Consider the following 72,089-nt stretch of genomic DNA (forward strand, 5'->3'; position numbering starts at 1 on the left):
GTATCCACAATTCGTCGGAGATGTCGGTGATATTGCACTTAATGAGGGAGAGTGAGAAGGGGATTTAAGGGAAAATGAGAGATATGATGATTCTGAGGCCACCCTATCCCTGCCATATTATTCACATATCGAGTCCCAACAGCAACAGTGTAGGGATGAGCACGATAGTGTAGGTGAGCATGAAGGATGGACAAGCTTCGGGGATTTTGGATTGGGAACACAACAGAACACTAACACTCAGGGATTTTGGTATAGTATGACGCCTGCTAATATCGATGATTTGTTTTTAGATCGAATCAATGAATTGTCAAACGAATTCAATCAATGGCACCAGTGTAACTAAGAAGAAGAACGACGTCGTCCGTCATTTTATTTTTAGATCGTATGTTACTAATTGTATGCTTTATTGTAGTCCATGTATGTTGATATACTTATTCCATGATAATTCTATGTTTATCCTTTTGTGTGATGTAAATTAAATGATAAATAGTAGTTCATGCAGGGAAAGAACATATCAATATTCGCGTATTCATGCAAATAAATAAAAATTCTTAATGGAGTACCCTCATTTCTTATTGAATTCCTAAAAAACAATAGTTATAATGAATTTTAATAATTTTTTCAAAATTATTTGAAACTTTAATCTGACCGATTCAACTGATTTTCGACCCGAATAACCGACTTATCAATCCGAATCAGCTTTTAAGGTGACTAATCTAGGGCACCGATCCGCTTTTTAAACCATCGGTCGTAACTAACTTTTTCCGATTAAAAATAAAAGATTTCCGGTACTCGCATAACTTTCGACATGAACACTTTTGACAAGTTTTGTGCCATTACTTATGGATAGGTTTCCCTCCCAAAAGTTTCACAGATTCCCGGGTGGTTCTCTAGTCTGGAGTGAGAATGGGCCGACTTTTGAAGTCTTTCGCTTCGGCGCCTGCTCCTTTTCCCTTAGCTGCGGCTTCAACAACTTGGAAACGCCTCTCCACCTCTCCACTCTCAGACTCTGCTCTCTCTAACCCAGGTTCCTCTCTCTCTCTGTTTGCCTATCTATCTCCCTCCTGTACTTACAAATGATACCTCGAGAATCTGAGCACCCAAAATACATATACACTAATGCGTTTTCCTGAATGCAAGTGAAAGGACTGTTTGATTCATTTGGTTGGGTACGAGAATTGTGCCCTGCATATGCATCTTAGGCAATCTTTGCCTCTGAGTTTCATATGGCTTTTTGAAGTAGTAGGTAAGGGAAGCTTGAAAAGTAAAAACTTTGCTGTATGTGAAGAAGAGGTGGTTGATTTTTGGGTGTTTTGTCTTTTGACTTTGCACTCACATTTGCTTCCTTTATAGTGTGTTTGCTCAGTTGTATTGATTGATTTCATCAAGTATATCTGAATAAAGCATCCCGTGAGGAGATGTACTTGTTGAATAGTTATTAAAATCCTTAGTGCTAAAAACCCAGTTGCCCCTTTTGTTTCCCTTTAAATGTAAGAAAAAAAAAGAAAAATTCTTGTTTTTATAGTGACCCATGACTGGTGAAGCCTAAGAGATACTACGTGATCAGCTTAGATTACAGTTGAGTGTAAAACTATTGACCAACTTTTTTCTAATGAATCATTAATGCCAGGAAGATAGAAGAAAATCTTGAGAAAGCTGTGTGGTGTTCCCTCATGGAAGCTATTGTTAAAAGTCTTGACTATGTTCTCCCAGTAAATGAAGAGATTTGATGTTTATGTGTGTTATATTGAACTGTTTCTATAAGAAGCGTGTCTGGTCTTGAAACTGAATCCTGGTGATTAAGATGAAGTTCTTAATGGATGATGCTAGAGGCTGAAGAATCCTTTTGGGACACTTAAGCAGTTGGTGTTTAAGACTCCAGGTTTGGGGGATTTCTTATAACCCCATTTGTGCATTTGCAGTCTTCTAGATCTCGTGAGATGAAGCAAAAGGTGATGAACGTAAGCTAGCTTTTGTGATTCTCTTTTTATTTTTCCTTTAATAACTGACTTGCATTAATGTGTGTGCCAAGTTGCACCAGTGCATTTATAAAGTATATGTTACAAAAGAAAGCAAAATGAACGTATGCTTCGGTTTACATTTTGACGGCCCTTGTATTCCATTTCTTTCTTCAATCGAATTATCATTGGAATGAAGGGGATCTGAGTAGAATGAATCTAGTGTTGTAAAATTCCTAGTCCTTTAGGTTTCAAAGTAAGAATCCATGAGAGGAACATAATCTATTCATCAATGTGAGGGAACAAAGTGGTGAGTTTGGAGTTTGGACTACCAAGTTTGTGATAAAAGTCAACCTAATTGATTCTTCGGATCAGGCAGTTATGTCAATCGGTATAAGAGACTGTCAGTTTGGTCCCATAACCGCTTGGAGCACTACATGTCTTTCATAGTTCTTAAATGGTTTCAGTAATGAGACTTAAGTATGTTTGTCAACAACAAGTTCTGTATTTTATATTTTTGCCTTCATTATGGCTCCTCCAGGTGATTACTTCAAATGTAATAGATATTCTTTTTGAAGAAGCTTTAAATGAACTTGTGAGGTACTTTTGTGAGTTAATATTGGGGTATCATTGGTTGACCATTTTACTGGGGATTTGCTTTACATTGCTAGTATCTGGACTTCAGGAGATTGTGTTGAACTTGTTCCCTGTCTACTGTTTGTTTTTACCCTAATGAATCTCCCTTGGCTTACTGATATCATTGCCAGAGTTATCTCTGTATGCTCATCACAATTACATTAGGTAATAGATTACAGGACCCTTTCCCTATGTGATTGGTCTAAACCCCATGTAACTATCCATGTAGCCCATGTAAACCATGTTCCAAAGGGGTTTAATACTATTATGGATGATTGGCTAATATAAGGGTCACCACAGAGGTTTGGCTTTTATTTAATCCTCTCTCAGAACTTTTTAATTGGTTATTGCAATTTTTTTATTTTTATTTATTTTATTTATTTTTTGGAAGAAATACAAGAACCAATTGGTTCTTGCTTTCAACATCTTTTACTACCAAAGCATGGAATAGAGTGCTGCTTGTTTGATTCCAGGATGCACAACTGTGGGAAAATGACTTTGGAACACATACGCCAGAATGCCTTAGCCACGGCATGCTTTATATAACCTATTAAATTCTTCTGGTATATTAGAATCTAAGTGTTTTTTCTGAAATATGATCATATAAGGATACAAATGTCCTGAAACTCTTTATGACCATATAAATTTTTGGTTTATTACTTTCATTGCACATATGGTTTCCTTGCATTACTAATTGCACATTGTCATTCTAGGTGCCTAAGTAATATATCAGTTCAACTTGTATAGAAGTTGTCCAAATAATGTTTCTCGTAATTTATCCCTTTTAAATAGTAAGCTAGCACCAATAGTACGCTTGATGTTCGTACTTTTTTGAAGAGGTCATGAGTGATTATGATCATTCCATCTAATAGACTTTTTTTTTTTAAATGAAAAGAGAAATGACATGCATTGCCACCCATTGAGTTAGTACTTTCCATTGAAAAACATATCGTGAACCCTCTCCAAACATCACGTAGGCTTTGCTAAATTCGATATTCTGTTCGATACATTTGATGAAGGTTTTGTAACTGAATTATTATAACAGGTATAGCTAAGGTTGTTTTAAAGAAAGGGAAAACCCAGTTATTTCGGGATGGAAGCCCGATGGTCTATAGCGGTGCGGTTGATAGAATAATTGGCAGACCTCCACCTACAACAGGAGATGTTGTTTTTGTTACTGATGGAACCCAAAAGCCAATTGGATGGGGTTTGTATAATTCAGTCTCTATGTTTTGTGTACGTCTCATGCAATTAGAAGAAGACGCAAGAAGGTACATGTTTCATGTGGCTATTATTTATTCTTTTTGTACTATTTCATGTAATGGCGATCAAGCTACTAGGCAGCAGAATGACGTCCTTGTTTTTGGATTGCAGAGATTCATCTTCTATTTTGAATATGGAGAAGTTGCTAGAGACAAGGATCGATGATGCTATAGATTTACGTAGGCGAATAGGGCTTCCTTCTGGAGTTACTAATGCATATCGTCTTGTGAATAGCGAAGGGGACAGGCATGCATCTTCTCTGCCAATAATTCTATTAATTTCTTTTGAATGAGATAATTCTATCAATTTCATTTATTATTTATTTATTTTGATAAATAGCTCTATAGTTTTTTTTTGTGATTACAGTGAGGTACGAAATCATGAGTCTTATAGTGAAATACTTGAATGATGCCTGGGGAACGTAAAATTGCAAAGTGTGGCAAAACCATTTTCCTACTGTGCTTATTCCAAATTCCAATGAAGTGTGTTACATTGATATCTTTTGTATCTGTAAGGCTTGCAAGAGCATTTGCATTATGCACTTAGGGATCTTGGTTTAATCATATATCAAAGGTTTTGTATATAGCGGAAAGTGGGATAGGGATGTACCACCCATTACCTGCATTTACTACCATGTTGTAGTAGACCTTTTTCTCTTTTTGTTTTTTGAGTCGGTAAATGTGGCTAATATCTGGGACAAGCTTCAAAACCTATACCTCCCTCGTAGAAACTGGGTGTCCCACTACTAGATCAAATGATTGCTGGCGAAGAATATCATAATTGAAAGGACTATGGAAAAACCATAGTCTATGTTCGTCCACGTCCTCTAGAAGAATGGATGGTGATGGAGTGAGAGTGGGGCTTATGAAACTGGGCATGACCCCAATGGTTGGTCCCATTTACTCTCGATTATAATACATGGTTTAAGTGGACAGTCTATAACCCAATAGACTGATTTCTTCATATCCCATTAGATTTTAGTCTACTTCCCAAAATTGTAATTTTTATTGATAATGGAAGAAGGAAAAAGTTTTGTACCGCAAGTTCACCGTCTCTTGACAATCCCATTGGACATGCATATGTGCCACCTAATTGGCCTCCCTCTCCATGAAAGACCTGAAGAACCAATCCGCTTTAATACTCTACATGGTGAAAGTGGGACATTTCACTGATTCTGTTTAGGTAATATCTGGGAAAATACGAAACACATCTGGTATGTCAGTCTTTTGCGGATGGCTTTACGGTCAGGAATGAAATATAGAAACTTTGTGCTTGGGGCAGTAAAACTAAGTCAATTATCTGTTATCAGGGATTGAGTTTACTTTTTGGGACAAGTATTTAATGGGCATGTTTTCAATAGGCTTTTTCTTAGTAGAGAGCTTATTTGAGACAGAAATATCTCCTCGGTTGATTCTCCACCATGTGCTGAAGGTACAACAGTCGGCCCCTGCTGAGTTGAGTTACTCGGGTGACTAGGCTGAGCCAATGTGAGGGCTAAAAAAGGCCCCCAAAAAATACGAAAAAATGCGAAAAACCCCTAAATAGTAAAAACCTTAAAAAAAAAAAAACAAAATTTAACATATATAAACCATGAAATATGAGAAAATTGAAAAACAATAGAAAAAATCCTAAAATATTGGAAAAATAAGAAAAAACGGAAAAAATATGAAAATTTGAAAATATGGTTGTATAGTTATTTACAAACTATTTATAAGGCTGATATCCTAATCTTTGTATTGGGATACCTCATGAAATCTTCCTTATACTGCTCAAATCAAAACCCACAAACCAATTCTGGATTTCGTGTTCAGTGTAGGCAAACCGAGCTCTTGAAAGTTCGGATGAATAGATTTTAAATTGAGCAAAATGTAAGAGTTTTTTTTTTTTTTGAGGAAAAAAAAAACTGGTGTTGAATCAAAAGCCTAGAAATAGGCTTGCGATCCAAAGTTCTTCAAGGTTCCACCCAAATATGCAAAGAAATTGTAAGTTTCTTGAATTCGGGCAAACCCTAGCCTGAAACTTTCAATCTCAAAAGCTTTGAAATCTGATTTCTTCTCTTGAATCCAATGCTTTTAATGTGTGGACCAAGCAATAATCTAGGCTTTAAAGAGGGCAAAAATTGGCTTTTTTTTTTTTTTGGGTGGGGGACACTCTAGGGCCCAAAATCGAAGAAAAAATGAAAATGGGAGGCGAATTTCTACCCCTCCATTTTATACTTAAACAGTGTAGAGTACTCTACCAACTTGCCTGTGTGCTACAAACTTGGGCCAAGGCCGAGTGACTCTCCAAGTGCGAGTTGACTCAGGCTAGTCTTTGATCACCCATTAAAAATACTAACATAGTTAAAATGTAATATACATGGTCAACCAAATTGTCTAAAATTTGATGATATCACTATTTGTTTCTGTATCATTAGAACCTTCAGAAAAAAATTATGAACCAATGTTTATTTCCTATTTTCTCAGATCTGATCTGTTGATATTCTTGCTGTTTTCAATCTCTTTCTTGGTTTCTCCTGGAAGTAGTTAGCATGTAACTTCTACATATACGGGTTTACAGTCCTTTGCAGGTTGTCTGGTCTCATAATTGATGTTTTTGGAGACTTTGCTGTTATTGCTTCATCAGCTGCTTGGGTTGAGAAATATAGATCAGAGATAGAAATACTTGTTCGGAGAATCAGTGAGATAAATCATTTGAAATGGAGGCCATATGCTGAAATCTTAAAAGAAGAAGGAGTGCATTTAGATGAACCAAATGCATCTGATCTATCAAATATTGATGAAAGAGTGAAGGTGTCATTCCTTTTCAATCTATATGCATTCTTATGTTTTATTTTCAATATGATTACATGCTGTCACTCTGTATTAGTTTTTGCTTATTACTTTGGAGAAAAGGCTTTAAGATTCTGTTTGACTTTGAGTTTGTTTTGTGACCGTGGGGAATTGCATAAAGGAGTATACTAGTTTTCTCGCCGTAGCCCTTTCTCTGTGGGCCTGATATTTGATACTTTAAGATGATCTGTTGCATTATTCCTTTGAGTCAACAATATTGTGCTTGAAAATTTGGAGGACAGTGTTTTCCTTTTAATAGAACTGAGTTATAAAGCTCCACGGTATATGATCAATACTGAACTTATCCCAGACATTTATAGAAATAATCACCGTGTTAATACACTTCCTAGTAAGCATATTGCTACAAACTTATGTGTAAAATTTCCTCTTAAGGTAGGTGTAGGTTTGCGCATCGAGAGATTGGAGTGCCTATTCGTTGAGAAGGACTTCCCCAAGATATCAATCATTTATGAAGCAAAAAATGGCAGAATACGTCATGACCTCATTAGCCAACACCATTCATGTATGAAATAACATTCAATTTCATCATTCTTGGTATTAGCATGAAAAGCTGGTCTGGCTGCCAAATATGTTGCACTTTATAGTTAACAAACTAATACAGAAAGCCCTTAGACAAAACCAGATCATGAGTGGTCAAATGCCCCCAAGAGAAAGAAACCCAGCTATGCGTTTGGGATATTTTTGATTATTGAGGCTTGTGTAGATTATTGATCAGCCCTGAGGAGATTGTAGTGGGTCAAACATCCCGTAGCTGGGCTTCAGGTGAAATCCTTATTAAATATGATTCCTTCCCCACGTGTCTGAATTGATTGGCTCGGACATACTCTTTTTGAGAGACTTGTAGATTTCTAGAAGGGTGCGGTGGAAATGTAATTTTGTTGGTACTCTGAATATGAAATAATCTTTTGGTCTTATAAGTGAATAATCTGGCATTCTCTACTTTGAACTACTTTGTTTTTTTCATATGTCTTATATGCATTGCAATCATTGCATAAGCTAAGAACCAGGCTTGTGCCCCAGCTAAGGTCTAGGCTTGTGCCCCAGCTAAGGTCTAGGCTTCCATTCTCACCTAACGCATTCAAAAACCACTAACGATTTCAAAAATCGGGTAAGGGCTCGTCATCCCCACTGAATTACCCAAAAAAAAAAAAAATCATTGCATAAGCTTTGAAGTGTAGTCCAGCCAGCTGAATAAATTGAGCACTATTGCTGGAGGATATATGCCCTTTCAATGTCTGAGTTCATTCCCAACTTCCTAATGTAATGAAAATGATATTGCTAGCTACTGATGGCTGGTGTTGCAGCTTTTATATGGTTTCCATTATACCATTTTGTCTAAATTATTGATTATTTGTTTTAATTATAGAAAATACTATTGAGTACTTGGTTTGGATAATGTGTATCAACTTACTTTCGGCAATTTTGCTAGGTTCTGGAGAATGGGATTCATTATCAGGTCTTACTTGATGGACAAAAAACAGGGTTTTATGCAGATCAGAGAGAAAGTCGTCTCTTCATATCTTCGATTTCCAAGGGTAGTAAAGTATTAGATGTTTGCTGCTACACTGGTGGATTTAGTTTAAATGCAGCACATGGAGGTGCTATTGAGGTTACTGGTATGTTTTTTTAAACATTTATTGCTATATCTCACCTAATAAATCACTTTCATTGAGTTTTCATCTTCTAGTATTTTTTTGGACGAATGGTCATATTCGCATTGAGAAAGTGTACCATGTAGTGCATATATATGGTGTTGTGGTGCACAGCCAGTGCAAACCTTCCATTACGATCGTCATTTTTCGGATGACAATAATACTGATCATCATATTTTCTGATGACAATGGTTCTTTTCTTCTGATCATCATATTTTCTAATGACATTGGACACAGTTAATCTCTAATGTCTATCGTTGGAAATGAAGGGTGGAGGACTTGGCTGTGTACCATATACCATTCATGTTTAATTGGAGAATGGTTCGTTGGATATCATGCTGATGCATTGAATGATATTAGTGCCTTTTAACTTCTTCCTCTCAGAGTACACTTAGGGATTGATTTCTATTGCATTGAATGTTCAAATTTGACATGGATATCTTAGTTGGGCTAGAGTGGAAGTATCATAGATGACTTGTGCTGATGGATTTTACTTTGTCAGGCATTGATTCGTCATCCTCTGCCTTGGAGATTGCCAAAGAAAATGTCCTTCTAAATAATATGGATCCGAACAGAATTTCATTTTTAAAGGAAGATGCATCTGAGTTCATGAAAAATGCTGCTTCTAGAGGGGAAGCTTGGGATCTCGTTATATTGGATCCACCAAAGCTGGCACCCTGTCGTAAGGTATAGTGGTATACTAATACATTGTTATGAATACACCGATGCTCTTCTATTTTTATCGATGTTGCATACACTCCAACTAGTGTTAGTGTTACCAATCCAAAAAACTCATTTGCAACCAGGGCATATATTGATGAGGATTTCTAAGAAAGAATGAATAGAAGTGTTTTAACTTTTGTAAATGTTGTGAAATATTGTGGATCGAAGTACAATGGTAAATACTGAAAGTGTTATTTTGATCTGTTCATGAAGCATAAATTACTTCTCTTTCTTTTCTCATCGAGTTGATAGTCCTTTATTAGAAAAATCGTGAAAGGAAAAAATGCAAATTTCAGGTTCTCCAACGTGCTACTGGCATGTACCGGAATTTGAATTCATTGGCATTGCGAATAACAAAGAAAGGTGGTCTTCTTATGACATGTTCTTGTTCAGGAGCTATGACACAGAGTGGAACTTTCCTACGCACTCTTCAGGCAAGTATAAATGAATTGCACTATTTTATTTATATTAGAATATCCATTTCTTAATTTTTCATACTTTCAGTTTTTGTTATAGGTTATATGCTGGCTTGTTGGCAGCTAATGGATTTGATTATTGCTAAGAATGATTTTGTTTGTGTATGGGTGCACTGTGTGTAAGGAACTTTAATAATTACAATAGCCTTCATGGGAGTATCTTTTAATAAAAAATACACGATTCGAATTTTGAAAAATCAAAAAATTGGATTTAAGATTCAGGGAAGCAATGCATTTTGGTGGCTGTAAATGGTTAGAGTCTTCCTCCAAGGGGGATGTAAAAGAGGATTAGAATGAACACACCCGCCTACCCAAATGGATTTTTAGAGTTGGAACTCTAAACATTTTAATTTCAAGCTTTCCACAGTATGCATAAGATGCTTTTTTAGGGATACCTTGACTTTTAGGCTCCCCTGAATAAATAAAAAAAACTTGCCTGAGATGGCCATTGCAAGTTTTTAAACAAGCTTGTGTAATTTGAGTGAGTCCAACTTTGGCTCGCTCACGTTTCTTCCATAGGGGCTGCAAAATGAGTTTCTCATCCTTACTCTCTTGTGGGAAATTGGGCTGAAATGGCATGATCTGAAAAAGTGGGGAGCATCACAATAGGATGACCTCTTGATATCTGTGGCTGTGTGGCATTCTTCATGGTAAATTTTAAGCTTCTAAGAACTTTCAGGAATTTATCTAGAGAGATGAGCAATTATTCCTCTGGAAATATAATATAATTAAAAAAAAATATTGGGCTTAAAAGCTAGATTATTCTTTTCGGCTGTCCCCCGTTTCAGAACATGGCTATACCCAGCCAATTCATATTCAAAGATTGCTATTTATTGGCACCCACTTGTCTGGTTTCCATTAACAAGTGCTTTAATTTTGATCTGATCATGAGTAAGTGCTTACTGTTAATCAGTCATTTAAATTGCCAAGAAAACAATCATAATGATAATGGATTCTTTCTTTGGATTTTTTAGGGTTTAACTTTTGGGAGTAAGGCCTTCTAGTGGTCACTACTATACGCATATTCACTGCTGGCTATGATTTCATTCTCCTTACCAAAAAAGAATGGGAAATGAGGAAAGCATACTGTAGTCTGATGGGCTCTGATTTGCATTATGTCAAGGTTACACCTGCCATCCATTCATACTGATGGACGAGTGGGACCCACCCATGGGCAGTTAATCTGCAATTATCTGCTAGTAGGAACAAACAGTAGATGTGTTTGGAGTACCATATACCTTTAGTCCATAACTATCTGCTAGTGGGAACAAACAGTAGATGTACTTACATTATGCGAAAAGGATAGATGAGAGGCTAAATCCACCTTTCTCTCGAATCTCAACCAAGCAATAATGGAGGAAACACATGGCTCTCGAATCTCAACCAAGCAATAATGGAGAAAACACATGGCTAAGCAATAATGGAGGAAAAACATGGCTGCATATCAAGCCAAGAGAAGCTTCTTTCATAAAATAAATTTCATTCCAAGTAATATAAGCCGCCCAAAATTTGACGTCCACTCTTTTATAAGCCTATAAAATCTTAAAATTAACTTGGACCCAAGTGAACGTTTAAGAATCTAAAATACCCCTGCAAAAATTTCATAAATACCCATGTGAACAGTAACACATAAACAATATTTTTCATACAGCAATACAATGTTAACATTATCAAAAACAAATAACACACGAACAGTACCATGAACAATACTAGTGCATAATAAATAAAAAATAAAAAATATAGAAAACCCTAGAATCCCTAAGAAACATAAAAACCTTAAAAATAAATCCTAAAACTAAAATTACAATATACATCTCTTGATTAAACAAAAATTTAAAACTAGAATAATTTTGTCCTGCATCATTCTCCATTGGTTGAAAAAAACTCATCCTCGAGTTTTGAAATGAGCTAGGATGAATTTTGCGTTGATTTCTTCAACCTTGAATGCGTTCACGGTTTTTAGAACAATATTCAAACTTTTCCATCTCTAGATACATTGATTTCTTCAACCTTGAATGCCTTGTCACGGTTTTTAGAATAATATTCAAACGTTTCCATGATACACAACCCCTCCATAGGATGTGTTTATTATTAATCTTTTTATCAGTGAAATAAGATGGATCTTCATTATCACCCTCCATGCGTTTTTTGTAATTCTTAATCATATTCTCAATCCTCATAGGTTGTATTTCTAGCCTTCTTGTGTTGTGCCTCCGTCATCACCTTATTTCTTTCTGCCCGTAAAATCTCCATAGGTTGGATCTCCTCTAGGTTTGGGTCAATATCTTTCTTCTCCATGTTTCTATTGATGAGAAAGTTTGATATCTGTGCTGCCTCAAGGTTAATTTCTGTTCTTTCATCTTGTTTTTCATCAAACATACGACTTTTATCAAAGATGGGGTCACCCATGATATCAATGAATGATATTCCAATTGAAGATCCAAACTTATTTATTCGTCACCTTCAACTTGTTATTCATCAAACTTATGTAGGTCAATTTCAATGTTGAAATCTCACGATCTACTCTCCCGAATATGATACTCCCACTGCGGAGCGCATGCATAGGTTATGAAAAACAAAACATCCGACTCACAGCTGCCATCATTGTGTGTCACGTTGATTCACGCAATTCTCCATAAAAACCCTCACGATTTGGATCTATCCCCGTAAATTCCTCTTTGTTAAAGGTATGTTGTTGCTAGGCTCGTTTGCGCAGCAATAACTCTATATCCCTCTCTGTCAAGTTGTTGATTTCCTTGTACAGTTGGATCAAATCGGTATCCGTACAGCTAAGTCCTCCATGAGGAGCCATCGCAATCTCTAACCGTCTTCGAACCATATGCTTTGATACCATTTGATATAAGAAAAAAAGGTGAGATTAATTCTACCTTTTTCCTGAATCTCGAGCAAGTAAAATCAGCAATAATGGGAAAAAATATGGCAGTATATCAAACTAATAGGAGAATTTTTTTCTTTCATAGAATAAATTTTATTTCAAGTAACATAAGCCTCCAAAAATTTGGTATCCACCTTTTACAAGTCTATAAAATTATAAAATTTATTTGAGACCCAAATAAACATTTAAGATTCTAAAATACCCTTAAATGATACAATTTTTTAGAAATATCCCTATAAACAGTAATGCGATGATACAAATTTGTAAGAAATACCCCTATGAACGGTAATGGCTGAACAATACCCGTAAACAGTAAGATGAACAATAACAGTGAACAGTGAATAGAAAAATATAGAAAAAAATCCTAGAATCTCGAAAAAAGGTTAGAAAGCTTAAAAATAAATTATAAAATTAAAATTAAAATATACATATCTTGAAATTAAACAAAAATTTAAAACTGGAATTATTTTGTCATGCGTCATTACACCAAGGAAAGAAACAACATGAGTCATGAGAAATTGACAACATTGCGCACTCATAAAGACAAAGGAAAAAAGAAAAGAAAAGAGAAGAAGTGAATGTTGATCTCCATTCTTGTTTCAGGGAGCAGCTTCGATGGCGGGTAGAAAGATCACAGTTTTACGTCAAGCTGGTGCGGCCTCCGATCACCCTGTTGATCCATCATACCCTGAGGGTTCTTATCTTTCCAACGTCTTGCTTAGGGTTACATGAATGGGATTGAGAAGGCCCTTACTTGTAAGACAGTTTTAAACCTTTTTAACAAAATTAATGTTGAGTGGCTCTTTCTTTCCATCACAACTGGAGGAGGAAAAATAAAAGGAAAAAGAAAATTAAAAAGATAGAAAAAGCTGTGTAATCTTAAGTTAGATCATTTGTCTATGCTCTTATGGGACAACTTGATGTATACCTTTTATATGGAATGAATGGTTATTTATAAGAAGGAAACACTTAGGTTCAGAGCATTTTTTGCCCGGGATAAAAGAATTTTGAATCACTGTTTGTGTTTGAGCAACTGTGAAGTGTTTTGCAGTCCCATGCAATCATTCCCTCAATATATATATATATATTTTGGTATCAACTCTATACTATTCAAGGCACATCTCAAAACTATGTTGAAAGATGGAGTTTCGGTACTGGAAAGAATTGTGTTGGCGTGGAAATCCGTTGTCACTTCTGATTATCAAATTTGAAGCTCCAAAAATGATGCAGATATAGTAATTTTATAAATATTTCTTTTTATTTTTTTTGAAAATGGATTGTCCAGATAATGCATTACAAGATGCTCTATTTTCAAGGGTTGTAAATATTTTTTTCTTTTATCCATATTCATACATCTCGAGGTTGAGACGATATATTTGAGTTTTTTGTTTTTTTGTTTGCATCATAACAACCTTTTGTGTTGGATTTTTTTAGGCGTGCTTTACTTTTTTTTTTTTTTTTGGTGAATGGTGCACTTTACTTATATCATTATATTACTATACAACCATTGCATGAAATCATTGTTCACTGCATATATATATATATATATATATATATATATATATATATATATATATATATATATATATATATATATATATAAGATGCTACAGTATGTTGATTCATGTATTGCTACAGTAAACGCCGAACGACGCAAATCGCATCTGGTTCGATCTGACGATCACAAATGTCTGATAGTGTTTTTATTTATCATTTTTTTTCTCTACAAATCGGAATGATCTGAAATTTGGAGTGTGTATTTATAAAAAATAGACAAATCTACGAAAAATATCAAAAAAATATTTTACATGCAATAAATTGATCAAAATACCCCCGAAAAGTTTTAGGGGTATTTTGGTTAATTTATTTTTTGTGAATTATTTTTTTATATTTTTATTAGGTGCGCTTCACTAAGATGTATGTACGCTTTAAATTTTATATAATTCCAATTTATAGAAAAATATATTAAAATTCAAACACTCTAGGACAATTGTGATCGTTAGATCGGCCCAGATTCGATTTGGGTCGTTGAGCGTTTACTGTAGCGGTATGCATGTGGGCGTACATGAACTTTTTCCATTATATATATATATATATATATATATATATATATATATATATATATATATATATATATATATATATATATGTATGGAAATGTTAGTGTAGGCCCATTAGCCGACAATTACATATAATCCCAACAGCTCAGATTCAATCTGGGTCGATTTGACAGATACGATCCCATTTCGTATTTGATTTTTAATTTTTTTTCTATAAATTCAAAATGTGAAATTTTAGGTGTCTATTCTACTCATCAATGCGCACCTAATAAAAATATTAAAAAAATAATTCGTAAATTATAAATTGATTAAAATACCCCTGAAATGTTTTCGGGGTATTTTGGTCAATTTATTTTTCACGAAATATTTTTTTGATGTTTTTATTGGATTCTAAATACTCCAAAAATTTTATTTGATATTTTTATCGTAAACTATAAATTGATTAAAATACCCCAAATTTTCAAGTGATTTGGATTTATATAAAAAAATTAAAATTCAAATACGAAATGCAATCGTGATTATTGGATCAGTTCAGATTCAATCTAAGTAGTTGGGCCTAATATATATATATATATATATATATATATATATATATGGCAATGATTTCATGCAAGGGTTATATAGTAATATGATGCAACAACCTTCAAAAACCATGGTATGGCCATTTGTTTGATATAAAATTTGAAATATCCACTCTTTTCATTCTAATGAACAATCACAAAAAAGAAAAAATTGAAAACACAACTTAGAAAGTATTTTTTTAGCCCAATTAATATAGGCCGTTAATTTGGTGAGATACTTAGATCTAGGTCTTAGAAGGATGGTTTTATTATCATAAAATGGGTAATGTTAAAAAAGAAAAAAATGATTTTAAGTTTATAAAGGCGAAGATCTTGAAATTCACCAAATGAATGGTCTAGATTCATTTTTGGATGGGACTTATTTTGACCATATCTAGGGTTCAAATTGAACTTTTTTTTTTTTGGGATTGATTATTGAGATAAAAAACGTGTGTGTGCAAAATTTTGGGTAATACAAATACCACAAATGTGGTTTTCTGGAAGTGTTGTTGCATTATATTATGATACAACCTTTGCATGAAAACACTGCTCATATATATATATGGGTGCGGTTTGGATAGAGCATAGGCTCTCAACAATCAAATTAGAGCCTACCTTCAAATAGTGTCGAGCAATGTGGTTTCAATACTAAAAATCTTTGTGATAGACTTAAAATATGTTTTCATATTTATTTATAAAGTTTAAAGCTTCAAAAATAGTGTAGATCGACAGATCTCTAAAAACTTGAAAGTCTTGAAAATTGACGGTCCAAAAATACGTTACAAAATATGCTATTTCCAAAACTTGAAATCCATTTTTTTTTTTATGTCCATGGATCTTGATGTTGAGATGATTAATTTGAAGATATTTGGCCATTAAAACAACCATTTCTAATGAAAATTTTGAGGTAGGCTCTAATTTGATTTTTTAGAGCCCCGACTCTATATAAACTTTTACCTATATATATATATAACTGCTATTGCCCATTAGAATTGGGGTGGGATTTGAGAAATTTTTTTTTTGGACTTTCTAGTCAAATGACATACTTACAATTGCCCAATTTGAAATCTGACGGACAAAAATGATTGTGACTTCCTTATATAAAAAATAAATTCTCTTTATATGCTTTCCCATTGAAGAATGTCTCTCGTACTTTATATACACCTTATTGTTCTTTTTTTTTCTTCCTTTTGTTCCAAAATGGCTCTGTCTTTATTGTAGGTTCAGAAGTGCCAATTTCAAATTGATGTCTTAATTGCCGGTCCAGAATTGCTAGTTCCAAACCGATATTTTGGTGTACAAAAGATTGGTTCCAAGCTACCATTTTTGAATTGGTGGGTCACATAAGTTTTCATGTTTTGTTTATAATTCGGTGAGGAAGACAGGCCCCTATCCATTTTTTCAAATAGATTGAGGGAGTGTTGGTGGTGGGAATGAAAACCACAACGTGTAGTTATTAAGGTGTGGGGTACTACCACCACGATGCAGCCCCGTTCCCACGAAAACACTAGTTCGTCTTATTTCCGAACATTGATATGAAAATTATTAGGTCCAAACAGGTGATAGAAACCTCAGTTTGGGGCAGAGTCATTAATAGTTCTTGGGTATATTACCATAAATTTCCTAAATTTTAAATTTTTTGCGATTAACTTTGGTTCTTTGGAATGAGGCAGACTCCTTAATAGGCTCAAAGGGGCATTTGGGACGTTAAATGTTCGGAATTTATTGATCTGTTCAAGTTAAATGTTGATTTCTCTATATTAGTTTTGGATGAGAGGCTAAGTTCAATTTCTTTAAACAAGGGAAAGAATACAGCTGTTATGTTCAAAGAACAATAAAAGGAAAAGTAAAGGATTTAGCCATTAAAGCAAGAACTCGAAATTTATTCACCATTCTTTAATTTAAGGGGAAAAAAAGAGGAATTTATATAAGAGAAGAGAATTTCGAAAGATTTCATGCTCCTGAGGGAGCGTATTGTCCAATTAGTCCCTTAGGCAAAACCCAATCTAGGGGTCTTTTTAGGACCCAAAGTTTGGGAATGCAACCTTTCCCATAGGCCATACTCAATTTTTAAAAAGAAAAGTTTCAAATTGCATTCTCTATGAGCTTGAAAAAATTAATGCATTAAGATCGAATAGAAACCGCACACTTTTTGAAAGGCGAGATCTAAGTGTTACAAAACTCACGAGTCATTGTTTTTTCTTTTGGATATAGTGATTTTTATGTTGTTCCCAAAATTTTGGGATCTAAAAAATCTTCCCAAGTTAAATCTTCTATTCCAGGGAGTAAAATATACAATATCCTCCTACGAGAGCAAGTCATACACTTTCACGACGTAGAACGAGAAAATATCCACAAATCTGTGTATTTGGTTCAGCCTTTATCTTTGTTCTTTCTTTACAATTTAGGTCATATAGTGATCTTTACAGTGGATGCTTCTGCCATTGATAGAACACTTGCGTTGAGCAGTGGTGAACCCCCTATTCCTGAAGTAGGTGATAGTTTTTAGTAGACTTGTTCTAGTGGTGAAAATCTAGACTGCCTGGATAGAAGGAGAGATTTCAAGGGTAACTCCAATGACTTTCCAACCAAAAGCAAAGCTAGTGGCAACTGTCATATCTTAGGTGAAGTCGAGGAAGAAACTTAAGGTGAAGTCGATGAAGAAACTGAAGGGTAAGCTCGTGTCTTTCAGATAAAGTTCATCAGTTTTTATAGCATACATGCAAGCTAGATTGCATGACTTAGTTTTTATGCAACTCATTTTCAAAATTCATTTTGTAATGTAGTAAAAAGAAATCAACTTAAATAAAGTTTTAATGAGCTCGGGCTTCAAACCATGAATAACTAAGATTATTCTTCATGCGCGGTTAACACGGATGATTAATTGAATCTGTTTTCTTGTTTATTAGTGAATTATCACACTTTTTGAATCTTTTAAATTCAAAATTTCCTGCCTGGAATAGTTAGAAAGGCCAAAATGCCATTTGGCAGTTTTTTTGCCATAGTAAATGAACAATGAGTTTCAGGTTTACAAAAGCTCCATTTTTTAACTAAAATTTCAAGAAGAAAATTTTTATCGAAGAGGTGAAACTCGGCCCTTCAACTTTTCAACATGATTATACGATAACTGCAATTCGCTCCATCAGATCTCAACCATTTCTTGAGAAACTTGTTTATCTCTAATTTTCGACTTTAGCCGTATTAATTTCAATCTGAAGGCAAACTAGTTTATGGACCTCGTAAGCACCAAGGTCAATGCAAGTTCACAATTATTACCAGGACATCTTATTAGGGTTCCTGTTCCAAAGACTACATGGTGTTTTCTATGTACATAATATGCAATGGTTTTGAATATAAACCCATAGGAACATGAGGGCCATAAGGAAAAACTTCACCTCCCTCCTCTCCCACTCTCTCTCGCTGAAAATGGCGACCCTTCCATCACCGGTCATTCAGAGAGAAAAGGAGATGATATTCCTAAAACTACTATATTCTTTTTTTTTGAGAAATGTTGACATTGTTGACATTGTATTACTAAGACAGTAATAATTACAGAAGTGGGAGAAACCGAGAGCACCTGATAAGGGTGGCTTTCGGTAAAAAATAACTAAAACTATTATATTCTTTAAACTTGAGGTTTTCAATATGTTAACTTGAAGTTTGCATTGGAACTGAACTTAATTTGGTTGGAGCTTTGTAATCAAGTAGATAAAGAGACAACTAGATTCCACAAAATCGCCCCTTGTCCCAAATCCATAATATGAAAATATCTTGAACAGACTGTGTTATTCACTGGACTTTCAGTTGATAATTGAAAAGGATGCTTGAAAAATGCCGTTCAAGAAAAATCACAGTATCATTCTTACCAATGAGTGAGATATGGAAATGAAAAGTAAAGGTGGAAGTCTATCTTGGGCAACTAACACGACATCAAAATATCAATAAGAATACAAATAATGAATTGTAACAACTACATTATTTGTAAAGCTACTAAAAGGTAGTAACCTTCCCATCACTTGATCTTACATGCCTCCTTGCGTTGTTTGACCTTTGAGCAGATCCCTTAGGAGCCCCTGTTCTTCTTGATCTTTTATTGGATGCTCCTTTATCAGTTGGAGGAGGTCTACCAACTTCAAGCCTCTTGCCAAACGAAGCACGTTTTGTTGTCTTAGCTTTCCCTTTTTCCGAAGTTCTTGTTTCATTATGAGCTAAACCACCATTGAAGCTAATTCGGTTCTTTTCCTCATCTTCCATGGAGTCAGAATCAGAGCATTCTTCTTCTTCTTCTTCAGTAAAATCATCAGACCCATCTTCCTCTTCTGTAATATCATCAGACCCTTCTTCCTCTTCAGTAATCTTACCAGACCCATCTTCACAATTCACCTTTTCTTCCGAGTCCTGAACCAGTTTTGAAGTTTCAAGGCTCTCTTTAGTGACTTCTCTCTTTTTATGCATCAAATGAATGTACTGGTACCTAAACCCCATCAATGGATGCTTCTCCACCAGCAAATCTCTTTTATAAGCCTCTCTTAATATCACAGTGCAAGTCTTGATCTTGTTTGATGCATAAAATATACCAGGATGGTGAGCAAAAGCTCTGGTAAACCTTGGCCTGAAACCCAAATGTTCACCAAGACTCTGCACATTTTGTTTCTCTGCTTTCTTAGCAACAAAGAGATGGAATAGTTCGTGGAGAACACCAAGCATCCATTTTTCATACTGATCACTCCTCGAATCTAAATAAGAAGCATCCTCATATGGAGAAATATATGGAAGCTTCTGCAAATTCTCAACCCACTTGACCACCTCTTTCTTGATATCATACCCCCTTGAAAAACTCAAAGGAAAAGCAAGAGCCATGCCTTTTTTGTATTCTTTCCCTTCTTTCATAGCCTTCTTCTCCATTACTGATACAGCGAGCTCATCACTCCAGCATACGAGGTCCAACCAGAGAGAATTCAGACTTGAATTAGGGTTAGGGCTAGTAGAATTAAGTTTAGGATTAGGCTTCTCAAATGGGTCTGACCAAAGGGGCTTGAAGGCAGAATTAGGGCTGGGATTAGGCTCAGGGTTTGGAATGATTTGAAAGTAATCAGGGAAATCAGGGAGGATGCTTCTCACATAATCGTTTGGTAACCCTAAATCCCATTTGAGCTGATCAATTAGGGTTAATGGCAACCTTTTATGCCTTGTCAACATGAGGAGCTTGAGGAGACGATCTGCAATATCATGGCGAAGAGATTCAGAAGCTTGATTCTCCTCAGAATCGATTCGAAGAACTTCAGGCGTGAGCTTCACATAGGGGCGAGGAGTATGAGAGAAAAAGTGGGTCTCAAAGACATTTGGATAGTAAGCAATGAAATTGAAAGCTCGAGTCGGTAGGCCAAGCTTGTCTTTGAGCTCTGCAACTGAAGATACAGGCATGGAACCACCCGGTTCGATCTTGAGGAGGTTTTTCAGGGCGATTACAGGCTTGAGACTCTTCTCTTTCTCTACTGCATGGTCGAGGCCTCGATCCTTGACCCATTTCATCTTGACATCTACGAAGAAGCATCGTTGCAGGTGAAGATGCGGGAGAGAGAATGGGGTTTTAGTTTGAGAGCAGGGGTTTTTAGAGAGAGAGAGGAAGGTTTTGGAGAGAATGGTGAAGGTTGGAGAGGGAGAGATGAAGGCCTGAGAGAAAGAGGCAGAGGTTTCAGAGAAAAAGGAGGAGATTGAAGAGAGAGAAATGGGTGTTTTAGAGAGAGAGAGGATTAAGGAGCGAATGGGGGGCTTTTGGAGAAGCATAGTTCTAGAGAAAGAAGAAGGAGGAGGTAGAGAGCAATGACAGTGGTAGTGTGGCGCCCATGTCTGCGGTTCCGCGGCTTCCTTTTCAGGGCGGTTTGATAACTGGAAAGTAAATGTTCCTTGTAAATTGGAAGCTCTTCTTTTGCTAAGAAGGAAAGAGTTACATTATAACCTGCTGGAATGTTAAAGAAGTTTTCGGTAACGTTAAAGAAGTTATGGGTCTCTGCCTTCGATAATATGGAGGAATATAAGGAAGTTTTAAGTTACATAACAGGCCTTACACTGTAGTCTACACATATAGACAAAATAACGATGTAATCTACACAAACAAAATACTCTTTAATCAGTTACATATCAGGCCTTACTCTATAGTCTACACACTCAGACAGAATAACCATTTTATTATTATTATGTGTTTATCAAACATCATTAGAAAAGACCAAAAAAGAGCATCAAACATCTAAAGCTATGTTAATATCGATATATTCATTGTGAGGATATGAAGGGCCAGTTTTCAACTGATAACATACTATAAACTGTATAATCGTCAGCAGCATTGACATTATAATGGTGAGCAACATTGACATTCTTTTTTGGATAGTTCAGTCATATGAAAGAGTTATACAAACTTTAGAAGCGATAAACCTTTAAATATTTGACAATTATCCCAATCATAATCATAACTAAAATTCACCTCAATCATCAAAGATAGTCAATTTTCGCTCATTCAAACTTCATGGCAATGATTTTTTATGTTTTTCCTAGAAAAACTATTCTATACATCAAATAGTCAGGATTAATTAAATTGAATATTGGATTCTTTAACCATTTCCTGAACTAAAATTCCACAACAAACTCAACAAATTTCCTGCTGATTTCCTTGAGAAATGTTGTTATTTGCAAAAAATTCCAGTCAATCTATAACAAGTTGTTTTCTTTTTTGTTCGCTGATTCTATAACTACATTCCCTATGCTTGATATTGAAAAATAAAAAGTAAGCTTAATCTAAACGTATAGCAAAAAGGAAAGCAATATTGCAATTTTTTTTCTTTCTTTTCTTCACGCCCAACAAAAGAACTATCAATGAAGAAAAAAAAAAAAAGCTAACCATGAATCAAATTTAAGCAATCTCATTGATTATCTCATTTTCAGATGATAGCAATCATAAAAAAGAAAAAAAGAATAAGGGGACACCAAATGGTTATTATGTTTGTCACCTGTGTAGTAGAAGAAACTATATGAAAAGAAGAATTAGAAAATGAGAGAACTGTGAAATTTAGCTGGAGTGGAGAGAGGACGGCTTGAAGGGAGGGATGAGGGGCAAGGTTTCTACACAAACTGTTTACCAAAATAAACAGCCAAATTATTTTTTCACTACAGAGAACAATTTACCACAAAACAATATTTAGAGAAAACCCTAGATTCATTTTCACCATGTTCAGAACCTAGAGAAAAAATCAGAGAGACCAAACAAACTATGGGATAGAGAAAAAACTAGAGAGAGAGAAAAAGACCAGAGAGAGAAAAAATTGAGATGTACCTTTGCGAGGAGGCTCATAGGCTTGTCTCTGCTCTGTGGTTAGGGCAGTGGGGGGCAAGCAAATACCCTCTTCTTCGCTAGGGCAGTCGGGGGAAAGCAAATACCCTCTTCTTCGCTAGGGCAGTCGGGGGTGGGTAACTTACTTTTACCCTTCATCGAGGTTCCTTCTCAAGTTCCCTGTTGTTACATGGCCTATTTGATAACTGGAAGGTAAATGTTTTTTGGAAATTAGAAGTTCTTCTTTGTTGGGAAGAAAGAAGTTACTGTAAGAAGTTTAGGGTTTATGTATTTGATAACCTGCTGAAATGTTAAAGAAGTTCTAAGTATCTGTGTTTGATAACGTGCTGGAAGATTAGGAAGTTCTGGATCTGTGTTTGATTAGTTGTAGAAGTAAGATGTGAAATCGTAAGGTTGAGATCTAAAAATTATTAATTTTTTAATGGGATTTGATAGTGGAAACATTGGTAAGAAGCAACTGAATTTACTTAAAAACAGATTACAAACACTAGAACAATAAGATAGGTTATTTAAACAAAGTAATAGAGAGGATAGTACTATGACCTAGCAATATGCATACAATCTCCATACAGAACAACTATCACCATCAGAACTCCAAATCTATACTGCTAATAAAAAACATAATCAAGTAAATCTCGATGAAAATCATATTGTAAAAGAAAACCAGTTAATCAAAATCGAAAGAAAAAAGATCCAGCAAATGCATCAATCAGAGAACCACATACCCTTTGCAAATATACCAAATAGACCTGAATTCCTCACATAGGTGAAACACAATACCCCATCTTATAAAACCCAAATCAACATGGTAAGTCCAGAAAATCCACCGAAAATTCTAAATCATCAAAGCGTGGCATGAAAAGATCTAAATTTGGTCCAATACATGCGGTCAAGAAGCATCACGCATAACACTTAATCGAAACTGAGATACATAGATACCATACTTGATAAGCAGAATCCATTGTGGACAAACCCTAAATTTGCAGGGGAAGGGATTAGCCATAAAAATTTGCATAATCTCGTAAATTTTCTACCATGTCAAAGAACATATCCCCAACTAGCTGAATTTTGTCTTAGTGAAAAAAAAATAATTTGCACAAGCTTTTATCTTGCAATAGATATATTTCCCTTGTTGGTATAGACAGGCGATAAACGAGGTAGAGTAAGCAAGTATAGTTTCTGACTTTTTGTGAATAACTAATAGTTGTATCAAACATAAAAGAGGAGATATTGAAGTTCAAGAATATGGTGGTCCTGTGAACTGCCATTTTTCAATACCATATGTAGATAATAATGATGCCGCTCAAGAATTGAACATATAAGATTACTATCCCTTGCACCTATCAATAGGTGAAAAAGAAGTCATGCTGGAAGAAACTATTCACTGCATAACAAAACTGAGTGGAATGATTTCGGCTACGGTAACAAACCTCCTAAAAAACAAAAACTTTAGGAGCAGATAAACCCGAATGCATGTACAGTGGGATAAAACATTTCTAGAAATGATCTAGAGAGGTAAACCGGAATGCTTGTCCCTTTAAACCAGTGAGATAAACCACTTTCTAGAAATGGCCTAGACAGATAAACCTGAATGGCTGTCCCTTTAAACAAATAGATGGAAGTTGGTGAAATCCTAAAGAGAGACACTGAGCAATATTTCTTCTCAATACAGAGAGAGAGAGATGGGAAGAATACCATTTTCTAGAAATAGAGAAAGATAGAGAGAAAGGAGTGAAGTACCTGGTGAAAATGGCAAGGAAGGAAGAAGAGAGGCTGGTTGAGTTGCAGGCGAGAAGCTCTGGCGCGGCTGGGCTGCGAACAGAGGGGTGAAGAAATGTTTTTAGGGTGACAGTTTTATCGGGCGACCTTCAAATACGAAGTTTGTTTTCTAAGCTCTCTGGTTTTCCGAGGAATTTTTGTTGTGAGTACAGGTGGGAGAGCTTAAGGAGGCGAAAACAGTTTAAGCGCGGTTGAACTTAGCATAGGCCAAGGGTTTTAGTATGGTATAGAACTATGAGTGTGGTTTTTATGAGGTTGCAACCTTAAACAATCCAATTAAGCTGCACCTCCAAATTTTATAATGACATGCCAATTATGGTGCACCTCTAAATTTTATCGTGACACGTAAATTTGATGTAATTTTTTTTTTAAGATTATCTTAAAATTTATTTTCATCTCTACTTATAAAATTTGAAACTCTAAAAATGATTAAATCAAGTAGATCTATAAACATATCTAAATTTTGAAAATGAACTGTCTAGATAATGTGTTGCAGATGCACTATTTTTGGGACTCAAAATCTTTTTTTTTTTTTCTTCATATTCATATATCTCGATGTGGAGATGATCGATTAGAGGGTTTTTTAACATTAAAACAACCTTTCCTTGGTAGATTTTTTAGGTGCATATGTAATTCTACATTTAAAAATTGCAACATTGTATAAACTTTTTCCTGTATTAAAAAGTATAGGACGCGGTTTTTATGTGGCCAAGCTAGCATATGTAGAAATGTGGACCTCTCAATAAATCTATTTTTGAGATGGATTTTAATACTTGATTTTTAAGGACATGTAATCTCTAACATGGAGATCATGAATATGAACAAATAAATAAATTTTAAAAAACTAAAAATAATAATTCTAGTAAGAAAACATTTGGACCGTTAGTTTCCATTGTTTTTAGATAGAGCACTGCTTTACGCTTTCTAGACCACATATGTAGAAATGAGGTCCAGCTCACATGAAACAATTTTCCAAAAGTATATTACTGCCTGAGAGTAAATAAAAGCTGGGGATTAAATGGGACTTGAAAATTAAATTGATTTTTCATTAAAATGTTTAAAAACAGGAAAATATTAGTATTAGGCCTTAAAAAAATCATTAAAGGAGTCAAATTATCCTTATTAATATTTGAATGCATACCTTTTTTTTTTTTTCTTTTACTTAGATACTTCACCATTTTTTTTTTAAATACTTAAATTACCCTTGTCTAGTATCTTGAATGAGGAACAATGTGGAGTATTTTAATAATTTGATCATCCAAAGAGGCCGCACTTGAATGACAAAAATTTCAGATACTCCAAAGAGACCGCACTTGAATGAAAAAAAAATCAATGGTATCAAATTCGCTTCACTTCGGCCGAAGCCTTCAGATTTTAGGCATAAACCGAAGAAAAGCGAAGCCTGGTGCTACCGCTTCAGTCAAATTCGGGGCGCTTCGGGTTGCTTTGGTCAGCTTCGGGTTTGCTTTGGCCAACAAAGAAATAGCTACATTAAAGTATTTTTTTATTTTTAAAATTTTTCCATTATTTGTATATATTATATATATAAATATCTAATTTATTTCTATTAAATTTAAAAAAAAGTTTAAAGTCTTCCATAGAATTGGATGGAGCATTGAATTGCTTCATTCTCGCCAAACAAAAAAAGACTCCGAAGAGAATATGACAATATTGACAAAAATACCCCAAGTTGTTTTGCATTACAAATTAGGAATACACTGTTCAATATTAGTAACATGGAAGAATTAGGGGTTTGATACTGGGAAAGCATTTAAGTATAAAATGATAATAAAATACATTTTGTTGTTAGGAGGTATTTTATTGAAACAAAAAAGAGAAAGTATGTTCTCAAATGTGAATAGAGATAATATGTCTTCTTTAATAATTTAGAGATTACATGTCCTTAAAAATCAAGTCTTAAAATCTATCTCAAAAATAGATTTATTGAGAGGTCCGCATTTCTACATATGCGGGCTTGGCCATATAAAAACCGGGTCCTATACCTTTTAATACAAGAAAAAATTTATACAATGTCGCAATTTTTAAATATAGAATTACAGGTACACCTCAAAAATCTATCAGAAAAGGTTGTTTTAATGTTAAAAAACCCTCAAATCTATCATCTCCACATCGAGATGTATGAATATAAAAAAAAAAAAAAAAAGATTTTGAGTCCTAGAAATAGTGCATATGCAACACATTATCTGGACAGTTCATTTTCAAAATTTTCATATATTTATAGATCTACTTGATTTTAATCATGTTTAGAGTTTCAAATTTTACAAGTAGAGATGAAAATAGATTTTAAGATAATCCTTAAAAATAAATTACGTCAAAATTATATGTCATGATAAAATTTGAAGGTGCACCTTAATTGTCATGTCATGATAAAATTTGAAAGTGCACCTTAATTGAATTGTTTAAGGTTGCAACTTTATAGAAACCACGCCGATAGTTCTATACCATACTAAAACCCTTGGCCTATGTTAAGTTCAACTGGGCTTAAACCCTCGCTGTTTTCGCCTCCTATAAACTCTCCCACCTTTACTCATAACAAAATTCCTTGGAAAACCAGAGGACTTAGAAAACAAACTTCGCATTTGAAGGTCGCCCGATAAACTATCACCCTAAAAAAATTTCTTCACCCCTCTGTTCGCAGCTCAGCCGTGCCAGAACCTCTTGCCTGCAACTCAACCAGCCTCTCTTCTTCCTTCCTCGCCATTTTCACCAGGTACTTCACTCCTCTCTCTCTCTATCTTTCTCCATTTCTAGAAAATGGTATTCTTCCCATCTCTCTCTCTCTCTCTCTGTATTGAGAAGAAAGATCGCTCAGTGTCTCTCTCTAGGGTTTCACCAACTTCCATCTATTTGTTTAAAGGGACAGCCATTCAGGTTTATCTGTCTAGGCCATTTCTAGAAAATGGTTTATCTCACTGGTTTAAAGGGACAAGCATTCGGGTTTACCTCTCTAGATCATTTCTAAAAAATGTTTTATCCTACTGGACATGCATTCGGGTTTATCTGCTCCTAAAGTTTTTTTTTTTTTATGAGGTTTGTTACCCTAGCCCAAATCATTCCACTCAGTTTTGTTATGCAGTGAATAGTTTCTTCCAGCATGACTTCTTTTTCACCTATTGATAGGTGCAAGGGATAGTATCTTATATGTTCAATTCTTGAGCGGCATCATTATTGTCTACATATGGTATTGAAAAATGGCAGTTAACAGGATCACCATATTCTTGATCTTCAATATCTCCTCTGTTATGTTTGATACAACTACAAGTTATTGGCAAAAGGTCAGAAACTATACTTGCTTACTCAAAAGAACCAAAGTTAATCACAAGAAATTTAAAATTTAGGAAATTTATGGTAATATACCCAAGAACTATTAAGGACTCTGCCCCAAACTGATGTTTCTATCACCCGTTTGGACTGACGTTTTCATGTACAAGCACAGGTATGGAACTAGTAATTTTCATATCAATGTTCGGAAATCAGACGAACTGGTGTTTTCGTGGGAAAGGGGCTGCATCGTGGTGGGTAGGACCTCCACACTTTAATTACCACGTTGTGGTTTTCAGTCTTACCACTAACACTCCTCCAATCTACTTGAAAAAATGGATAGGGGCATGTTTTTCCCAATGAATTATAAACAGAACATGAAAACTCATGTGACCCAACAATTCAAGAATGGTAGCTCGGAACCAATCTTTTGTGCACCAAAATATCGGTTTGGAACTAGCAATTCTTGATCAGCAATTAAGACATCAGTTTGAAACTAGCAATTCTGAACCTGCAATAAAGACAAAGGGCTATTTTGGAACAAAAGGAAGAAAAAAAAAGAACAGTAAGGTGTATATAAAGTACGAGAGACATTCAATGGGAAAGCATACAAAGAGAATTTATTTTTTATACAGGAAGTCACAATCGTTATTGTCCGTCAGTTTTCAAATTGGGCAATTGTGAGTATGTCATTGATTAGAAAGTCCAAATTTTTTTTTTCTCAAATCCCACCCCAATTCTAATGGGCAAGAGTTATATATATATATATATATATATATATATATATATATATATATATATATATATATATATATATATATATATATATATATATAGATAGAGGCAAAAGTTTACATAGAGTCGGGGCTCTAAAAAATCAAATTAGAGCCTACCTCAAAAATTTCATTAGAAATGGTTGTTTTGATGCCCAAATATCCTCAAATTAATCATCTCAACATCAAGATCCATGAACATTAAAAAAAAAAAAAAGGATTTTGTATTTTGTAACATATTTTTTGACCATCAATTTCCAAGATTTTAAAGTTTTTAGAGATCTGTCGATCTACACTATATTTGAAACTTTAAACTTTATAAATAATTATGAAAACATATTTTAAGTCTATCACAAAGATTTTTAGTATTGAAACCATATTTCTCGATACTATTCAATGGTAGGCTCTAATTTGATTGTTGAGAGCCTCAATCCAAACCGCACCCATATATATATATATATATATATATATATTCTATTCCAAAAAGCGTTAGGGATTTCTGCATAAACTTCTTTTTCTAACATCGTTTAGAAGTTATTGATTTTACTTTGTACTTGTAGAGAGTTAATTTTTCATCAATAGTTTTATATTAACCTCTTCTTTTAAATGAAAGAGAAATCTTTCTTTCGTAGAAATTTTATTTTTGATGCTATTTATTTCATGAATTCTTGGTTTATCAATGAAGTCAAATTTTACTTCATATCCTTCAATATCAGCTTTTATCCCAGTATTATCAATTCTAATGGGATACAGCATGTTTAAGAAGGGAGTTCCAAGTATCACAGGCTGGCTTAATTCTTTAACCATTATAAAAGGAAATTTAAAGCATGCACCATTATTGCAAACTGCTGCATCAGCTAGTTTATATTTTATTGCCATCAGCAGTATTCAAAACCTGGATTGTTTTGCTGAAATATTTGGTTGGAACCAGTCCTTCATTTATACAGTTTAGATCTGCTCCTGAATTGATAAGAGCAATAGTTTGAAAAGTGAATTCCTTTTGTACCATTATTTTTATGATGGTAAACCATCTTTGGGTTATCACTTTATCCAGGAGGTTTACATATTTATAATTTTGTAATTTCCTTAACATATTACAATTATTGGAAGTTTGGGGATCTTCTATTACTTTTGGGAGTGTATCTTCTATTTCGGGTGGTAACAGCTTGTGATTATAATCATGCATTAGATTATTAAATTCTTCTTCAGGGTTTTTTTCCTCATTTCGACTTTCATTTCTAGTGGCTGTTACTTCAAGAATTTGTACTCTAGTTTTTAGAGTTATCAGTTCATTTCGAACCTCATTTATTTCATTTTTTAGATCATGATTTGTAGGTTCTTTTTGGTGTTGAGTTCTATTTTGAACTCTTTTAAAAATATCACTAAAGCTATAATCTTTATTAGTAGGAACAAGAGTTGGTTTAGGAGCAAGAGAACTTGAAGGTTCTTTGGCCATATTGATATAATGAATTAAGACTTCTCTTTTAGCCTCAAGGTCATTTATTTTGTCAATTAGGTCAATTATGAGATTTTCTTCCTTAGTCAGAGTATTTACGTTTAGGTCTTTCAAAAATTTGCACTGACAATTTATATCTTCAAAATCTGTTTCAGAAACCAAATTGGAGAAGATTAATTCTTCATCATTTATTTCTCCGATGAGCATTTCTTCATCAGAGTTTGAAGATTCTTCAGAATCATCTCTTTTAATTAAGATGATATCAAATAATTGCTGTTTTCTTTTAAGGTCTATTTCTAAAGCATTTTTTTTTTTTTTTTCATACGACATTTATTTTTATAATGTCCTACTTTTCCACAGTTATAGCAAACTGGTATTTTTTTTTTTCCCTTTTGTTTAAAGGAGTGATCTTATAAGAATTTATTGGGAAAGGAATTTTTCTTTCCTTTTGAATATCTAGATTTTGTCTTTCTAGAATCTCTAGAGTCTCTAAATTTCTGTTTGTGAGAGGGCTTGGAAGTAGGTATTGTATTAAAACCGAATTGCTCACAAAAATCTCTTAATTCTTTTTTTCCCGTCATTCTTTGTTTCTTCAATTGTCTTTTTAGTTTTAAATCTGTGCATAAAGCAAGACCTTCCACACATATTTATGCTGATAATTCTCCAAGAGTGTACAAAGAATAAGGATTAATTCCTCAATGCTTATTTTTCAATCTTATCTTAACTTTTTCTCCAAATAAATGAAGAAGTCCAGCAATGAATTTTTTTTTCCAATTGTCAGCTTTACTATCGTCTCTAGATAGCAGTCTGGAATAAAATACATCTTTATACCATTTGAAATGTGAGAGAGTTGGACAATGGAGATTTGAAAGTAGATCCTTCGATATAGCTGATAAAAGAGCCGTACTCGCCATAAAGTAAAGTGTGATGGTATATATTAGAGTATTTACTGCATCTCTATCAGTAACTATGTTTTCAAGGACTTGTCTTGGTCTTACCTCACTTTTAACAACCCATTGCTTATGAACCATGTTTTAACGAACAGAAAATTCCAACTAAAGCTAGGCCAATACAAATGAATAGCAGACTCCAAGAAATTTGTAAAACTGAAATACAAGAACTCATTGACAAAAAACTAATCAGAAAAAATTCTTCACCCTAAAGTTGTGCAGCTTTTTATGTAGAACAAGCTTCAAAGATTGAAAGGGGAGCCCCACGCCTTGTTATAAATTACAAAACCCTTTAATAAGGTTTTGAGATGGATTCGCTACCCTATTCTAAATAAAAGGGATCTCCTTGATAGATTAGTCAATGTTTGTATTTTTTCAAAGTTTGATTTAAAATCAGGATATTGGCAAATTCAAATTTTGGAGAAAGATAAATATAAAACAACATTTAATGTTCTTTTCGGACATTTTGAATGGAATGTAATGCCTTTTAGGTTAAAAAATGCTCCTTCAGAATTTCAGAACATTATGAATGTCATTTTTAATCCATATACTAAATTCATTATTGTCTATATTGATGATGTCTTCGTATATTCTGATAATATTGACCAACATTGAAAACATTTGAATATATTTTTTAAAGCTATAAAAAATGTCGGACTAGTTGTTTTTGCTAGAAAAATAAACCTTTTTAAAACAAAAACTTAGGTTCCTTGGGATTAATATCTTTCAAAGAAGGATAATTCCTATCGATAGGGCAATTGAATTTGCTTCTAGATTTCCAGACATTATAAAAGATAAAAAAGAATTACAGAGATTTTTAGGATGTCCAAATTATATTTCAAATTTTTATAAAGTTTTAGCTTCAGATGCTAAGCCTTTATTCCAGAGCCTAAAAAAGAATCCTCCAGATTGGACTGATGAACATACCATGGCAGTCAGAAAATTAAAACAAAAGGCCAAAGAATTACATTGTTTAACTCTATCAAATCCTACAGCTTTCAAGATTATTGAAACCGATGCTTCTGAAATAGGATTAGAAGGTATCATTAAACAAAAAATCCTAGATGAGGAACAACTTATATGCTTTACCTCTAAAGCCTGGAATCCGACATAACAGAAGTATTCTACTGTTAAAAAGAAGGTCTTAGCAATAATACATTGTGTCACAAAATTTCAAAGTGACCAACTTAACAAAAAATTCCTCATACGGACTGTTTGCAAATCGGCCAAAGATATTTTAGAAAAAGATGTCAAAAATCTCGTCGCCAAACAAATTTTCGCTCGATGGCAAGGTATTCTTTCCGCTTTTGATTTTGATATTGAACATATTCAAGGGAAAAATAATCAACTTCCTGAGTTTTTGGCTAGAGAATTTCTGTAGGGAGTGAAGGAGAAGCCAACAACCAAGAATACAGTCAATGGATATAGTCCCTAGCTCAGAAAAAGGTCTGACTATATATAATAGCCCAAGAAAACACTTGGCTGCAAATAGTTCTAGCCCAAGAAAATCCCTGGCATCGTCATCAAATCCGAATGCTTTAATAAGAAAGCAATCTCAAGAGATTTAGATATCTCCTCAACAATCCCCTTTGAGCTATAATAGTCTAAACCCTGATAGAACTACATTTCTTGATACAACTTATATCCTGCTGATCATAATCGAAAATGAACACTGGGAAAAAGACCATGTTGAATTAGCCGCCATATATCTATGCCATCATCTACATCTTAATATGGGAGAAAGATGTAGTGAATGGCATGAAGCTATTTTAATGGAAACCGGATCGGTGTCAATAGTACACCATTATAGAAACAATGACTCGAAAATAGCATATTCAAAATTCCAAATACATAAGATTATCTCTTATAATGACTGGGGCCTAAATCCCTTAAAACCAAGGGCACTAATTACAAAAGGATTTAAAATCAAATCATATCATTATTTTGAATACATTAAGGCATGGGACGAAGTCTTTGCCTACTAGAATGCAAAAAATATACACAACTGGTATGTGCAGTTTAAAAGAACTGAGCCAACAGAATTTCCAAACTGGTTTAAAGTTGGTTCATGTTATGGGGATCATTAAGCCAAATACTTCCAGAAAAATTCCAAATATCATAGAGAAAATTCTTTGAATATCATAAAGCTAGTCTAAAACGAGACTATCACATATATTTCATGGCCCTATATCATGTTTCCTGAATTTTAAAATGGTCCTACCAGATTTTTGAAGATGATTTAGACCGGTGGGATTATATTTCAGAACTACAGAGACAAATTTCAATTAAATGGTGGGACAACTATAAGAATGATTCTCTAGATCTCGAGAAAATCTGTATGAAGGCAATTCTGATTCTTCACCAAAATCAGATATGGGATTCTCCGACTACATTGCTCTAATGGAACAGAAAAATCCCACTCTATCAAAAGCAAAGCTCATGAGAAAATTACTCTTTGCCCTTGAAGAAGAAGTAAAATACTAACTTCCTCAAATGACGGGGAAAAAGGAATTGCGAGATTGGCCCACTAGCTATATATATATATATATATATATATATATATATATATATATATAATAGGGAAAAGATGGGATTAGCCCACTAGCTCATATGAACATATGAGCTCAACGTCCCAGATTGAATATGGGCCGATCTGAATATCACAGATATTTGGTAGTACTTGAATTTTATTTTATTTTTTATAGATCCAAATCATTTGAAATTTTTATTTTATTTTGTATATGAGCCAGTGGGCTAATCCCATCTTTTCCCATACCAAGTTTGTGGTATTTATATGACCCAAAATTTTGCACACACACTCTTTTTATCTCAATAATCAATCCCAAAAAAAAAAAAAAAAAGTTCAATTTGAACCCTATATATGGTCAAAATGAGTCTCCTCCAAAAATGATTCTAGACCATTCATTTGGTGAATTTCGAGATCTTAGCCTTTATAAACTCAAAATCATTTTTTTTCTTTTTTAACATTGCTCACCTAATGATAATAAAACCATCCAAAAAATTGGAAATGAAAAAAATCCTTCTAAGACCTAGATCCAAGCATATCTCCAAAATTAACGGCTTATATTAATTGGGCTAAAAAATACTTTCTAGGTTGTGTTTTCAAAATTTTCTTTTTTATGATTGTTCATTAGAATGAAAAGAGTGTATATTTCAAAATTTATATTAAACAAATGGCCATACCATAGTTTTTGAAGGTCGTTGCATCATATTACTATATAGCCGTTGCATGAAATCATTGCCATATATATATATACAAGAAAGGCTGGCGTAAGCTCACTAACCTATAGCTACATATCGGCCCAACGGCCTAGATTGAATATGTGCTAATCCAATGATCACGAATGCATTTCGTATTTGAATTTCAATTTTTTTATATAAATCCAAATTACTTGAAATTTTGGGTTATTTTAATCAATTTATAGTTTATGATAAAAATATCAAATAAATTTTTTGCGGTATTTAGAATCCAATAAAAATATAAAAAAAATATTTCATAAAACTAAATTGACTAAAATACCTGAGAAACATTTCAAGGGTATTTTAATCAATTTATAATTTACGAATTATTTTTTTAATATTTTTATTAAGTACGCGTTGATGAGAAAAATAAACACCTAAATTTTCACATTTTGGATTTGTAGAAAAAAAATTAAAATTCAATTATGAAATAGAGTCGTGTCTGTCAGATCGGTCCAGATTGAATCTAGGCTGTTGGGCCTATATGTAGTTGTAAGCTAGTGGGCCTACACCAGCATTTATATATATATATATATATATATATATATATATATATATATATATATATATATATATAATGGAAAACGTTCTTGTACGCCCATGTGCGTATCGCTAAAGTAAACGTCCAACAACCCAGATTCGATTTGGACCGATCTGACGGTCACGGTTGTTTGAGAGTGTTTAAATTTTAATTTATTTTCTACAAATCGGAATGATCTGAAATTTGGAGGGTGTGTACATCTTAGTGAGGTGTACCTAATAAAAAATAATTCGCAAAAATACCCCTAAAACTTTTCGGGGGTATTTTGGTCAATTTATTGCATGTAAAATATTTTTTTTTCATATTTTTTGTAGATTAGCCTATTTTTTATGAATACAGGCTCCAAATTTCTGATCCTTCTGATTTGTAGAAATAAAATGAAAAATAAAACACTACCAGATATCCGTGATCGTCAGATAGGCCCACATTCTATCTACGCCGTCCGGCATTTACTGTAGCGGTACACGAATCGGCGTACCGTAGCATCTTCCATATTATATATATATATATATATATATATATATATATATATATATATATATATATATGAAAAAGATGAGATTAACCCATTAACTCAAATGAACATATGAGCCCAACGGCCTAGATTGAATCTGGGCTGATCTGATGATCACAAATGTCCAGTAGTGCTTGAATTTTTTTTTTTTCTACAGATCCAAATCATTTGAAATTTTAGGTGTGTGATCTTCTCTTCAAGGTGCACCTAATAATAATATAAAAATAATTATCCGAGAAATAAATTACCAAAATACCCCCCAAAACTTTTCGGGGGTATTTTGGTCAATTTATTTCATGTAAAATATTTTTTTGATATTTTTCAAAGATTCACATATTTTTTATGAACACACGCCTAAAATTTCAAATTATTTTGGATTTGTAGAAAAAAAAAACTAAGCGCATATATTCATATGAGCTAGTAGGCTAATCCCATCTTTTCCTATATATATATATATATATATATATATATATATATATATATATTGAGGAAATGATTGCATGGGGCTGCAAATATGAGAGCGTCAAAACACTTCTTAGTTGTCTCAAACACAAATAGTGATTCAAAATTCTTCTATCCCGGGCAAATAATGCTCTGAACCTAAGTGTTTTCTTCTTATAAATAACCATTCATTCCATATAAAAGGTATACATCAAGTTGTCCGATAAGAGCATAGACAAATGATCTAACCTAAAATTACATAGCTTTTTTCTATCCTTTTAATTTTATTTTTCCTTTTTTTTTTCTCCAGTTGTGAAGGAAAGGAGTCACTCAACATTAATTTTGTTAAAAAGGTTTAAAACTGTCTTACAGTCTCAATCCCATTCATGTAACCCTAAGAAAGACTTTGGCAAGATAAGAACCCTCAGGGTATGATGGATCAACAGGGTGATCGGAGGCCGCACCAGCTTGATCTAAAACTGTGATCTTTCTATCCGCCATCGAAGTTGCTCCCGGAAACAAGAATGGAGATCAACATTCACTTCTTTTCTTTTCTTTTCTTTTTTCTTTTGTCTTTATGAGTGAGCACGGTTATCAATTTCTCATGACTCATGTTGTTTCTTTCCTTGGTGTAATGACGCATGACAAAATAATTATAGTTTTAATTTTTTTTTTAATTTCAAGATATGTATATTTTGATTTTAGTTTTATAATTATTTTTAAGGTTTCTAATTTTTTTAGAGATTCTAGTGTTTTTTTCTATATTTTTTTATTCATTGTTCACGGTTATTGTTCATCTTACTATTTACGGGTATTGTTCACGCATTACTGTTCACAGGGGTATTTCTAACAAATTTATATCATCCCATTACTGTTCATAGGGATATATATATATATATATATATATATATATATATATATATATGAAAAGTCTTCATAACACCTATAGGCGAAAATGAGCAGTGATTTCGCCTACCCTCATCACCATCAAAAGTTCATTGTACGGTAATGATGTCTGGTAGTGGATTATTTTTCATGATTTTTCTACAAATCGGAATGATCTGAAATTTGGAGAGTGTGTAAATCTTAGTGAGGTGCACCTAATAAAAATATAAAAAAAGAATTTGTAAAAATACTGTTAACCAAAATACCCCCGAATGTTTTTAGTTAATGTTTTTCATGTAAAATATTTTTTTGATATTTTTCATAGATTTGCATATTTTTGATGAACACATACTCCAAATTTTAGGTCATTCCAATATATAGAATATTACCGGACAATCGTGACAGTGCGATGAACTTTGAACGGTGATGAGGGTAGGCAAAATCACTGTTCATTTTCGCCTATAGGCGTTTTATAGTATCTGATATATATATATATATATATATATATATATATATATATATATATATATATATATATATATATATATATCTATGGACACGGTTTTTATGCGGCCAGGCCGCATATTGTAGAAATGCAGGCTTGGCAAATCATATATTTTTTACATATAATGTGATCCTAATTTTTAGAGTATATATAATCATTAACATAGAAATTATGAATATAAAAATAAAATAAAATAGGAACAATAATTATATTAAGAAAACATTTGGATCGTTAGTTGCACTTGTTTTTAGATGGACCACTTATTTGTATACATATTTAAGATGGATGCTTTATACCTTTGGACCGCACATTGTAGCAATGCGGTCCAGCCTCCATGAAACTATTTTCCTATATATATATATATATATATATATATATATATATATATATATATATATATATATATATATATATATATAGATATATATATATCAAATTAGAGCCCACCTTCAAATAGTGATGAGAAATAATGTTTCGATATTGGTAATCTTTGTGATGGTCTTAAAATATATGTTTATCTTTAATTATAAAACTTAAAGCTTAAAAAATAGTGTAGATCGAGCGGATCTATGAAAGCTTGAAAATATTGAAAATTGACGGTCCAATAATGCGTGATAAGATGCACTATTTTTAAAACTTGAAATCTATTTTTTTTTCTTGTCCATGCATCATAACGTCGAGATGATCAATTTGAGGGTATTTGGGCATCAAAACAACCTCTTATAGTGAAATTTTTGTGGTGGGCTTTAATTTGATTGTTTAGAGCCTCGGTTCTTTATAAACTTTTTCCATATATATATATATATATATATATATATATATATATATATATATATATATATATGAAAATGATCCTGTAAACCAGTGAGCTCACAAGAAAAAATGAGCCCAACGATCTAGATTGAATCTGGACCGATCTGACGATCACGGATGCCTGATAGTGTTTGAATTTTAATTTGTTTTCTATAAATCTAAATCACTTGAAATTTTGGACCTGTGTTCTTCTCCTCAAGCGACACTTAATAAAAATATAAATCATAATAATCCAAAAAACATATTGACCAAAATACCCCCGAATATTTACTGGGGTATTTTGGTTTTTTTTTCATATAAAATATTTTTTTGATATTTTTCGAAGATTCACTTATATTTGATGAACACACGCCTAAAATTTCAAGTGATTTGGATTTGTAGAAAGAAATTAAAATTCAAATACTATTTGGCATCCGTGATCGTTAGATCGGTTCACCTTCAATCTGGGCCGTTTGACTCTTTTACTTGTGAGCCCACTGGCTCACAAGATCATTATATATATATATATATATATAATTCTCTTCCTGATTTTTTCACCCGTGAATTTTTGCAAGGGGGCAACACTGACGCCAACGACGATTCACCACTATCACTAGCACTACAACTCTTTGCAGCTAATAATAATAATACTTTGTCCAATCCACCTACTCTCATGGGCTGTCGTAGCAATTCCTTTCGCAATGAGAAACGCCCTTTGACAATAATACCATTTGAAGGTGAGAACCGCCTTTGGCAACCTTTTCACCTTCCATCTCTCCTGTTCACCAAATAACTTATCCAGACACTAATACATCCACTCTCGCCTATACTCCAGCTCAATCAAAACCAAACCAAAGGCGTAATGTTCCTCGCTCTGCATACATTGAACGAGCCTATCTTATGGATATTACAATAGATGACCACCATACTAATATGGACCCTATCAAACTTGCTCCATTATACCTTATAAACCATTTGAATCCAACCAATGGAGTCAAAACTCGTGAGTATTATGAAGCCATTCTTATGGAAACAGGATCCATCTCTGTTGTCCATTACTACCAACAAAATACTAGAGTAATTGCATATTCAAAAATTCAGATCAAGAAATTGCTTTTTTATAATGAGTGGGGTTGCAATCCTGCTCAAGGCAAAAAATTACATAATCCTGATTTTTCATACAAATATTACAAGTATGCCGAGTACATAGAAGCATGGCATAAAATGTTTTATTAACAAAATCCAAATAACACTCATAGTTGGTATATTCAGTTTCGTTTACCCATTTTCGAACGATTCCCCAACTGGTTTAAAAATTGGTTTTTAGTTTGGGGATCAACTACTGCAATTTTACCTCCTGCTTTTCAAAAAGTGCAAGAACAATTCGTTATATTCAATAATAGTGATGATAATACAGTCAATCACCTATACTTTGTGGCACTATACCAACTCCCATGGATTATGAAATGGGAATACTCAATCTCTGTCAATAATACAGCCGACCATACTTATATCCCACGTTTGGGAAAAACCATTTCAGTAAAATGGTGGGACATCTTCAATATGGATCCTACAACCATAGTTCCCAAATGCATACCTCCACAAAAACCTATATATAACCTCAGTCCAAGTAGACATAATACAACCAATATTTCTTTTGACTTCCCCACATATTTGAGAAATATGCTACAATCAAACCCTAATGCTTCCAAAGAAACCTTGGAACAACAAATAAAGGAAATCGTTGCAGAAGCAGGAAGAAAGCCGGTCTCATCAGATGAGACAGTACAATCATCACCAACTCACAACAATAGATACTTTCCCTTGGAAGAAACAGACCCTGAAGAAGAAGATGATCTAGACGAATTCAGTCAAAGACCATGACTCATTGCTGCCACTCACTCATATCACCATGTCAAAATATTCTCCTCCTACACGACAAACCACGACTGTGCCAAGATACTCTCCACCAATATACGACAAACCACGACTGTGCAAAGATGCTCTCCACCGATATAAAAAGACAAAATGACGACTATTCAAAGATACCATCACTGTAGCACCGACATAAGAGACAAAGTTGCATACTATTCACTGATGCCTTTTTGTCCACAAGTGGCGACAAAGACAAAAGGCTTTATCACTTTTTCTTTTCCATTTTGTCTTCTTTCGCCGACAGCATATTCTTTATGTCACATCTCTTTTGCTTTATGCCTTGTCATCCTTCCTTTGCGACGAAGGCACTCCTTTTCCTCTCTATATAAGAGCCTCTCATTCCTCAGAAGAGGCAGGTCACCCAGGAGCCCTTCCTCAGACGCTCTCCTCTCCTCTCTTCCTCTCTGCACTTCTCTCATCTCTTCTCTGCACTTCTCTCTTCTTTGCATTTCTCTCATTTCTCTCTCTCTCAGAAGATACTCTTCTGCCCTCTATCTGCTCCATCTCCTGCAACAGCTATCTTGACCTCATAGCTCATGAATACCAGGTCACATAATTCACCTTAATTTCCAGGTTCTATCTTTTCCTCATTTTCATATTCCTAGCATGTGTGATTGTAATCTTCGTTCTCTCTTTTCCTATTGCCCTCAACACTGGAAACTCTTTTCCAGTTATTGCATATGTAAACAGTAAGTTTGTTTTACAGTTTGTTTACAGTTAGTTTGATTTTCAGTTTGTAACATTTTGTGTACAGTTTGTTATAGTTTGTAACCTGTAAGTTTATAGTTTGTTTTCTTTTTCGATCTGTACAACTTTTATATAAATATAATGTGATGTTATGCAATTCAAAATAGTGTTTAGTATCAAAATAGGTAATCTCAACCACACACAGTGGTTAGTCATAGATATATCAATTATACCTTTTATTTGCATAATTCTATTCTGTTTAAACTTTTACAGAATTTTACAAGAAATACTAAAATATAACAGCTTAATATTCACATACTTATTGTAAACAATATATAATGTTTTTACTTTAGAACCCGGCGCGTATTGGTATCAAAGCCAAACAGTAAAAACAGTGAACTGTTAAGAGTTAAAAGTTACAATATTACTGTAGAAACCTATTTAAATTTACATCTAAGAAAGTTGGTCCGAGAGTTAAGGCAAGAGACGAAAGGACAAGTCTAGGCAAAGTACCCGCCAAGGCCAGGAAAAGCTGTTTAGGGGAACACGTTGGACCCTTGATCGTCCAGATTGTCATTATCCGCAACTTACAGATGAAAAATTTAATTAGGAATCTTAAAGGTAATACTGCAACTCAATCTCAAACCTTAAGAGTTAAAAATAAAGAAGAGATCATCATCAATGATATTGAACATCATATCAAAAATTGGAATATTCCTAAAGTACCAATAAAAGATATTTATCAGAAAGGATCATTCAAATTCAAATTAGGTTATGCTATAAAAACAGTAGAAGAAAGTCTATCAGTAACTCAAAACCAGGAAGACTTTCAACTATTATCAAGCAAAATTATTGAAAAACATAAAGAAAATAATTATAAATATTTGCACATTGGATTAATACAAATAACCATTAAACCTTTAACCCGTCTAGGGTTAAACACTTCAGTGCTTGTATGCCTAAGAGATACAAGACACAATAAGTTCTCAGATTCACTCCTAGGCATGGTAGAATCCAGCCTATGTAGTAGACCCATATATTTTAATTGGTTTCCAAATTTTTCTGTTTCATTAACAGACCCAAATATATTAGATATATTAACTATAAATTTGAAAACTCATGGATTTAATATGACACATAGTTCTCAGAATTTAGCAATAGTATACATAATTTATTATAAAGTAATGAATACTCTCTGTCCTAATATTATGCAAATTGATAAGAAGGATGAAACTATATTATTCCAAACTAATATAGAAAAATCATATACGATTATGCCAAAAACCATTACTTGGTCCGATATTATTCTACCTCAATCATGGGCATTGCAAAATGCAAACCAGCTTAGAAAAGTACCTGTGAATAATATTCCAAACCAAATAATAGAACATCAAGATGGAAATATTGAAATAAAATTTCAACAGCCTATAGTACAGGATGATATAAATATTAATAGAAAAAAAAATAAAACCCCATTAATACCTGCTAGAAAATCTTGTCATACTACTCCCGATGTTATAATACTTCCTTCTCCATCAATACCTACAACATCTTCAGACTTCCAATTACAAGGAGTCAAAAGAACAGCTGATCATGTAATCATTCCCACGTATACATATGAACCTGACATAGCTGAATTTCAAATACTTACATTACAAGTAGAAGATGATGATGATGAATATGATATAACTAATGAGGATTCACATTTAGAAGCATACTTAGCTGCTAAATTAGAAAGAAAAAAGTGAAAAATAGATATTAATTATATCAAACAAGATTATATCGCTCCAGAAAATCAGGGTATTAGGGAATGGTATCTTAAAACCTTCCAACCCAGGTTAATAAACTTAAATTCATAAACCAAAATTAAAGGAAATCAATAACGTCAAAAGTCAATTACAAAATAAAGAAAAATTTCTTTGTACTTTAAAACAAGAAATTAAATATAACTATGTGGAAGAACAAATACATGATCCTTTGATTCAACAAAAGATTCAATCTATTCAACAACAAATAGAAACCTCTATCTGTAGTGAGCATCCCAATGCTTTTTGGGAAACGAAAAAACATAGTATTAGTTTACCATATGAACCTGGATTTGGTGAAAAATAAATATCTACTAAAGCTAGACCAATACAAATGAATACTACTTTATTAGATACGTGTAGAAAAGAAATTACTGACCTCCAAACAAAAAAGTTAATAAGACCAAGCGCATCACGACGGAGTTGTGCATCTTTCTATGTTAATAAAAATGCTAAAAAGGAACGAGGAGTTCCCAGATTAGTCATTAATTATAAACCTCTAAATAAAGTATTACAATGGATTAAATATCCTATTCCTAATAAAAAGGATTTATTAGATAGAGTAGCCAATGCTTGTAACTTTTCCAAATTTGACATGAAATCACGATATTGGTAAATACAAATTCAAGAAAAGGATAAATATAAAACAACATTTAATGTACTTTTTGGACACCACGAATGAAATGTAATGCCATTCGGCCTAAAAAATGCTCCATCAGAATTTCAGAAAATAATGAATAAAGTATTTAATGCTTATTATCAATTCATGATAGTTTATATCGACGACGTCTTGATCTTTTCTGAATCCATAGATGAACATATTAAAATATTAATACTTTTATTCATGCAGTCCAAAATGCTGGATTAGTTGTATCTGCAAGAAAGATTACTTTATTCAAAACCAATATTAGGTTTTTAGTACACAATATCCATCATGACACTATTATTCCTATAGATAGATCCATACAATTTGCTGATAAATTTCCTGATTAAATACTAGATAAAAAAGAACTTCAAATGTTCTTAGGATGCTTAAATTATGTTAGTGATTTTTATCCCAATCTTGCTATAGATGCTAAGCCGTTACATAATAGATTAAAAAAGAATCCTCCACCTTGAACGGATATTCATACTAAAGCAGTTCAACTAATCAAACAAAAAGTCAAAACCCTAGTTTGCCTTTCTCTTCCTCATCCTACTGCTTTCAAAATAATTGAATGTGACGCCTCAGAATTGGGATTTGGAGGTATCCTCAAACAACGCATCGATGGTCATGAACAACTACTCCGGTATACCTCTAAAGCTTGAAATCCAACCCAACAAAACTATTCTATGGTAAAAAAAGAATTACTTGCAATTGTAATGAATGATGTATTTAATGCTTATTATCAATTCATGATAGTTTATATCGATGACGTCTTGATCTTTTCTGAATCCATAGATGAACATATTAAACATATTAATACTTTTATTCATGCAGTCCAGAATGCTGGATTAGTTGTATCTGCAAGAAAGATTACTTTATTCAAAACCAATATTAGGTTTCTAAGACACAATATCCATTATGGCACTATTATTCCTATAGATAGATCTATACAATTTGCTGATAACTTTCCTGATCAAATACTAGATAAAAAAGATTTTCAAAGGTTCTTAGGATGCTTAAATTATGTTAGTGATTTTTATCTCAATCTTGCTATAGATACTAAACCGTTACATAATAGATTAAAGTGTGGGTATAGGACAAGTGCAATTGGACTCTTCCATTTGATGAGATGATTTTGTTTCAGTTGAAGAATCTGAAGAATCAGATGACTCTGTCCATAATAGGTCGTCATCTTGGATATTTCCTATATGCGATTCAGTAGAATATGAGGATGTGGTGTCATAATTGATTATATTATATAATTTTGATTTGATTGAATCCTCTAGGTGTAATGCTTCGATTTTCTTTTTTAACTTGCATTGGTGTTTGTAATGGCCAACTTTTCCACATTTATAACATACTGGTAGTTTCTTTTTATTTTTAGTATTTGGAGAAAACTTTTTTATAAATTTTTGTTTAGACTTTTTATATTTTTTATGTACTTTATTGGATCTATATTTGTCTTTTTTGTATTTTTTCTTTTTCTTATATAACTTTTCAGGTTTATTTTTTCTATCTAAATGATAACTAAATTGCTCACAAAAATCACCAAGTTCTTTACGCTTGGTAATTTGCTGTTTATCAAGTTGTCTTTTGAGTTTAAGATCCGTACATAAAGTTAATCCTGCAGCACAGATTTCTACTGATAGTTCTCCAAGTGTATATGCAGAGTATACTATAACTCCATTATGTTTCTTTCTTAGTCTCTCTTTGACTTTTTCTGCAAATAAGTATGGTAGACCAGCAATAAATTTTTCTTTCCAATGGTCTAATTGATAATCTTCTCGTATTCGTAATATTGAGAAAAAGATATCCTTATACCATTTATAATGGGATAATGTAGGACATCGAAGGTTGGACAACAGATCTTCAGATCTTGCTGCTAGTAGGGCTGTACTTCCTACAAAATGTAATGTAATAGTATATATTAAGTTGTTTACTGCATCACTTTCAGTATAAATTAGTTCTTGATTTTGTTCATTTCTGGCGGTCCATTGTCTTGTATTGGTGAGGATTCTATTTTTGGTTTCATCATCAATATAAAAATCCCACCAGCCTCTTAACCAGCCTGTGAATCCATTTACTATTGCTTTAGCAACCTCTTGGTCTGGATTGCCTGCCATTTTGTTTGCTGACGCAAACATTGTCATATGTCTCATGACATCTAATATTTTTAGTTCAGATAAACCATCTATTGTCTAGTTAACTATTGATCTTCCTGAATAGGAAACAACTTGTTGTATGGCATCTTCTTCAAGTTGTACATCAACAGGTGTAGGTCTCTTATAGTATGGTAAAACTGTGATTGGTTTCCATGTTTTACCGTATGCTATTCTATTTAAATCAATAGGTGAAGTATCCATAAAAGCATATTCTTGGTTTTGTATAGTATCTTCTATAACTGGTTCCTCTTCTTGGAGCATCATAGTTTCATGCTCCGATATTTTTGTTTTTCCCCTATCTGAAGATTCTGGGATAGTTCGTAAAGGTACATGAATACTGGGTATTGGTATAGGAATACTGAGTTTAGGAGAAGGGATTCTTTTGATATCTAATTGGGATAATTTAGATATTAACTGGTCCATTAGTGTTTTATTATTTTCTCCGATATGGAATTTATTTTTATTTAGTTCTGGAGGAGTTTTAAACAAAACTGCTTTAGGGATAGAATGAGTTATTCCCTTAGTTTGAGGAGTAACTAATCTTTCTATACGTTCTGTTTGTTTTCCTAAAGATTGCATATATAAATTGATATAATTATTTTGTTCCACTATATGAGGTATTAGTTTTTGTTTTTTACCTATTTCTTTTGGTAGAACTTTATATGGTGTTGCAATAATATCATATAGGGATTGTGGTGGTTCTCCTTTACTTAACAGAGTTATTGCACCTTTTAGTATTATACTTTTTTCAAGAGGGTGTGTACTAGCAGTAGTAGTACCATCCGTACTAATGTATGTTTTTTCTTCTATGGTTTGAAGAGTATTAAATTGAGGAATGTTTATTTTATATTGAGTACATATTTCTTGTAACCATATAAAAAATCCTTTTGTTTCTCTTTCTTTTTTCAAGAATTTATTATATTTTTTATGGAATAAGTCTATTAACCTGGGTTTGAAGGTTTTAAGATACCATTCCCTAATACCCTGATTTTCTGGAGCGAGATAATGTTGTTTGATATAATTAATATCTATTTTTCACTTTTTTCTTTCTAATTTAGCAGCTAAGTATGCTTCTAAATGTGCATCCTCATTAGTTATATCATATTCATCATCATCATCTTCTACTTGTAATGTAAGTATTTAAAATTCAGCTATGTCAGGTTCAGATGTATACGTGGGAATGATTACATGATCAGGGTTCTTTTGACTCCTTGTAATTGGAAGTCTAAAGATGTTGTAGGTATTGATGGAGAAAGAAGTATTATAACATCGGGAGTAGTATGACAAGATTTTCTAGCAGGTATTAATGGGGTTTTATTTCTTTTCCTATTAATATTTATATCATCTTGTACTATAGGCTGTTGAAATTTTATTTCAATATTTCCATCTTGATGTTCTATTATTTGGTTTGGAATATTATTCACAGGTACTTTTCTGGGCTGGTTTGCATTTTGCAATGCCCATGATTGAGGTAGAATAATATCGGACCAAGTAATGATTTTTGGTATAATCGTATTTGATTTTTCTATATTAGTTTGGAATAATATAGTTTGATCCTTTTTATCAATTTGCATAATATTAGGACACAGAGTATTCATTACTTTAACACTTGAAGAATATAATTTTACCTCTATTATGAAAAGAGTTAGTGAACAACATATTACTAAACAAAAAGAACCTTCTATTTCAGAACTTAAACATGAAATTAAAGAAGTTAATAAAGAGGTTCATCAATTAAAAAATAGAATTAAACTCCTAGAATTACAAAATTTATCTCATCAAAATTCAGATACAGATGAAATAGAATTCAATCATCTTGTCACAACATATAGTCCTGATCCACCAGAAGACATACCAAAAACCTCAGAAGCTAAACCACTTCTAATCACAACTTCTTTTGTAAATCTGATAGATAAAATTATGATTAAAAAATGGTTTGTTCAAGTCACTATTATAGTAGCCGAAGATTATCGCTTTCCAACATCAACTTTAATAGAATCAGGTGCTGACCTTAATTGCATCAATGAAGGATTAGTACCAACAAAATATTTTGACAAAACAACCCAAATCCGAAATACTGCAGATGGCAGTAGACTCTTTATCAATTATAAATTATCCAATGCTTCTGTTTGTAGTAATCAACAATGCATCACTACACCATTTATCATGATCAAAGGACTAAGCCAAGCGGTTATTCTTGGAGTCCCATTTCTTACATTACTATTGCAACAATCCTAAACTTTCAAAAAAAAAAAAAAAAAAAACTATTAATACATGACAATTCGTTTGAACATGATGGTCCTTAGGGACCATCGTTACTTTAAAAGCTTTTGTTTTAAAAGCTTTGTGTTTCCTTGCTCTTGCCACGTCCACTAAAGGACGTGGGCTTTAGGTGTTTAAAGCGTAAACTAACGCTCACACCTGTAACGTAATAAAAGCTTTAGGTGTTTAAAACGTAAACTAACGCTCACACCTGTAACGTAATAAAAGAATAAAATAATATGTTAGTAGAATTTAAATTCAGAGAGGTGAAGACTCCTACCTTAGAAAACTTATGAGATTTTTCTCTCTGGTCGAAACACAGTGAACTCCTCTCTCGAGCCGAATTTTTATCGAAAGCTCCCTCTCAAATATTTGTGAGTAAGTGACATCATCTTCCTGAAAAATAGTCTGTTTTTAATAAATAGTGATATTTCCGTCCAGGATCTTTATTTTATAAGTTTTGTGTGTAAGTGACCTCATTGTCTCGAAGAATAATCCATTCTTTTTAAAAATGAAATGAAATAATTATTTCTGCTTATTATCATGAATTTTAGGCGCGATAAATTTTATGCGCACATGACCTCATTATCTTGAAAAATAATCTTTTTAATAAAAATTGTCATATTTTATCTATGTTAGAAATTTTGAATGCTGTAAATTATGAAAAATAAATTTATTTATTTTTCTTGTCTATTGTTAGAAATAAATGTGATATTTCTGCTTTTAGTAAAATTGTGATATTTCTTTCTACTGTTTTGAATATTTAAACATTGTAAAATCCTTGTGCAAATGACTGCCTTATTATTTAAAAATTGACATTTTTGCAATTGATTATAGTAATGTTGTGAAATGTTTATTTGTGGATTGATATCCCATAAATTGTGATAATTCCGTATTCTTGAATTTCTATAAGAGTTTTTCTATACATATTAAATTGGCAATTATGCTAGAATGCCTTTACAAACTGCTACCTTTCTAAATTTGAGCCCAAAATATTTGATTGGTTATTTTTGAAATGTTATAGAGAGTGACTGTTATTAATGGTTTAAGTGAAATTCATATTAATGATTTCAGTGATATGTTGAGTACATGATATTGCTGCTTTCGAATGTTTAAAGAGATTTAGAAATAATTTAAGTATGCAAGTGGACTCATCCGGTTCGCCGGTGAGGTATAAGTGGACCTATCTGGGATACCGGTAGGGATTAAGTGGACTCATCCCGTACGCCGGTGAGGTATAAGTGGACCTGTAGGGATTAAGTGCTGGGACGCCGATAGGGATTAAGTGGACCCATCAGGACGCTGATGGGGTATATAGGTGACCTACTTGAGACGCCAGTAGGGTATTTTGTGAAATCCTTTGAATTATGCACTGCCGTTAAAAGTGTTATAAGCATTTCAATTACTTGGATTATACTTAATTATGCATTTATTGAAAGTAAAACTGTTGATGCATTTCTGTTAACAGATCTCATTTTGGAAAATATTGATATCTTTCAATTATGATTATTTTTAGGATTATGATGATCACTTACTGAGTAGCCAAACTCATCAAACTATGGTAAACATTTTTTTCAGGATAACTGCGGATTCATTTTGAGTACTCGTCAAGGGAAACTTTGGAAGATATTGTAATTGTGCCTAAGCTTTCGTTTGTTACTTTGTAAGAATTTGCCACTGTAAATTTGTCATATCAAGAGATGTATATATGTTTTGACTGCCACATCTCAGGAATATCAGTATTGTAAATTCTTGGGGTGTGACAATTATGGTATCAAAGCAATAGGTTTAAGATTCTTAGGAAATTTAAAAAGAATGTACTTAAAATCACATTTATTGTGTGTACAGACCGGGACAAAGTCAAGATCCAGAATAGCCGAGGCTAATATGGAAGGAATTCACAAAGCCTTGGAAAATATGGTTACTCTAATGCAACATCAGATGGAAAACAACAATCCACCAAGGCAGTCAGTTACAGGAAATGGTGGGAGTAATATCGAACAATTTAAGAAATTGAACCCACCTTCTTTTAAGGGTGCTGTAAACCCATTGGAAGCCGAGGGATGGATTATGCAATTGGAGAAAATATTCGAGGTAATGGAATGTCCTGATGATAGGAAAGTGGCCTTGGCAGTCTTTATGTTAGAAGGTGAAGCACAACACTGGTGGCGAATGGCAAAAGGAGTATTGGTCAAAGAAAATAAACCTTTGACTTGGGAGGAATTTGTAGAGGCATTTAATGAAAAGTATTTCCCAGATTTTATTCGAGACAAAAAAGAAATGGAATTTCTAGAATTAATCCAAGGAAATAGGACAGTAGCACAATACGAGGGCAAGTTTACTGAATTGGCCAGGTTTGCACCACATATGATTAACAATGAGGCAAGAAAGGTGAAGAAATTTGAAAGGGGTCTCCGGCCAGCTATTAGAAGCAGAATATCAGTCTTGAAATTGAGAACTTATGCTGAAATAGTGGATCGAGCCCAAATTGTTGAAAAAGATTTTGAAGATTATCAAAAGACGAAAAATCCGAAAAGTCATGTTAGACCTACATCATCTAATCGACAACAGTTTGAAAGGCCTACAAATCATGTGTAATAAAGATAGAAGAAAAGGAATTGTTGGTTGATTTAATACTCCTGGAAATTCAAGATTTTGATGCAATCTTAGGCATGGATTGGTTTTCTGCATACCATGCAAGTATTGATTGTTATAAGAAAATTGTTACATTTAATATTCCGAATCAACCAGTATTTTACTTCAATGGTGTCAAAGAAGATTCCCCATCATATTTAATCTCTTGTATTCGAGCTAATCGCCTCCTTCGAAAAGGGTGTCAAGGCTTTCTTGCCTATATAAAAGAAGATAGGAATGAAGAAATAAATTTGGATACCACTCCGGTTATCCGAGAATTTCCTGACGTTTTTTCAGAAGAATTGCCAGGATTACCGCCTGACAAGGAAATTGAATTCTCCATTGAATTATTGGCAGGGGTAGAACCAATTTCTAAGGCACCTTACAGAATGGCTCTTGCAGAACTTAAAGAACTGAAACAACAATTGGAAGAATTATTAGATAAAGGTTTTATCAGGCCCAGTGTGTGACCTTGGGGTGCTCCAGTACTGTTTATCAAAAAGAAAGATGGGACTATGAGATTGTGTATTGATTATACACAGTTGCACCAAGTGACAATGAAAAATAAGTATCCATTACCTAGAATTGATGATTTATTTGATCAATTACAAGGATCACAAGTGTTTTCAAAAATTAATCTTAGATCTGGATACCATCAGCTTAAGATTAAAAGTGAAGATGTACTTAAGACAGCTTTCAGAACAAAGTATAGCCATTATGAATTTTTAGTCATGCCTTTTGGATTAACCAATGCACCGGCTGCAGTTATAGATTTGATGAATCAGATCTTTAAGCCCTTTTTGGATAAATTTATTGTGGTATTCATCGATGATATTTTAATTTATTCCAAGAATCAGAAGGAACATGAGCAGCATGTAAGAATGGTATTGCAAATATTAAGAGAGAAGAAATTATATGCCAAACTTAGTAAATGTGAATTTTGGCTTGAATAAGTGACATTTTTAGGACATGTCATATCAAAGGAAGGTCTATCAGTTGATCCTTCAAAGGTTGAAGCCGTTGTTAATTCGAAACAACCAAGTAATGGTACTGAAGTTTGAAGCTTTTTGGGATTGGCAGGATATTACAGAAAATTTGTAGAAGGATTTTCTCGAATCGCAACCCCATTGACTCGATTGACACAGAAGAATGACAAATTTGAGTGGACAAGTGAATGTGATGAGAGTTTTCAAGAACTAAAAGTTCGATTAACTTCCGCACCTATTTTAACTATTCCTGAGGAGAGTGGGGATTTGTGATTTATAGTGATGCTTCACATAAAGACTTGGGCTGTGTATTAATGCAATATGGGAAAGTAGTGGCATATGCATCCAGACAGTTAAAAGAATATGAGAAAAAATATCCAATTCATGATTTGGAGCTAGCTGTAATAATATTCGCTTTGAAAATATGGAGGCATTATCTATATGGTGAGCAATTCGAAATATACACGGATCATAAGAGTTTGAAATACCTCTTCTCTCAGAAGGATTTAAATATGCGGCAGATAAGATGGATGGATTTCTTAAAAGATTATGATTGTACAATCCATTATTATTCAGGAAAAGCTAACGTTGTGGCCGACGCTCTAAGTAGAAAATCTACGGGAGTCTTAGCTCATTTAATGATCCAAGAAATGAGATTGTTAGAGGAAATAGTGGATTGGCATCCAACTCCGTCCATTAATGGTGTGCTAAGTATGATTGCCAATATTAAAGTAGAACCCCAATTAATCCAACAGATTCGATTGGCACAAAAGAAAGACCCTCAGCTTATAACAATTATAAAAGAGGTGAAGCAAGGAAAGAGATATGAATTCTGTATATGTAGTGAGGATTTACTAAGATTCAAAGGTCGGGTTTGTGTTCTGAATGATGAGAGTGTGAAGAAAGCTATCTTGGAAGAAGCACATCATTCTCGTTATACGATACATCCCGGAAGTATTAAAATGTATCAGGACCTGAAGAGAATCTTTTGGTGCAATAATATGAAAAAAGAGGTAGCACTATTTGTGTCTAAATGCCTAACATTCCAGCAAGTAAAAGCTGAACATCAAAGGACCGCTGGGTTGTTGCAGCCTTTACTCGTGCCAGAATGGAAGTGGGAGCACATCTCTATGGATTTTGTCTCTGGCTTGCCTAGAACAAATTCAGGACATGATAGCATTTGGGTTATTGTGGACCGGTTGACCAAAGCTGCCCACTTTCTATCGATTCGTGCGATGTACACTTTGGATCGACTGGCCCAGCTGTACATTAAGGAAATAGTACGAATGCATGGAGTTCCGGTCAGTATTGTATCGGACAGGTATACTAGGTTTACTTTTAAATTTTGGGCTAGACTACAGTCAGCCATGGGGACAAGACTCACCTTTAGTATTGCCTTTCACCCCCAAACTGATGGACAATCGGAGAGGACCATCCAAACCTTGGAAGATATGCTGAGGGCCTGTGTTATTGACTTTACAGGAAGCTGGGATGACCATTTACCCCTGATTGAGTTTGCTTATAATAATAGCTTCCAAGCCAGTATTCAGATGGCACCATATGAAGCCCTGTTGGAAGAAAATGTAGGTCACCCATCTGTTGGGACGAGATTGGTGAAAGAAAGCTTTTGGGGCCAGAAATTGTCCAGATAACCACATATAAGATAACATTAATTCGTGAAAGGCTCAGAACAGCTCAGAGTCGGCAAAAGAGTTATGCCGATAACCGACGGAGATCTTGAATTGGAGGAAGGTGATCGAGTTTTCCTAAAAATCTCACCAATAAAGGGCATTATGAGATACGGCAAGAAAGGAAAGTTGAGCCCACGTTACATCGGACCATTTGAAATCCTAGAAAGAATCGGAGGTGTCGCTTATAGACTTGCCTTACCACCCGAATTGGCAAACGTCCATAATGTCTTTCATGTATCTTCACTACGAAAATATCAGCCCGACCCATCCCATATCTTGGAATATGAACCTTTCCCGATCAGGAAGGACCTATCCTTCATTTAGCAGCCAATTTTGATACTGGATAGAAGGGTGCAAGTGTTGCGCAAGAAGGAGATTCCTTTGGTCCGTGTATTATGGCAGTACAATTCAAGAGAAGAGTCGACTTGCGAACGAGAAGACGATATCAGAGAAAAATATCCCTATCTTTTTTAGTAATCAGGTACACAAATTTAGAGGACTAAATTTCTTTAAGAGGGGAAGAATGTAACAATCCTAAACTTTAAAAAAAAAAAAAAAACTATTAATACATGACAATTCGTTTGAACATGATGGTCCTTAGGGACCATCGTCCACTAAAGGACGTGGGCTTTAGGTGTTTAAAGCGTAAACTAACGCTCACACCTGTAACGTAATAAAAGCTTTAGGTGTTTAAAGCGTAAACTAACGCTCACACTTGTAACGTAATAAAAGAATAAAATAATATGTTAGTAGAATTTAAATTCAGAGAGGTGAAGACTCCTACCTTAGAAAACTTATGAGATGTTTCTCTCGGGACGAAACACAGTGAACTCCTCTCTCGAGCCGAATTTTAATCGGAAGCTCCCTCTCAAATATTTGTGAGTAAGTGACATCATCTTCTTGAAAGATAGTCTGTTTTTAATAAATAGTGATATTTCCGTCCAAGATCTTTATTTTATAAGTTTTGTGTGTAAGTGACCTCATTGTCTCAAAAAATAATCCATTCTTTTTAAAAATGAAATGAAATAATTATTTCTGCTTATTATCATGAATTTTAGGCGCGATAAATTTTATGCGCACGTGACCTCATTATCTTGAAAAATAATCTTTTTAATAAAAATTGTGATATTTTATCTATGTCAGAAATTTTGAATGCTGTAAATTATGAAAAATAAATTTATTTATTTTTCTTGTCTATTGTTAGAAATAAATGTGATATTTCTGCTTTTAGTAAAATTGTGATATTTCTTTCTAATGTTTTGAATATTTACCCCTTATGGAGATCTATTAACAGAATATTGATATCTTTCAGTTTTACCCCTTATGGAGATGACAAAAATACCATTTGTCTTGTAGTAATATTTACAAATTTGCCCTTCAAAAATAACTTTTTTTAAAAAATAGACAAAAAAATTAATAAATCCACCCTTCATAACTCTCTCTATCCCTAAAGGAGATGTTTCTATACTTCCCATACAGCATAAAAGATCCATCCGTCCAATTTTGATCAAGAGAGCCACTCACCGTTTGATATTGGATCCGACATCTCCAAGTATATTATTTTTAGTTTTTTTTATACAAATTTTATAACTATAAAATTTGGTACGTGCCATATTCTCATTGGGCCACACCTATAAAAAATATTAAAAATAAATTTCGATAAAGTATAATGATCAAAATAACCCTTGAAACTTTCAAGGGTATTTTGGTCATTTTATGTTATTAGAAATATTATTTTAATATTTTTCGCTAGTGAGAGTTTAATAGTGGATTGGACGTCTAAAATTTGGTGTCAAAATAATTTATAGAAAAAATCAAAAATAAATTAGTGTAGAGACGTGACATTGTGATTGGAACAATCTTAGCCCTCCATTCAAAATGGACAGTTGGATAAGGGGAAAAACGTAAAAAGTTTGCCCATCTATATATATATATATATATATATATAGTATACTTCTTTTAAACATGTCATTTCTCTTTCCAATGCATTTCACTCTCTAACTCCTCCCTCCCTAACGATGCCCTTTTCCCCCCAAATTCTCTATATGAAACACGACTCTTTCTCTGTCTCTAAGGCTTTTCTTTATCTAATAATGCCCTTTCTTGTTCTCACTCTTTTATCTAAGAATGCCCTTTTTCTCTCTAATTATTTACATTTCTATTTGGGCCCGGTTTTTATACTGCCAAGCCCGTATATGTAGAAATGCAGGCTTCTAAATAAATCTATTTTTGAGATAGATTTTAAGACTTAAAATTTAAGTACATGTAATCTCTCACATGGAGATCATGAATATGAGAAAATATATAAATTTTAAAAACTAAAAATAATAATTCTAATAAGAAAACATTTGGCCCTTTAGCTTTCATTGTCATCCATCTTTAAGATGGAACACCTACGTGCATCCATCTTTAAGATGGATGCTTTACACTTTCTGGACCGCATATGCATGAAACAATTTTCCTTTTTCTTTATATATATTATTTTCTCTCTTTAACTCCTCCCTTTCCTTTTTCTGTTTCTAAACCCTTTCTCTCGAACAATTCCCTTGTGTCCATCTAATTCCTTTTCTCTCTAAATGTGCTGATTATTTCTCTAACCAAGTCCTTTCTATCTTATGTCCTCTCCCTCTAATTGTACCTTCTCTCCATGTACATGTATATGTGTATGTTTGAAGCAAAGCTTAATCTCTATGAAGCTTTGTTAGATCTTTATAAAGCTTAATCTCTACATTTAAGAACTTCTACCTAGATTATTAAACAAGTATTTCAGAACTTTCGTATATTTGTAATTCCAACTTTGAAAGACGTTGAATATTCAGGTTCCAAGGAATCCCTAGCTTCCGATTGCCAAACATGCCCTACATATGCACTTTGGAAGTGATTGAAAAAAATCGAGCTTGATCTCTTAAAACCGAATTCTTTTAAAGTATAAAATGCTTTTGTTTTTATTTAGGGATTTGTATACTATGATATCATTTACCATTGTCCAATGATAACTTCCAGCTACTTGATATCAAATTCGATGTCTTGGGTTATATCACGAAGTTTGAGAAATTCTTTCTAGATTTTGAATTTAGTTAATGACACACTAATAACCACTTGATTTAAAATAAGATGGATAAATGTAATTGTAACTTTTTTGTATTAAAAATAAATAGTCTATTTATATATTTTTCATTTTATTTATCTAATAGTTGTAATTCTTGTAGCATAAAATTTAATAACGTTGTGGTTTGTATATGGCTTAGGCCATAAAAAAACAATGTAAGGCACACGTTCGAATTGTGTCGACAAATGTTTTGTATTGGAAATCTTTGTGATAGCTTGAAAATTTATTTTCACCTCTAATTATAATATTCAAAGCTCCAAAAATAGTACAGATAATATATTTATAATTCAAAATCTTTAAAAATTGGTGAGCCAGAAAATACATTACAATATTCACTGTTTCCATGATTTGAAATCCATTCTTTCTCATGTCCGTACATCTTGAAGTCGAGATGATCGATTTGAAGATTTTTAGGCAAAAAAAAAACCTCTTCCAGTGAATTTTTGAGGTGAGCCTTAATTTGATTGTTTAGGGCCTCACCCTTGTATGAACTTTTCCCATTTAATAAAACCCACATAAATGAAATGAAAATTTAACTCATGAATACATTCTAAAAATTTATATCTCTATTGCTTTTTTTTCCCTGTGCCCAAGTGCTTGTGTCAAAGGGTCAGTCCCCTTTGAAATTATCACTAATTTCGGATTTGAACCCAAAGACCGTAGTAAACAAGTTAAACAAGAAGTTAGGCCTCACCCATTAAGAACTAAGCCAAATAACCCAACATGACTTAGCAAACAACTTTTTAGTAAATCTCAGAGAGGGCCATTACAGTATGATCTCTATAGATCATACTGTATATTGCTTCTTATAGAAGCCCTATTCCAACATGAGCAGCTACAAACGGTGCGGCCGGTTCTGTGGGGAGTCGATGGCGGAATGCTCCTCCATTTCTCTCACTTCTCTGAGCCCATCATCTTGCATTTCGATCCACTTTCGAATGAGAGTATCGTTCGGTGGAGAGAGAGAGCAAGGCATTGGATTATGATCTTCCATATAAGAATGAAGTGATCTTTTGAGGAAGGATTTCTCTCTAGGGCTGGCAAGGCACTGTATGGAATCCTCACACACAAAGTAGGAGGTGGGTGTGGGAGTTGGGGTGAATCTCTGCAACTTGGAGTACTCGGAGAGAAGGTGGAACATGTAATCGTATACTGTGCTCATGCTCATCATCTCCATCATCTCTCGGCTCTTCCTCCCTATGCTCTCCGACTGCATCACCACCACGGGAAAATCAGGGGAGAATACATTTTCTGGTTTGTATACCAAGGGCTTCTCTTACTACAAAGGTGTAAAGGGAATGTATACCACCGTTATCGTGAGTATGCATTGTTGATAGTCATGAGGCTCATCACCATCGAGTCGACGGTTACATGGTGATGAAAAGAGAGTGTAGCATTAGCACCATGCTCACTGTGTTTGCACATAGTTATAACACTTTGAGTAGGGGTGGCAACGGGCCGGGTGACTCAGCTCGTCCCAGTTGGATCGTCCTAGAAAACTAGGGCTCAGGCCACAAAATGTGGCTTGGCAGGGCTAGATCAGGCTTGGTCCGGTCCAGCCCAACAATTAATTCTTTATCCTTTTTATTTTGGTTTTCTTGGCTCGGCCCTGATAGAACCACAACCTTTTTAGCACGGGCCACACCTGGACACCCTTAGGGGAACATGGCCAGGCTACAACCAGTGTTGACATATGGCCAGCCCTACTTGAAGGGTGCATAGTCAGTCATGACACTCTAGAGGTACGGTTGAGAATTTACCCGATTTGGATAAAAAAAACCAGAATTTCGGATCCTATCCGGATCCAAGTATGGATCTAATATTTGGATCCGACAGGTCGGATCCAGATCCAAAATTTGGAACCAAATATTAGTTTGGATCGGATCTAGGTAGAGGTGGATCTGATCTGAATCTAGTCTAGTTATTAAAATTTTATATGTTATTATATATACATATATGCCATATTTTTTTTTTTTTGGGTATATAATATTTTGTGCATATATATATAATACTTTTTTGAATACGACCAGGGTCTGAATTTGGATTCGGACCTGAATCTCACGTATACTTTTTAGATACAGATCCTGATTTGGATCCGAATATTCTGGATCCGATCAGGTCCATATGATAATCCAAATCCCATACATACTTTTTAGATTCGAATCAGGTGGATCCAGACCTGATTCTACCCATTTTCAGCCCTATCTAGAGGGTCATGACCCGTCTATTGTGCTCCTAGATTTTTATGCGGAGGAGCATAGGATTGACAATAATGAAACCTAGCATAGATCCCCAAAAGAAGAAGAAATAATAAGAGAGAAACAATGAGGAGACCGTACCTGATTGGGATTGGCATTGCCCCAATTCACGCCGAAGTCAAGAGAGGGGCATATAGTGGAGGGGTTGATTGGCCAAATGTGGCGTTTGGGCAGCAGCCATCGAGTGAAGAAATCAAAATACTGTGAAGTTATGGTCATTACTGTAGACCCACATGATAGAATGTATTTGTAGCTCACAGACCAGGCCCACCCTTCCGCATAAACCTTATACCTGCAGACAGAGAGAGAGTGAGTGAGAACCCCATCATCATCATAATCCACAGGTATAAATACAGAATCCCATCATCATCAAGAGATGACCCGTAACCCATAGTTGTCAAGATCCAAACCTGTTTTCCAAATTCACATTTTTTACTTACCAAAAAATATTAACACGACCATTTTTCTCTCTATCTTTGTTTTTTTGTTTTTTTAGTATAGAGAAATATTTGATTCAATACGGCATATGTAAAAAAATTAACACAAAACTATTTTTTTCTCTATCTTTGTTTTTTAGTCCAGAGAAATATTTCATCGAATGTAGCATGTCTTCCAAACCTTGGGACGCACATCCTTTTGGTCCTAGTTAAGAAGATATTTGAAAACATTCGAAAGAAAATTTCAAAATGGTTTTTTCTTTTGTGAGAGAGTATCACAAATACAAGCTGTCCATGTTAGGAAAGAAAAAGTCGTCATGGACTAAGGCCCTAAACGATTTGTTTATCCGAATTTTATAGATCAACTCATCATCACCATACAACGAATTCAAAGATAAAATGGAGAAATAATTTGATTTTGAGTTCTTAAATGGATGCCCGAGCTTATTGAGCACCAGGTCTTGAGAACTCGACTCAGCCAAGGCACTCTAGCACGTGACTCGGCAACTCGAGTCGAACTCGTTCGACTCCTATACAAGGAAAAAAAAGCTCTAGAAATTTTTTCAAAATATGAAAATATAATAAAGGTCGTGAAAGTCAAACAAATTTAACGACTTTAAAAAGTCCAAACAAACTTAGAAAAATATATTTAGAAAATGGAGATTATATATGGGGAGGTCTATATATATATATATAAAGAAAAAAAAATACAAATAAAGATATGGAATAAACACTCACCAATCATTTCCAAAAACATCCAAATCATATACAAAAATTTATACACAATGTTGAGTACAAAAAGCATTGTTTAGACTCTTTTACTAAATTTTCCATAAGCTCTTTTATCAGGGCCAAGGAAATGTGTGTACCAAATTTGTGAGTAATGTCCCTAAATGCCCTATAATTGAGGAAGGCGATTTAAGTAAAGGTGCGGTTCGTATAGAGCCTATGCTCTAAATAATCAAATTAGAGCCTACTTTCAAATAGTATCGAGAAATGTGGTTTCAATACTGCAAATCATTGTGATAGACTTAAAATATATTTTCATCTTTCTTTATAAAGTTAAAGCTTCAAAAAGAGCGTAGATCGATAGATCTATAAAAACTTGAAAATCTTGAAAATTGACGGTCCAAAAATGCGTTACAAAATACACTATTTTCAAAACTTGAAATTCATTTTTTTCTCATGTCCATGCATCTTGATGTCGAGATGATAAATTTGAGGATATTTGCGCATCAAAACAAGCTCTTCTACTGAAATTTTTGAGGTAGGCTATAATTTGATGGTTTAGAGCCTCAGTTCTATATCAACTTTCCCCTTTAAGTAATAGCCAATCAAATGTTACTCTTCTCATGTTTCGGTTTGGTATGCAGTTTTGTAAAATCAGAGATCTCACCTGTGTTTGCATTGGTCAGAGAGCTTGGAACTTGCATACTTCTTTTGGGCTTCTTCCTCCCAATTCTGCACAATGGTAGAAAGTTTAATCTCTTAAAGAGAGCCAATTTCCCTTAGTGAGAGAGATGTGGTAAACACTAACATAAAGAAAAGGAAATAAAGAGAGGCCATTTAGCCCTAAGGAGGCCAATCTCTAGTGAGGTTTTTAGGTGCACCTTAATACTTGTACAGTATAAAGTTGGCACTCTATATAAACTTCTTCCTTATATCACAGATAAAATGGTTTTATAATATAGAATCCCAATAAAATATGATACTCACTTGCTCCTGTATTTGGGCTGTTTTAGAATTGCTGCATTTAAGTAGTTCAACACGAGCTGGTGAGCCCACTCTGGTGTTCCCCCTCCAATAAGCCATGGGCACACGATCTTTCCACTTGACTTGTTCTGATCCCCTTTTGATGCTTCTGAACTCTTCATCCCATGGAGCTATATTTGTCTCAGCCCTACACAGGATAAAATATGTTGGTAAATAGGTAAATGGAGTGGCTATGTGTATGTTCTTTTTTCTACAAAATTAATGAATTTTTTTGCTAAATTTGGGTCAGTATCACGCCTCGACCACCTAACTTAATATCCGTTAATTAGGGGTGATTGTGACCTATTAAATACAAGGGATTATATACAATAAGGGAATTTACCCTTGGTACAAGTAGGTCACAATTACTTATAACCATCCGATGTAAAATCTGATAGCTTGGGTGTTTCATAATGTTTGAAAAAATTTCTTTTGAACTTTAAGCTTGGTCAATGCAATAAATTCAGCTATTCAATTTCACATCCAATGGCTCAGATTAATTGTGACCAACTTCTATCAAAGATATAGTCTCGTTCTATACTTTCCCTAAATATAAATCTTTATTATTTCTAGGGTCTCTTTCGATTGGAGATGTCATTTGGACTGTTAAACACCATCTAAGGAAGAGTAATTGTCGTTTAATTGTAAGAATTCTTAGGCCAATCTTAAGATAGCTTTGGGCAAGTGCAGTGCATTTTGAATGTAATTATGGGTCTATTATAAATAAACAAATCTTATTTGTATGATTTATGGTAGCATACTTATATTCCTTGTAACTCTAGACCCTAGATAGCAAGGGTTGAGAATTTTTCAGATCGAGTCCAGATCTGGATTCTGATTCAAAAAGTATACAAGAGATCATCATCTAGATCAGATCAGATCCAGAATTTTGAATCCAAATTCGGATCCAAAAACTATACATGAGATTCAGATTAGGTCTTCTATATATATATAGGTTTGTCTAAAGTTAACAATCCTTCAAAATACAAAGGTTCAAATTAGAAGGGGTTGTGATGAGTGTATTTATCAAAATAATCATAATTATTTTTATTAAAAAATTATTTAAATTAGTAAATTTACCATTAAGCAAGGTAAATTTGAAATTTTCACAAAAATACAATGACATTTTAGAAGTTAGTGTCCTGAAACTTTATCTGTAGAGTGCCAATGTTTTTAATTAAAATTTCAACTTTACCCCTTATGGAGATCACAAAAGTACATTTTGTCTTGTAGTAATATTTACAAAATTGCCCCACAAAAGTAATTTTTTTTAAAAAATAGACTACAAAATTAATAAATCCACCCTTCTCAATTCTCTCTATCTTGAACCTTTGTAATTTGAAGGGTTGTGAAGTTTAGATTATCTCATATATACCCAACCCTTCAAATTGCAAAGGTTTAAGATAGAGAGAGCTGTGAATGGTGGATTTATTAATTTGTTGTCTATTTTTTTAAAAAAGTTATTTTTGTGGGGCAAATTTGTAAATATTACTACAACACAAAGGGTAGTTATCTCCATAGGGTTAAAATTGAAATTTTAACTAAAAGACAAGGGTACTCGACAAATAAAGTTTCAGGATACTAACTTTCAAAATGCCATTGTATTTTTGTGAAAATTTTCAAATTTGCCTTTACTTAATGGTAAAGTTACCTATTTAAATAATTTTTTAATAAAACAGTAATGATTGTTTTGATAAATACACGCATCACAACCTTTTTAACTTGAACTTTGCATTTTGAGGGGTTGTTAACTCTAGCCAAACTCATATATATATATATATATATATATATATATATATATATATATATATATATATATATATATATATATATATAAAGGAAAATCTTCCTGTTAGCCCAAGAGCTAACTGGAAGATATGAGCCAAACGGCCTAGATTGAATCTGGACCGATTTGACGATCACAGATGCCTTATAGTATTTGAATTTTAATATTTTTTATACAAATCCAAATCATTTGAAATTTTAAGTATGTGTTCATAAAAAATAGGTGAATCTTCCAAAAATATCAAACAAATATTTTACATGAAAACAATTGACCAAAATACCCCCATAAAGTTTTGGGGGTATTTTGATTTTATTTTTGCGAATTATGTTTTTTTATATATTTTTATTAGGTGGGTCTTGATGAAAAGAACACGTGCCTAAAATTTCAAGTGATTTGGATTTGTAGAAAAAAAATTAAAATTCAAACACGAAATGAGGTCGTGACCGTTAGATCGGCCTAGATCAATCTTGTTATCTTTCTGTTAGCCCTTGGGCTAACAGTAGTATCTTTTATATATATATATATATATATATATATATATATATATATATATATATATAAAGAAAAGATCTTGTTAGCCCACGGGCTGATAGCTACAATGTCAGCCAATAGCCCAGATTAAATCTTGGCCAAGTTAATGGTCACAACTTCATTTCGTGTTTGAATTTTGTTTTTTTTATAAATCTAAATCACTTGAAATTTGGAGCATCTATTCTTCAAAAAATAGAGGAATATAATAAAAATATATAAAAATAATAATTCGTAAAATTTAAATTAACAAAAATACCCTTGAATAATTTTGGGGGTATTTTTGTCAATTTATATTTTTTGAATTATTTTTTTTATATTTTTATTAGCTGCACCTAGATGAGAAGAATGAATACCTAAAATTGCAAGTGATTTAGATTTGTAGAAAAAAAATACAAATTCAAATAAGAAATAGGGTCGTGATCTTCATAATGACCCATATTCAATCTGGACCATTGGCTGATACTGTAGCGGTCGGTTCGTAGGCTGACAACATATGACAGCCTGGTCACGACCTTATTTCGTATTTAAATTTTCATTTTTTTTCTACAAATCTAAATCACTTGAAATTTTGAGCCCCACCTGTGGACTGACAGGATATTTTTCCTATATATATATATATATATATATATATATAAGATTACGTTTACGTGCTTACACTATCGACTAATTTATCATTGTACTCAACAATTTTGATATATCCTTGTTTTATATGTGGAGCACTTTTTTTAGTTAGGGTATTTTTTTGTCATTTGGAGGGGTGTGGCATCATCCACATAGGGTATGATGTCACCCACATGGACACACTAGTGGTTTTAATGCTCCATATGAATGATGTCATACCTCATGTGGATGATGTCACATCCCTCTTAATGACCATTAATGCCCTTATGAAAAAATTCTCTTTGTACAAAGCAAAGGTATATAAATATCCAAAATTGTTGAGTATAATTATAAATTACTCTATAATGTGAGCACCCTAACATAACCCAACGTCTTCCCAATGCCTATAGACGAAAATGAATAGCGATTTCGCCGACCCTCTTCACCGTCTAAATTTCAACGTACAGTCACGATTGTCCAGTAGTATTTTATTTTTCATTTTTTTTCTACGAATCGGAATGACTTAAAATTTGAATGGTAAGTACATCTTATTGAGACACATCTAATAAAAATATAAAAACAATTATCTGCAAAAAATAAATTGACTTAGGGGGTATTTTGGTAAGTTTTTTTCATGTAAAATATTTGTTTTATATTTTTTGAAGATTCCCCTATTTTTGATGAATACACATTCCAAATTTTAGGTCATTCCAATTTGTAGAAAAACAAATGAAAAATGAAACACTATCAGACAAATCGTGATTGCGCGATAAACTTTGGACGGTGATGGGGGTAAGCGAAATCACTGTTCATTTTCGTCTATTAGTGTTATATAGTGTTTTTCTATATATATATATATAACAATTATAAAATGCTCTATAGAGAGAGATTACAGACATAGCTCATGAACCATACCATCCCCAAAAGGACCAGTCAGGAAAGGGAATATCAAAGCTGCCACGGTTGCTACAATAGCGAAACAAGGGGGGAGGCAGCTTCCACTTGTAGCGCGACCGCTCAATCACTGGCCTATCCATGCAATCAAACATGAACTCAACGTCTGGGATCAACGTCCCATACCTCTTCACCAACTGCACCAGACCCCAAACGCTAAACATGGCTCGGGTTTGCACGCATGAGTAGTAAAGGTCAATGTACAAGCGCCCGTTTTTTATTATGGCTCGGAATGCTGCTCTAGGCTTCCCTGACTCCAAAACTTCTCTTGAAATCCCTTGGCTCCTCCAGGGTCTCAAGTCCTCATGGATCCACTGGAATTGGTTCGGACATTGAGCCCTGGTCGAGCCGATGAGTGGTTTGTGAGTAGTGGGCCATGTTAAAAGGCAGCTCAGGTGGGTGCATTGCCAAACTTGTGCAGCTCGTTTGTAGCTCCACCAAGAGTCGCCCTGGATTTGGGGCTGGTGATGAAAGGGTTGCCATGGCGTTGGCCTTAGATTGTCACCCACAAGAGTTCGTATTTGGGTGGGGTACTCCATCTGTATCAGAAGAGGTGCAAAATATTAGTGAAATTTGAATATGTAATGCTGGTTTCGTGAGTGTTAATGGTGGATTTCGATCGAATTTTGAACATCACACTTAAAAAATGGGTAGGGCTTCTCTTTTCCTTTGAATTATCTAAAAAAATAAGAAAAAAAAAAAAAAAATATTAATTCTCCAATCCTGCTAAAAAGACCAATATAGTTGTTTAATTTCAATGTCACTGGACACAGATTGTACTTTCCCCTGTTCAACAGTGATTTAAAACTGTGATTGCGTGTCTTAAGCCTGAATAAAGGGGGAGGCCCTAAATAATTAAATTAAGGTGCACTTTAAAAATTCATTAAAAGAAGTTGTTTCGATGCCGAAAAATTCTTCAAATTGATCAAGTTGATCTCAAGATATATAGATATGAAAAAAAATAGATTTCATCGAAAATAACGCATCTTGTAATATATTTCCAAACCATCAATTTTCAAATTTTTTAATTGTCTGTAGATCTACTCAAATCTACTCAATTTTCAAGTTTTATAATTAGAAAAGAAAATAAATTTTCAAGCCATCATAGAGATTTCCAGTATTGAAACAATGTCTTTCAATACTATTTGAAAGTGCACCTTACTTTAACTGTTTAAGGCCTTAACCTTATACAAACCGCAACCCTTTTTACTATCATTTTAACACCCTTATTCAAAATATGTGTGGGCCACTATTGAGTGCTTCAGGGGACACACAATTGTAGAAGTGCATCCCCCAATGCACCTTCTATTTTTCCTATCTTAAAATCATACGTACTTAATTGCAAAGGGCCAAAAGTAGCAACATGTCTTCCATTCTATAGCAAACTTCACTAATACAGAAACCCTACAAGAGGGGCCTCAATCTTCGGCTAAAGTGAGCCTCATACCCCCTAAAAATGGCAAATGATCCGCACCTATTAATAAATGTCCCACCGATCCGGATCATCAATCCTGGATTGTGATCGGGAATTAGTCGATAATGAACTGAATGTGGGAAGGAACTGGTATGGGCTTGGTTTCCCCCAAACCCCAAAACCACCCTTCTATCGAATTTTTTGGGAACTTATAAAAAGATACCTGAAATTTTGAATTATTAGAAATAAACACTAAATTTTCTAAAACCTCATTTATACCCATTTTCTTCACTTTTTGCATTTTTTTTTGACCAAAATAGCATTTACATTAGTCTTAGAGTCATGAAGATATCACAGTAGAATCACTACCATGATGGTCATTGACGGTTTAATATTTTGAGGTATCATGGCCCTTAAACAACCATGATGGTTGTTAAGAGGCATCACGGCACTTAAAAAGCCGTGATGGTCGTTAAGGCATCACGACACTTTAAAAGCCATGATGCTTAGTATAATGGTTAAATTAGAACCATGATAGTCCAATAAACCATCACAGTTCTTTAACTGCCGTGATGCTTCAAAACTATATTTGACTTAATACCCGTCATGACCATCACGGTTCTAAGACTACAGTGAAGGCTATTTTTATCTACTCACCCAAAAAACGGATATGGATGAGGTTTTGAAATTTTTTTGGTTTATTTCTAATAATCAAAAAATTAAGGTATATTTTTTATGATTTTTTTTTTTTTTTTAGAAATTTTTTTTTTTTGTTTTAGCTTATCTAGTCCATCTAGATCGATGATCCAACAATGTCACATAGATCTATGGATTGGACAATCCACTCCATCAATCCGAATTTTCAAACACTAGTAGCAACAATAAAAAAGAAGTACTCTTAAGTGGTGGTGTAGTTATAGAAGAGATTTCTATCTTATTAAGTGGTTTCTAACTCTCTTTTTTTTCTTTTGGAAAGACACTAACAAATGAAGGAACAAAAGATATGCAAATGTTTTGAAATGATATTTATCACAATATGACTTCTCAACACTATGGAGCAATTTATAATTGTACTCAACAAATTTTGGGCACTACTATACCCTCGTTTTATACATGTGATATCAACCACATAGAGCATACGAGTGACATTTAATACTCCGTGGGTGATGTCACACCCCATATAAATGACATCACATCTCACCTAATAATAAAAAATACCCTAATTAAAAAAATGCTCTATGTAAAAAACAAAAGTATATAAGTATCCAAAATTTGAGTTTGTTGAGTGCAATAATAAATTACTCAATAGTGTGAACACCCTAACATAACCCAAAAATATATCACAATACACATACATGAACCATGTTTGCCTACTAGGATAAATGTAAGGTAAGGGTTGTAATTTTGTATACAATCAAAGTAAGGCGCACCTTAAACTATGTTGAATGATGCCGTTTTGAAAATCGGTTGTACCACAAATTATAAATTTAATGCTCTTAAAACGTATTGATCTATAAATAACTATTTTTTAAAAAAAATGAACAGTCTAGATAACGTTAAACGATGCACTATTTCACAACTTGAAATCCCTTAATACATCCTACATGAAAGCACCCTTTGCACTCGTTTTATTTTGGAGGTTGTGTTTAGGGGTGAAAAGTTTCTCGGTTTGGATCCGAAACCCAAATTTCGGATCCTATATGGATCTGGGTATGGATCTAAGATTTGGATTCGAAGGGTCAGATCCAGATTCAAAATTTGAATCTAGGTGCAGGTGGATCCGATCGGGATTAGACTCAATTATATATATATATATATATATATATATATATATATATATATATATATATAATATTTTTTGTTACGTATTATTTTATAGATATAAAATAATAGATAAAATAATTAATTTTGGATCCGATAGGGTCCAGATCCAAATATTATAAGATTTGATCAGATCCGAATCTCATGTATACTTTCGGATCTGAATCTGGATCTGCTGAGATCCAGACCCAATCCAACCCATCCTCAGCCTAATTGTGCTTGTGGCAATCCCCCAAAAATGGCAAAAAGAGAGTATGTAAAGGAGAAACTTGGAATTTTGGGCCCATCACTAAATTAAGAACTTGGAAAAAATAAAAAAATATATTTTATGTAAAAATAAATAACCAAAATGCCCTTACAATTTTCAAAGGTATTATGGTAATTTTTCATCACAAAAAATATTTTTTAAATAATTTTTATTATGTGTGCCCCAAAATTTATTTCAAAATTATCTGTAGAATAAAAATAAAAAATAAAACAATGTGAACTGTCTAATCAAGATTTAACGGTTGAATGCTAGCTTGTGACAATGTAATTCAAATTATCTTAACCATCTACTGATGGCTGAAACCAGAGATCACATATACCATATATGTGGATGGGGTCATATAGAAAGGCCCCTTCTATTAATGCCGTTTGCATTTTATTTAATCTTAGAGCCTTAGAAACATGATAGGTTTGACGCGAGTGGACGCGTTTTGCAAAGCAGTGCCTAAAATCCGAATCGGTTGGGTGAATAAGATATTTCGGAAATTGGTCTCGATCAATGAGTCACGGATACTGATAAGCAATCCAACCAATTCTCCGCGATGAGAAACTCTATAAATAAAAATAATAAGCAATCCAACCAATTCTACTCGATGAGAAACTCTATCAATAAAAAAATAAAAAATAAAATAATAATAATAATAAAAATATAGAATCACCAAGCCCATTAGGGAGTGAGCTAACTCCAAACTAAGACTTAAAAAGTTGTTGATCTTAATCGAAATCGCTCGGATGAGAAATCATTATTACCCTTCCGAATCCCTTAATATATCGATTTGGACGGTTTATCCTGAACCGTCCAAAACATGTTGAAACATATAGAATCACCAAGCCTATTAGGAAGTGAGCTAACTCCAAACTAAGATTTTAAAAATTGTTGATCTTAATCGGCATCGCCTGGAACTAAAATTTTAAAAATTGTTGATCTTAATCAGAATCACCTGATCTGGATAGAAAATCATTATTACCCTTCTGAATCCCTCAATATGAATATATATCGATTTGGACGGTCTATCCTGAACCGTCTATCCCTGAATATATCGATTTGGACGGTCTATCCGAAACCATCCAGATCGTCTAATTTTTTTTTTTGATTAAAAGGCTCTACAGGTATGATTAAAGGGAAAAGTTTATATAAAGTTGCAATATTAAAATGTAGAATTAAGGATGCATAAAAAAAATCCTAAGAATATTTATAAAATATTTTTATAATTAACTATAAAAATACATTTTTAGATAGTCTTAAGAAAAAAATTTATAAAATATTTTTATAATAAGATATAAAAATACATACTTCTTCCTGAGAATATTTATACCAAAAATAAATGTTATGATAAAATTTAAATTTGAAGGAAAACTTATTAAATGATTCAGCAAAGATACACCGAGCATGGGCACTTCCGAAACAAAAGCAAGAGGCATTGTGGGCCCTAAGCTTTTTATACGAGTTTATGATTCTTCGACCGCTCGATGTAGGACTATTTTTTCACCTCTTCATGCGCGTAAAGGGAGAGATATTGTTATTTTTTATTTCTTTATGGGCACAATGGCCGTGCACAAATGGACAAGTAAACGGCCATGTTAAGAACACTTTAATATTAAAAACATTCAAACATTCCAAAAACTCTAATATTAAAAACACTGGAATACGGCAATTATGGCCGTTTGTTTGTCCATAAACCTTGTTAAAAACACTAGAATACATTTTAATATTAATATATCATTTTTTATTTTATCATATTTAATATCTACCACATTAATATATCATGTTTTTTCTTAAGATGGAGCATTTGGATATAATATATTATCATTATACATTAATAACACAAGTATTGTAAGTTAGTACTTAATTATTTATATTATAAAATACATAATGTGTATAATTTTTCCATACAGATGTTAATAATCATGTTTTTATATTAGAAGTTATTATAAAACAAAGTTTAAATTTATTCCTATTTATATAATAAAATAATTGCAACTTAATAATTCTAATTTAGTGTATATAGATTATAAAATACAAGTGATTTATTCCTTGCTCATGAAAAAGTTGAAAGCTTAGGTCGTAATTTTTTTGTTTTCTTTACAACAATAAATGAGGAGGCGATATCCTACATTTTTACAACTGCAAGTGATAATAGAGATTATAAAATATAAAATAAAAAAATTTGAGTTGGAGTGATCTATTTTTGGTGTAATTAGTTGTAATTTAAACTATATTTGACTAAGAAATGGATGTAGTGGTTAACAAATATTTTGTCAAAAATATTTTCTCAGTATTTATATATTTTAATATATAAATAAAATAGTGAAAATCTACAATGCAATGCCCCAATTTTTTTTGAAAACATAAAACTATCGATTTTAAAAAAAATTTAGTGATTTTTTGAAATGTTTTAGAGCCGAAACATATCGATTCGCTTGATTCTTCGACTTGCATCGCCGGTGTGTTTTTTTTTAAACGTTGCACCAAACTTGTGAGTGATCTAGTGACAAGTCTCTTGTGGAATCGGACCGATTCACCTTAAGAATCACGTTTGTATGAGTAATATTTATTGAAATAACTTTTTTAATATGATTTGAGAATTATAAATTTGGTCTAAAATTTTTAACTAATTTTTATTTTAAGAGAATTTATAAAAGAATCTCATTTTATTGTCAAAATAAAAAAATCACCCTTAATATTTTATATTTTATGCTAAAGTCCCAACTTTTTGTAAGTGCATAATTTTAGTTCATTTCTATACATCGAACTAACTCCGAATATAAGAAGTTGATATTTCGCACCATCTAACATTTATAAAAAGTGTAAAAATAATGTGTTACTTCTTTTTCTATTAATGAAAATCAGGGTAGCTGGCTTTCTCGCCCCTTAAAAAAAAAAAATTTATAAAAAATTGCTTAAATAGTTTAACACAAATAATAATAAAAATGCCTCTAAAATTTTATAAATTATAGGGGTAATTTTGGTTTTTCTTATTTAACTTAGACACATTTTTATATTTTGTACAAGTGCATTACAGTGAGAAGTATGGGTCTCAAAATTTTAGCTTAATTTGATATATAAACGAATAATAACATTTAAATACACTATTGGCTACTTAAAATGTTGAATTTAAGTAAAATATATAAACAGGCAACGATTTTATGCAACGGTTGTATAGTAATATGATGCAATAATCTTAAAAAACCGTCATATGATCATTTGTTTGATCCAAATTTTGAAATATACACTCTTTCATTCTAATGAACAATCACAAAAAAGAAAAATTTGAAAACACAACTTAGAAAGTATTTTTTTAACGCAATTAACATATGCCGTTCATTTTGGTAAGATGCTTAGATCTAGGCCTTAGAAGGATTTTTTCATTTCTAATGTTTTTGGATGACTTTATTATCATTAGATGAACAATGTTGAAAAAGAAAAAAATGATTTTCAATTTATAAAGGCTAAGATCTTGAAATTCACAAAATGAACGGTCTAGATTCGTTTTTTGAAGGGACTCATTTTTTACCATATCTAAGGTTCAAAATTAACTTTTTTTTTTGGATTGATTATTGAGATAAAGAGAGTGTGTGTGCAAAATTTGAGGTCATACAAAATCCACAAACATGGTTTTTTAGAAATGTCGGTACATTATACTATGATACAACTGTTGCATTAGATCATTGCTCTATATAAAAGGGGGCTATTTTAGACTTTGAAACAAATCAGCTGACACGAGTCGTTGAGTCAGCCAATCCATGTGTTCTATTTTTAAAGAGCTGATTTTGTAAAACAGCATTGGGGGTTTTTCCAGTGATTTAAAAGACAAAATTGGTGACCTGGATCGAACATCGTAAAAACTGATTTGGATCGGTGAATCGGCAATCTAGATCATTGTTTTACTGTCCAGATAAAATAGTGAACAAGCGAAAAAAACATTTACAAAAACAATGACTTGGACAAAGTCGAATTGGGTCGGTGCATTGACATTTTTAACGTAGCAAAATGGCTCTTTCAGTGTAGCAAATCACCAGTTCCCTTCTAGACTCAGCTGATTTCGTATATATGTGCAAAGTTAATTCTCTTCTAGTTTGGACTGATTTTATATATATATGTATATATATATATATATATATATATATGCAGAACCAGAATTGGATGACTAATTCTTAGATCGAATCGATTCGGTTCCAACCCGAGGTTTCTATGAAAGACGTGGGCAAGTACTCCCTTTCAATGTGTAATTAATTAATATATATTTGCCCAGCGCCTGGTAAAAAAAAAATTGGTCAAAAAAATTAATTAATATATATTTCTATTCTATGTGGAAAACGTGCAGCGTTCTTTTCCTCGCTGCTGATTCCTATGTGGAAAACGGGTAGGGACATTTTCCGGAAAAAAAGATGGAACAATTTCCGCAATCAGTGTTTGAAAGGTCCGCATGGTCGTTTAGACCCAGCCAAGTGACTTGGGCTTGGGCCTTACCGGGCCTAGTTGTCTCAAGTTGGAAGTCCAACTTGGGGATCTTCAACAAATTTTTTTTAAAATAAAAAATCACAAAAAGATTAGAAATATATTATTTATGTTTTTTTAATCATTTTAGCTATTTTAGTCAAGAATACTTATTTTTATATTTTTTATTTTTTTTGAAAATACCCACAATCACAAACGTAATTTGTAAAATTTATTTTTTCACTAGTATTTTAACCATAATAAATTTTGTTTTGTTAAATTTTGAATATATTTGTTTCCCTATTTTTTAAGAT

The 72,089-nt window shown here is 33.3% G+C and overlaps 3 protein-coding genes across 8 annotated transcripts in view; 1 reads left to right on the forward strand and 2 right to left on the reverse strand.

Moving 5' to 3' along the window:
• Window positions 1-872: 872 nt before the first annotated feature.
• Window positions 873-13,414, forward strand: LOC18443228 (S-adenosyl-L-methionine-dependent methyltransferases superfamily protein). 4 transcript variants are annotated; one of them, XM_088857791.1, is made up of 9 exons: window positions 873-1,246; window positions 1,631-1,952; window positions 3,640-3,865; window positions 3,969-4,103; window positions 6,427-6,649; window positions 8,139-8,325; window positions 8,864-9,048; window positions 9,381-9,522; window positions 13,064-13,414. In XM_088857791.1, exons 3-9 carry the CDS (start codon window positions 3,699-3,701, stop codon window positions 13,186-13,188), a joined length of 1,164 nt encoding a protein of 387 aa, XP_088713917.1. In that variant the 5' UTR covers window positions 873-1,246; window positions 1,631-1,952; window positions 3,640-3,698; the 3' UTR covers window positions 13,189-13,414. The 4 variants fall into 4 exon arrangements, with proteins under 4 accessions (XP_088713917.1, XP_088713918.1, XP_088713916.1 ...); XM_088857792.1 differs by having other exon boundaries at window positions 873-1,027; window positions 1,631-1,961; XM_088857790.1 differs by having other exon boundaries at window positions 873-1,027.
• Window positions 13,415-18,913: 5,499 nt separating this feature from the next.
• Window positions 18,914-24,418, reverse strand: LOC18443229 (protein WHAT'S THIS FACTOR 9, mitochondrial). Of its 3 annotated transcripts, none has more exons than XM_088857795.1 (3): window positions 24,162-24,418; window positions 22,404-22,606; window positions 18,914-21,008 (listed from the first exon to the last, which is right to left on the reverse strand). In XM_088857795.1, the coding sequence occupies exon 3, from the start codon at window positions 20,861-20,863 to the stop codon at window positions 19,067-19,069; it is 1,797 nt and encodes a 598-aa protein (XP_088713921.1). In that variant the 5' UTR covers window positions 20,864-21,008; window positions 22,404-22,606; window positions 24,162-24,418; the 3' UTR covers window positions 18,914-19,066. The 3 variants fall into 3 exon arrangements, with proteins under 3 accessions (XP_088713921.1, XP_088713920.1, XP_006853483.2); XM_088857794.1 differs by having other exon boundaries at window positions 18,914-21,035; window positions 24,162-24,391; XM_006853421.4 differs by having other exon boundaries at window positions 18,914-21,038; window positions 24,162-24,389.
• A 31,645-nt stretch (window positions 24,419-56,063) lies between these two features.
• The window catches only part of LOC18443230 (uncharacterized), an 18,278-nt gene continuing 2,252 nt past the window's right edge, over window positions 56,064-72,089 (reverse strand). Inside the window, exons 2-6 of the mRNA XM_006853422.4 lie at window positions 63,797-64,374; window positions 59,929-60,112; window positions 59,609-59,673; window positions 57,857-58,067; window positions 56,064-56,727 (exon numbers count right to left, since the gene is read on the reverse strand). Coding sequence (XP_006853484.1) covers window positions 56,353-56,727; window positions 57,857-58,067; window positions 59,609-59,673; window positions 59,929-60,112; window positions 63,797-64,374 — 1,413 coding nt within the window. The 3' untranslated portion in view covers window positions 56,064-56,352. The remainder of the gene's footprint in view (window positions 56,728-57,856; window positions 58,068-59,608; window positions 59,674-59,928; window positions 60,113-63,796; window positions 64,375-72,089) is intronic.

This window comes from Amborella trichopoda, chromosome 2, assembly GCF_054954075.1.
Source record: "Amborella trichopoda isolate Santa Cruz 75 chromosome 2, AtrichopodaSantaCruz75HAP2 v2.0, whole genome shotgun sequence".
Taxonomy (NCBI): Eukaryota; Viridiplantae; Streptophyta; class Magnoliopsida; order Amborellales; family Amborellaceae; genus Amborella; species Amborella trichopoda.

Coding starts and splice junctions, on each gene's coding strand:
- LOC18443228 (XM_088857789.1), top strand. CDS start 907: ATGGGCCGACTTTTGAAGTCTTTCGCTTCGGCGCCTGCTCCTTTTCCC. Junction 3,866..3,968: donor TTAGAAGAAGACGCAAGAAG/GTACATGTTTCA, acceptor TTTGGATTGCAG/AGATTCATCTTCTATTTTGA. Junction 9,049..9,380: donor AGCTGGCACCCTGTCGTAAG/GTATAGTGGTAT, acceptor TGCAAATTTCAG/GTTCTCCAACGTGCTACTGG.
- LOC18443229 (XM_088857795.1), bottom strand. CDS start 20,863: ATGCTTCTCCAAAAGCCCCCCATTCGCTCCTTAATCCTCTCTCTCTCT.